Here is a 72,089-nt window from a genome sequence, read left to right on the forward strand (position 1 = left end):
TAATGATGATATGATGCAAACACAATGAGATTTTATGATCGAGCAGTTAAGACACAAGGAGATAACGCGATGGACGGTGACGATCACCAAATAGATTGATCCGAAAGTCAGACTCCCAATGACCCTCAAGACCACTAGACGTCTAGACGAGAGGGGCGTCTAACGGCCCTGATAAGTTCGGAATTTAAAAATCAAGTGACAGACCGTTTACCTCAAGAAAGTCCTGCTCCCACAACAGTGGCTTGTTCCTAATCCGTCGTCGAGTGATGAGTGGCGGCGGAGGATGCGATAGCGGAGGACGGCACTGGAACAGGTAATAGTACTGGTTAAGGAGGGAGAGGAGACGAGCTGACCTTAAAATATGTAGTCCACGGCGTATCGAAGACGGGCGTAGAGATAGCGTTCCGGGGACGGATTCGTCTTGTCGTAGGCCGGAATGCCGGGAGGGATCAACGTGGCTTGGCGCAAGTGACGGGGCGGCACCGGTCGCAACTGGCAGTGGCGGTGGCGCAGAGCCACGGTACAGGGCAGAACGGTGGCGCAGGGGGGTTGATGACGCGGGGCGAAGCCTCGACATGGCGTGGAGCCACAGAGTGCGGCAGAACCGTGGCGATTGGCGGACCCGCGGCGGGGCGCGAACTCGCGGCGCACGGTCGGATCACGGCTGGGCGCGAGTCCGCGGTGCTGCGGCGTGCGCGGCGCGAGTCGCGGATGCGGAATGGGTCCACGGCGCGCGTGGGTCGCGCACAGAGCGGGTCCCGACGCGGGCGATGATGCGGTGGTCGGGAATCGGGGTTTGGGGCGGGCGCAATGGGAGAAGGGGGGGTCGAATCAAGAAAAGGGGGGGGGGAAGCCAAAGGGTGATGCAAGAATGGGGTGGTTATGGTCAAGAACGATGGAAGATGGTGGGGAATGGTCAAGAACGATGAGGGTGAAGAGGAAGATTCAAGAAACGATGGGGAAAGGAGGGTGGGCGATCAAGAAAGGCAAGAGGAGGCGGTTGGGAATCAAGAAACGATGGGGAAAAGAGGGTGGGCGATCAAGAGAGGCAAGAGGAGGCGGTTGGGAATCAAGAAACGAAAGGGAAAGGAGGGTGGGCGATCAAGAAAGGCAGGGTAGGGGGAGGGCAATCAAGAAAGGCAAGAAGAGGTGGTTGGGCGAGCAAGAAGGGCAGGGGAAGGGGAAAGGGCGATCAAGAAAAGGTAGGGGAAGCGGTTGGGCGATCAAGAATTTCAAGAAAATGGGGGATGAGAATGGGTGGCGTTCAAGAATCGGCGGGAAAGATCAAGAAATGGGGTTAGATGATCAAGAAGCGAGGGTGAAGGGGTGGCGTCCAAGGAAATGTGGGCAAGATGGACTGGATGAAGGAGAAGGGGGCGGATGGGTAGAGCCAAGAACCTGGCGTGGTGAGTTCTTGGTGGGTCGCGGGTGGTTCTCCTCGTTGGAGATGATTTCCCGAATGCAGCGCGGCGCCGTAGTCATCGCGAACCTTCGAGGACGCCCAGAGTGATCTCGATGGGTGCTCTCTCGATTCTTGATTTCAACAGCTTCTTGAAAATCTTCAACGTACCGGAGTGATCTCGACGGTACGGTTGAACACGTCACGCCCGGAGTGATCTCGACGGACAGGACGTGGGCTCTACTCCTCGGAGTGGTCTCGACGAAGAGGTGGGGCTAGCCAAACCCCCTACGCTACGACTACGATAGGGGGAAGATTCTTGAAACAATTTCAATTCAAAAACTTCCAAGTAGTCCCTTGGGCATGCCCTCCCCTTATATAGGGAGGAGGGGTGCCAAGGAGACGTGGGGAGAGGTTGAAACGTCATGAGACGTGGTTCGACCTCTCCTTACAAAATCAAAATACAATCTTAAAATGAAAATAAAGACGAGGATGGGCCCTACGATACTGGCCCAATCCATAATTCGAAATGCAAAGAAAATACACATAGAAAAAACATAAATTGTTCGAACCTACCCGGAGTACTTAAACCCCGGGTTGCGGACGTCGGCACGAGCTGTCCGACGTGGCTGCTGGCGAGTCATCGTCGGTCGTCAGGCTGATGTCGTCGTCGTCATCAGGTCATCGTCGCCACGATGGTCCTCCATCAGGTGGTCGCCTAGAGGATTGCCCAACAAGTGCATCTCCATGCTCTTTCGATTCTCGATGATCCTCCATGCCTACTCCGAGTGGTGCGATGTGATCTAAAGTAGGAGGGATAACTTCGAGGGAAGATGTCAATCCCACTTTTCTAGTGTCGGTCAAGACCTCTCAGTCGTCCAGGTGTACTGGATTGGGGCTGACTGAGTTGACCTGGCCGAGACTATCAGAGGTGATTGTGTTGACTAATTCAACTTGGTCAACCTGGTCAGGGTTGACCGTGTCAGCCTGGTCAACACAGTCAAGGATGACCAAGTCAACTAGATCAAGGTTGACCATGTCAGTCTGGTCAATACGGTCAAGGTTGACCAAGTCAGTCTGGTAAACACGATCAAGGTTTACCAAGTCAACCTGGTAAACACGGTCAGAGTTGACCAAAGCACCTTGGTCGACTTGATCTGGGTTGACTAAGTTAATCTGGTCAACTCGATCAAGGTTGTCCGAGTCGTCATGATTAGCTCGACCAAGGTTGACCAAGTCAACCTGATCCATTCGGTCAAGGTTGACTAAGTCAACCAGGTCGACCCGGTTAGGGTTGACCTGGTCAACCAGGTTGGCTCGGTCAAAGATGACAAGGTCAAATCGGTCGTTGTCGACCAGGTCGACTCAGTCAGAAATGACCGAGTCGATCAGGTCGACTCATCCGGCATTGAGCAAGTCGATTAGGTCAACTTGGTTAGTATTGACCGAGTCAACCTGGTCGACTCGATCAGAGTTGACCGAGTCGACTTGTTCGTTGTTGATTGGGTCGACTCCCTTGGAAGCTGCCGAGTCAACCTAGTCAACTTGGCCATTCGCGACCTAGTCGATCGATTGGTATCAACCGAGTTGACCAGGTCGACTCAGCCTCTACCGACTAGTTTGACTCGTGCTGAGTCGTCCGAGCTGATTGGGTCGACTCATAATGAGTCAGCCGGGTTGTATTGACCACACGACGCCACGTCAACCATGTGGGTGGACCGGTGTTGAGAGGTTTTCTAGGAAGGATCTTGACCGTTCAAATCATGGTCCAGATGAGAATCTAACGGCGGCGAGGGGGTAGAACGGTCAAAAAGTGGGGGCAGTCAAGAGAGTGAGCTTACCGCCAATGCATTTAATGCGTTGTCGGCGTGGTTATGAGTTTTGTCTTCGTGGGATGAGGTGGAGGATCTGACGGTTGCGATTGAATCTATCGGATGATAAGATTCAATTGTGTCTGTTAGATCTGACGTGGCTAGTGGGGCAATCTCAATGAGAAAAGTTGCTGTAATTGAGCCGCTAGCATTTATTGCCAACGTCTCAATTTTTTGAACCGTCGCCAAGTTCGGCGGAAGTCCATCTTCTGAACCGTCGCGATCGCGACACGTGTGCTTCACGACGGTCTAGATGGACTCTAGGGGCGCCTACTCGACAGCATTTAATGCTACCAAGATTCTGTTTTTGGTTTATTTTTTAGATTTTCCTTTTTTTTTTCATTTTTTGATATTCAAAGGACCGTCGGATGTGTCCACGCTGGCGGATCTGACGGCGTGGACGGTCCCGACAGCCAACATGGACTGAAAAGGGTCCACTGTGGTATTAGTGAACCCTACTTTGGTATCCACATGGGCGACTAGGGCCAGCTGGCCCTCCGACGTGGCAGCCATGTCGTGTGGACACCCATGTGACTCTGTAGCCCGCGTTGGATTACGGGCTACGAGTTAACTTACACGGCGAGACAGATTTTAGAAACTAAAATTATGATCAAAATGGAAAATTCATAACAAATGAACTACATGAGATGATGCGTCTCGTCGAGACGAGCAAATAGATTATAAATTTGATATAGTTAGCGCATTAGAATCATGGGATATATGGAAAATAAAATTCGGATAGAAAAACTTACCTATTGGATTCAAAAGCCTCCAATCTTAGCTATAGGGTTCTGTTGATTAAAAACATAATTAAATATAATTAAGGTTTATAAATTGTAAAATTAATTTATTTAAAATTGGATAAAACTTCTTGCTTGTTGCCTCCCTGTGTTTCGACCCCTTTCTTACTCTGTACACAGTATTTAGTGAATAAAGGTATTTATAAATTTTATTGCAAAAGTCTAAAAGCCAAATCAACGATGTATTTACGCATCATTTTTAGGCTTATCAATTGACACCATTGCCGAGGAGGCACGGTTAGTATTTAAAATTATTCATCATGAATATTCTGTTCTAGAGTGATAACCCGTTTTTGATACATTCTTGTATTGAATTTAATTTTGCATTTATTTTAGGAATTTTAAAGGCATAGTGGAAATTGAAAAATTATCATTTCTCTCTGTCTTATATTTGATTTTTCTTGTTGATTTAAGCTGATTATCTTTACGATTTTTTAAGATCAGTAGAAGAAGTCCTCGTATCGATAATATTTTTGAATGTTTCGAAGGGAAAAATCAATAAATCGGTGATAGAATGGAGGATAACTAAAACTATAGAGTTGAACAAGGAATGAGAAGAATGAGATTGAGAGAGTATTCTGACCCTGCAGAGAGTGAAACTTACACTTAAATTTCTGCTCCCCTACTTGAGAATGTTAACTTTAGAATTGACCCGAATATGATCAATCAACTACCTACATTTTATGGACGATTCACTGAGGAAATTTATGAGTTTTTAGAAGGATATAACCAGATATGTTCTGCTTACAGCTATGCAGGTGTTCCTCTGGAAATTCTCAAACTTAGGCTATTCCAATTTGCTTTGAAAGATAGGGCCAAAGAGTGGTTCAAAGGAGTAGGTCAAGAATTTCAATCATGAAGTGAGATGCAATCTAGTTTTTTAAAGAAATTCTATTCTTATGGGAAGACTACTTCAATTAGGAAGGCTATAAGAGATTTCTATCAAGGAACTGATACCCTTGGAGAAGCATTGGAAAGATTCATGGCCCTTACTAGGAAGTGTTCACATCATGGAATTCCATCTCATGAATTAGTTTAAATTTTTTTATGGGGGATTCAATGATCAGGACCGACCCCTAGTAGATATATCTAGTGGAGGAATGTTCCTTGATATTCATGCAGATGAATCTATGAAACATATGGAAAAGTTAGTGTAAGATTGGTCATATCGACAGAATTATTCATACACTAACCAAAATGGAGGTCCAAAGCGTGAAGGAATCATGGACGTCAAAGTAGTTGAACCAAAAATCAGAAAGGATAAATTGGAAACAGACATATGCAAGATTGGTAAAACAATGGAAGATATGAATAATACTTTTAAAACTTTTTCGCCCGAGACTAAGGTGATAACTTGCAAATTAACATGATTAATTAATGAATTTTACATTATATTTATGTGTTTTAATGACCATAATTGCATGTTATCGTAATAATAGAGATAAATGACTCACACTCTGAAATTACCATCATTCCTAATTTTTATCAATTTTTTACATGGTATTTAACCTCATTTCATTGAAAAAATATTTTTTACATGGCCTTAAATACTTGGCTAAAGGTTGGTAATGGTTTTCCTAACTTTTCTGGAATTTTTACATATTTTTATATAATTGTTTGACCAAACTTTAGTCAAAAATGATTTTTTTATCTTTAAATAATACATATTTTATTTTATATGACATCTAGAAAGCATTTTTATATATTTATATATATATTAAGGGGCATCCACCTCATTCGCCCGAAATTCGCGCGAATGAATGGTGCATATTATTAAATTACATAAGAGAGAGATAAAATGAGCATTCCGAAGACGACGAAAAAAAAGGGTATGTTTTAATTTTTGTGCAATAAATGCATGCAGAGATCAATTCTCTGCGTGCATTTATAATCATTCTTAGTTCGTTAGCGCGTGCATATAATGCATGCACTAACCGACGTAGGAGATTCAATATGCATGCAGCGGTGATTCACTGCGTGCATTAAATGCACACGGAAATCGATGATGCATAGGTCAAAAATTGTGGCTTAAATTGTTGTTTTTTGCCTATTTTATAGAAAAATAAAAGAAAAGGATGACATGGCATCATCCTAGTCGTTTAAAGAGAGCGATCATTCTCCAATGATTGTGGGTGGCGGATGCGGACAATGACGTGTCAGATCAAGATCCAAGAAGGGGGAAAATGAGGAAAAAATGCGGCGGCCAATCAGGAAGCGCCATTTCCTAACTCATTGGAGGAGAGATAGATTAATCCAACAGCTACGAGTAATCCTCATTAAAACGACAATATCTTGAGATCTAGCCGTCCGATTGGGCTGAAATTTTGAGGGCATGTTTGTCTTTTCCCCCTCTACTCTATAGTTGATCTTTAAATCGAGGTCTGGAAAAGGGCGAAAATCACTTTTTGAAGCTCTCTCCAAGGATTTGACCAGGAAGGACACAAGAGTTGCTTTGGAAGTTGACAATTCTTGATTCTGCATTCAAATTTGTAAGTTTCTGATTTGTATTTCAAACTTCTTCCTGAACGATTCTAAAATGCCAAGGCATGGACAAAATGTACATGCCGTAGAAGTTGTTTTGAATGAAATTAGCATTGCATTTTGAGTCTGATTCAAGATCTGATTGTTATACAATAGTTTTAAATAGATTTGGGACAATTCTGCAATTTCAGAATTTTACTTTAGGGTCGAATTTCACATTTTTCCCAAATTCTTCACTTTCTCTCTCTAGGTTGATTCGTCTAGGTTCTCTCTCTAGATTTCAAATTTTATTGTTTGGAAATTTAACTCAATATATAAAAACCCTAAATATAAAATTTCATCCACAAATTCGTCCATTTGGAATTCCAATTTCAAAATCCCTTTCTTGATTATTAAAATCCGAATTTTAATTCATAAAAATTGTCTTAAAATTTTATACTAATTGGGAAATTAATAATCCCAATTAATCTAATCTTATAATTGAAATAATTATATCTTATTTTTCACCGAAATATTTAAAATGAAAATTAAGTTTTTACTTGATTTTGATTAATTGAAAACATTATTAAGTATAATTAAGGTTTATTAATTGCAAAATTAATTTATACTTGAATTTATTTTTAAAAAATTGGATAAAATACTTGCTTTCTGCCTCCCTATGGTCGACCCCTTGCTTGCTCTGTATTCTATATTTAGTGATTAAGGGTATTTCTAAATTTTATTGTATAAGTCTAAACGTCAAATCAATGACATATTTATATGCATTTTTAGGCCTATCATAAGGGAAAGGCAAATGCATATGATGCTAACAAATCTTCTAGCATCCCTTGTTGTTTTTGTTCTAGTGGAGAACATTCTGATGAATCTTGTCCCATGGTTGACCAGGTTAATGCATTTGGGAGACAAGATGCACCACATGCTCAATGGAATGCAAGACTTAATTTTGCAAATCAGAATTGGAGCAAGGGATGACGCAACAACTTTACCCTGAAGCAATTTGCACCGCAGCAATATCAATAAAATTTTCAAAATTTCTCTAAGCCTTTTTACTCCCATCTTAACAACAATGATGAAAATACTAAGTCAACTTTAATGGATTTTATCAGGGAAATGCAGGAAGAGAGAAAAAGCCTGCATGAAGAAAGGAAGATGTTGATGCAAACTTTAGAAGAGCACAAGAGAGAGACTAAAATACTCAAGCGAGGACAAGGTGCACAAGCACAGCAACCTGCCCTCAGAATGAAAGGTAAATTGGAAGAAATCCTTCTAAGATAAAGCCATCTAGGTCAACTCCCTACTCAACTATATTAATCCGAAGAATATCATGTTGTGTGTAGATAGGAATTTAGAATCATCATGTTTTTTATCTTCTGAAAATATAAATCAATCTTGCATTAGTGAAGATAATACTGTTGCATCATGCACTAGTTTTATGAATATTTTTTTGTATAATTGTGAAGAAGATATGAATAAACAAAATGATGATGAGCAAGTTCATGCAATTTCAAAACTTAGAAATGAAAAAGTTCTATTATATCCTCATGAAAAAGGTTTAGAAATGCATGAAGCTGAAGAGAAAGTAAATGGAGAAATGGAAAATGATCAACAAAATGAGGGTTGATAGGATGAAGAAACGCATCAAAAAATGGTAGACCCTAATCCAGTTTCTTATAGACCACTCATTCCATTTCCTAGTACATTAAATTTGACCAAGCAAAACCAAAAAATCCTCATTTGCTTGAAATATTTAAAAATGCAACCATAAGTATTCCCCTTGCTGAGGCAATACAAAACATTCCTTCATATGCGAAGTATGTGAAGGAATTCTGTACCTCTTTTAGGAAATAGAAAAGAGTACAACTTTCTGAAAATATCAGCTCAATTCTATTGAAAGATATTCATATAAAAAGAAGAGATCCAAGGGCTCCGATAATTAAATGTGAAATAAGAGGAATGGCTTTTAGCAAATCACTTCTTGATTCAGGTGCCAGTGTTAACATAATGTCTAAAGCTTTAGATGAAAAATTTAAATTTTGTGAACTTGAACCCATTTTTGTTGAATTACAATCTGCCGATGGATCAATTAGGCAACCTTATGGAAAATTAGAAGATGACAATTTTGATTTTGACCCGTGCTCTGATGATTTGTTTTCTTCTGAGTCTAATGAATATCTGAATGAAAAATAATCTATGCTAGTCAAATATTTCATTGCATTCTGAAATTGAGCTTAAACCTTTACCTTCGTCATTGAAGTATGCTTATTTAGGACCATGTAATTCTTTTCCCGTAATTATACCATTATTGTTATCCTCTGAACAAGAATTAGAGCTATTAGATGTTTTATCTACATACAAATCTGCTATAGGATGGACAATAGATGATATTAAGGGCATTAGTCCAAACATTTGTGAGCATAGAATTTTCTTAGAAGAAAGTTCTAAAGCAACAAGACAACCTCAATGGCGACTCAACCTGCACATGTTGGAGGTTGTTAAGAAAGAAATCATGGAATGACTAAAAGCTGATTTCATATATGCCATTTCAGATAGCCTATGGGTAACTCCTATACATGTAGTACTGATAACTTGCAAATTAACATGATTAATTAATGAATTTTACGTTATATTTATGTGTTTTAATGACTATATTTGCATGTTATCATATTCAAATAAAGATAGATAACTTACACTTTAATTTTAGTATCTGAATTTTTATCATGTTTTCATGGAACTTAACCTCATTTCAGTGAATAAATATTTTTTTCAGGGCCTTAAATATTTGGCTAAAGGTTGGTAAGGGCTATTTAAACTTTTTTGGATTTTTTCCATATTTCTATGTAATTTTTTGACCTCTATAGAGCCAAGAAATGATTTTTATATATTTAAATAATATATATTTAAATTATTGGGCATTTTTATATATACTAAAGGGCATCCACGTCATTCGCCCGATATTCGGGCGAATGATTGGATGATTACTGTCAAATAATAACGAGAGAGAGAGATTATTTTTTTAAATACACCCATCGACATGCACGCGCGCAACGCGTGCATGCGGAGTCGAGTTGCCGCATGCATTTAATGCACTCGGCAACCGCCAAGCATGTGCAATTTTTTTATTATTTATGCGGCGTCGATTTGCCACGTGCATTAAAATGCACGCGGAAATCAACGCCTCAATTTTTTTAAAAAGAAAACGGCACCGGTAAGCTCACCGCCCTTCTTTTTATTGAAAAGCCAGTCAAAAGTTGCGGCTATCACCGACACACGTGCGTTGAAAAATATTCAAATATTGGGGCTGTTTTGTTTTTTGTTTATTACAAGGGTCGACGTGGCTTTTTTATAGACATCCAAAGAGGCCAATGACTTTTTCAATGATTGGGCCTGCGGGCCGGGACAACTACCTGTCAGAGCCCGATCCGATAAAGCAGAAAACGATGAGGAATGGTCAGCCAATCATGAAAATTGATTTTTTGGCTTAATAAAATGATCAAATGGCCTACATTAAGCTGCAGTAAAATGGCGATATCTTCCGATCTAGATGTCAGATTGGGCTGAAATTTTGAAGGCATGTTTGTCTTTTCCCCCTCTACAATCTGGACGGTCGGATCTTTAAATAGAGGTCTGGAAAATGGCGAAAATCACTGTTAGAGGCTCTCCCCAAGCAATTGGCCAGGAAGGACATAGGAGGGGTTCTTGAAGTCGACAGATCTTGCCTCTTCACTCAAAATTGTATGTTTCTGATTTGTATTTCAATCATCTTCTTGAACAATTCTAAAACGTCGAAGCATGGGCGAAATACATACCCTAGAAGTTTATTTTGTATGAAATTAGTACATCGTATTGATTCTGATTCAAGATCTGATTTTTTATCCTTAATTCTACATCAATTTAAAAAATTTCTGCTACATTAGATTTTTAATTTAGGGTCGGATTTCATCTTTTCCCCAAATTCTTCACTTTCTCTCTCTAGGTTAATTTGTCTAGTTTCTCTCTCTAGATTTCGTTTTTAATTATTTAGAAATTTAATTCAATATATTAAAAACATAAAAATAAAATCTGAATCAAAAATTCATCCATCTTGAAGTCCAATTTTAAAATCCATTTATTGATTATTTAATTCCCAATTTTTAATTCATTAAAATTGTTTTCAAATTATATAATAATTGGGAAATTAATAATCTGAATTAATCTGATTTTAAAATTAAAATATTCATATCTTTAATTTTCTGACCGAAATATTTAAAATCAAAATTAAGTCTTACTTAATTTTGATTAATTAAATAATATTATTAAGCATAATTAAGATTATTAATTGAAAATTTTATTCATCTTTGAATTAATTCATTGAAATTGGATAAAATTCTCATTTGTTGCCTCCTTGTGGTTCGACCCCTTGCTCTATATTCCATATTTAGTGATTAAGGGAAATTATTAGTTTTATTGTATAAGCCTAAATCCAGAATCAACGACATCTTTACATGCATTTTTAGGCTTATCAAGTACCTAAGAAAACAGTAATAACAGTGACGAATGATGAAAATGGAAATGAAGTTTAAACTAGAGTGACCTCTAGTTGGAGAGTATGCATAGATTACTGGAAGCTTAACTCGGTAACAAAGAAAAATCATTATCCTTTACCATTTATTGATCAGATTATCCTTTGCATGTCCAGTAGGTACTTTTGCATTTAAAAGGATGCCTTATGGGTTATGCAATGCACCAGCAACTTTTCAAAGATGTATGACTGCTATGTTTTCTGATTTAGTAGGGGATTGCCTATAAATTTTTATGGATGATTTTTCAGTCTTTGGTTCATCATTTGATAGTTGTTTATCTAATTTAACCAAGGTGTTGCAGATATGTGTACATAACAATCTGGTGTCAAGTTGGGAGAAGTCCCACTTCATGGTTGAGGAGGGAATTGTCCTAGGCACCATATCAGCAAGGATGGACTAAGGATGGACAAGGCCAAGGTCAAGGTCATCAAGAACCTCCCCTTGCCCACAACCCTAAAGCAATTGAGGGGATTTTTAGGGCATGTTGGCTTCTACAGAAGATTTATTAAAGATTTTGCTAAAATCTCTAAACCTTTAACTAATTTACTTTCTAAAGATACATTGTTTGTTTTTAATGAAAATGCTAAAGCATCCTTCTTGCAGATTAAAGAGGCTTTAATTCAAGCACCAATTTAACAACCTCCAGATTGGAGGAAACCATTTAAAATTATGTGTGATGCCTCTTACAGTGTAGTGGGAGCTATTTTAGGACAAAGAATTCACAAGAAGCTAGTTGCCATCTACTACGCAAGCGAAACTTTAGGAGGAGCACAAGTAAAGTATTCAACAACTGAAAAAGAATTGCTTGGTATTACTTTTGCTTTAGAACATTTTCGTTCTTATCTGTTTGGTAGTAAAATAATTTTTTTTTCAGATCACGCAGTTTTAAAGTTTTTATTAAATAAAAAAGAAACCAAGCCTAGATTAATATGATGGATTTTACTTTTACAATAATCTGATTTATAAATCAAGGATAAACGTGGAATATACACTACAGTAGCAGATCATCTTTCTAGATTATCTATAGAGTTATCCATGCCTATCCATGATAAATTTCCTGATGAACATATTTTAGAAATTCAAGGTAAAAAGCTTCCATGGTATGCTCATATTGTAAATTTTCTTGTCACAAGGTTATTACCTAATGATTGGGATGTTAATGATAGAAAAAAGTTTTATAAAGATATTAATTACTATTATTATGATGAACCTGAACTTTTTAAATTAGGTGTTGACCATGTGTTTAGAAGATGTGTACCTGAGGAAGAACAATGGAGTATACTAGATGCTTGTCATTCTTCTTTATGTGGTGGACATTACGCCCCAAAAGTAACTGCATTTAAAGTTTTAAATTGTGGTTTTTTTTGGCCAAGCTTATTCTGTGATGCTTTTAAGTTCAGCTCTAGTTGTTTAAAGTTTCAAGCTGTGGTGAATATCAAAAAGAAAGATAGAATGCCACTACAGCCTATCACTGAAGTGGAAATCTTTGACCTATGGGGGATTGACTTTATAGGACCATTCCCAAATTCAGATGGACATGAGTATATCTTGATGGGAGTTGATTATCTATCCAGATGGGTTGAAGCAATTCCCACTAGGTCAAATGATCATAAAGTAGTTCTTAAAGTCATTCAATAGCACATATTTTGCAGTTTTGGTTGTTCTAGAGCAATTATTAGCGATGGAGGAAGTCATTTAAATAGTACTCAATTTATGACCATGTTAAAGAAATATGGGGTTCAACCTAGAATCACTACCCCATATCATCCACAAGCCAATGGTCAAATTGAGAATTGAAATAGAGAGATTATGAAAATTATTAAAAATATTATTTGGCCTGATGGGAAAGGTTGGTTAAATAGATTATATGATGCTCTTTTGGCATATAGAACTGCTTATGAAACACCCTTAGGGATGTTTCCTTATAGGGTTGTTTTCGGTGATGCATGTCATCTTCTAGTGGAAATAGAACATAGAGCTTATTGTGCTATTAAGAAAACTTAATCTCTCTTTAGATGCAACAAGAAAGTAACGTCTATTGCAGATGCATGAATTCTAGGAACTGAGGAATGAAGGTTATGAAAACTCAAGAATTTATAAAGGCATGATGAAGCATTTTCATGACAGGAATATTAGCCGCAAACATTTTCAAAAACATCAAAAGGTGTGGCTTTATAATTCTAAATTGAGGCTTTTTCCAGGAAAGTTAAAATCAAGATAATGGAGCACTCTTGATTTTTTATCCTAAGACAGGGAAGGAGTTCACAGTAAATGACATGCGGTTAAAGTCGTATGTGGAAGCAGAAAATATACCACTACCTACAACAACATTGTTGGAAAATCCAATTGCACCTACTGAACAAGAATCGCCAACTTAGGGACTTGGATTCTATATTTTTATTTTTTTGCATTTTTACATTCAAAATAATTTGAACTAACCTGATTCCCCAGCTTTCATTTTTGTTTTGCTTTCAGTTGTTTGTTTTTTCAGGAATAAAACAAGAAGAAGAAGCACAATTTACACATGGCAATGAGATGTCGGCTCAACATTAGTAAGTTCTTCAAAAAAAGAATCAAGGATAACGCTTAAGCAGGTTTTGCAATTCTAAACTTCTGAATTTATTTATGTTCATTCGTATGCATTGAGGACATTGCATATTTTAGTGGGGGGAGAACATTTCATGTGCTTAGAATTGTAAACCTTAGATTGGATCATTACGGCATCATCTAAGCATTGGGGGGTCTTTGTCATGTAAATTTCATTTATATGAGACCCACCTTTAGGAGACCTTCTTCATCAATTAATTCGAATTACATGTGTAGGGAAGTTTGGATTTATGTAGCGGATCATGAACATGCAAAGATGAATAAACCTTGATTTTGGATAATGTGGGAGTCAATTTCTAAATGGCTAGGGTATCTAGTGGATGTGTAGGGGATAGAAAAATCGAAGGATTGAAGCACTATGACTCAAAAAGGTAGAGAGTTGAGTGAATTGAGGACCCCCACCAGGCCACCATTCAGTGCGCCGATCCTACTTGAATGTTTTTATTCTTTCATTGAGTCAATCTTACCTTAGGGTGGAAGATAGGCATTTCTCTAAGTCTTAAAGCACAGAATTTTATTTTTCTTGATTCTCCATCCACCATGTCATTCCACTTGTTATACCATACGCCATATACCATTCCATTTCGTTGAACCTTTCTCTAACCAACAGATTTTCATGGATGGTAGCCATCTCCCAGGCCATTCTAGCTCCCTTTCCATGGGATCACCTATATCCCATCTCTATAACCATTTCTGTCTAATTTCACTCTTCAATTTCTTAATGCCTCTTCTTCTTTTCAAGGTTTTTACACAATGCCCTCATTAGAGTCAATGATCATTATCTTCTCTCTACTTTTACATGATGTTTTAGTATGTTCTTTAACCCTTACAAAAAAAAGGGTCCTCAACTTCAAGCAAAATATGAGAAATCAAAAAAAATAAATTTGTGGGGATTATTTTGTTGTAGGCATTTTAGTACATTAATCTTAATACAATCTATTGCTATTGAATTTAGTGAGGGCATCACGCATGAGTTCTTTCTTTCAATATCCATCTCATTCGTCTAAGTCTTGGGAGAAGGCAACTTGAAATGATATATCCTTGATGAAACCATACATTCCAAATCCATCTCTTCCCCTTTCAGCATTCCATTTTTCGTTCATTCTTATTCTCTTACCATGCCATCATTTCTAAAATTTCCCTAATACAACATTTGTTATTCTGTGCTAAATGGGAGGCAGAGAATGTCTAGTTTTTATCTTAAAGTAGGAGGAAACTTCGTGGAGAATTTTAATATAAAGTAGCCGCTACCCAGAAGAGACTGACCTTGATGTTAGAGGCAAGAGGTCCACCACTTGAAGAGTGCAGTGAGGAACATTTAGATCATAGTGCCAAACCTGGAGAGAAGTACATCTTTCTATCTCATTTCATTAGCTCTACCCAAACCAAGAGGAATGGCACCCATATTCCCGACAAGGTGGAATCCAAATTGTCGAGGGGAGTTCCTTTTGAGCATGTTATTGATAACTCTAACACTTCATGTAGAGGAATGAGGATTGATGGATGAAGAAGTCATTTTAAGTAACAATGGTACATTGCTGTGGGACTAGCAATGATTTAAGTGGGGGGGGGGGTATGATAACTTGCAAATTAACATTTTTAATTGATGAATATTATATTATATTTATGTGTTTTAATGGCCATATTTCAATGTTATCATATATAAATGGAGATAAATAACTTACACCTTGATTTTATGATTAGTTTGAATGTTTACTAATTTTTACAGGCTATTTACCCTCATTTCATTGATGAAATATTTTTTACAGGGCCTCAAATACTTGGCTAAATGTTGGTAAGGGCTTTCGGAAATTTTCTAGAATTTTCCCATATTTTTTTATAATTTTCTGACCAATATTTGGCCAAGAAATTATTTGACGCATTTAAATAATACTTATCTTATTTATTTGACATTTTATGCTATATTAATATTTATTTCATGTGGCATCCATGTCATTTGCCCAAAATTGGGGTGAATAAGAGGATGCATATTTTATAAAATTCTGATAAATAAGAGGTGTGTTTTTTTTATATTTCTTTTCATGCAATAGATGTGCGCGAAGAGTCGATCTCCGCGTGCACTTATTAAAATAAATACCTTGTACTGCAGTCGGTTAGCCGCGTGCATTAAATGCACGCGACAACCGACACACGTGCATTTGTTTTCAAAAAAATAATGATTACATGCAAAAATCGATTCTCCGCGTGCATTAAATGCATGCAGAAATCGACCTTGCATGTATTAACTTCTAAACAAAGTCTCTTTTGTCTTTTCATTTATAAAAAATACAGGGCGACATGGCGTCTTCTTAACCGTTGAAATGGAGCATCGATTTTCCAAGGATTTGGCCTGTGGAAGCGCAAAGACGTGTCAGAACGTGATTCGAGAATGGGGAAAATGAGAAAAAAAGTGCCAACCAATCACAAAACGTCATTTTTTAAGAGAGATAAAAGAGATCCAACAGCCTAGATTAATCCTCAGTAAAATGATGATATTTTGAGATCTAGACGTGCGATTGAGCTGAAATATTGAGGTCATGTTTTTCTTTTACCCTCTACTACTATATGGTTGGATCTTTAAATAGACGTCTAGAAAAAGGCAAAATTCACTTTTTGACGCTCTGCCCAAGGATTTGGCCAGGAAGGGCATCAGAGTTGCTTTGGAAGTCAATAGATCTTGATTCATCATTGAAATTTGTAAGTTTCTAATTTGATTTTTAAACTCTTTGAACAATTCTAAAATGCCAAGGCATGGGGGAAATGTACATGCCCTTGAAGTTGTTTTGAAATAAAATTATCATTGCATTTTGATTTTTATTCAAGGTCTGATTTTTAATCTTTAGTTCTACATCGATTTGGAACATTTCTGCAATTTTAGATTTTAAGATTAGGGTCGAATTTCACCTTTTCCACAAATTCTTCTACTTTCTCTCTCTAGGTTCAATCTCCTACGTTCTCTATCTACATTTTGAAATCGATTGTTTAGAAATTCAATTAAACATCTAAAATACCTAAATCCAAAATTTCATAAAAAAATCGTCTATCTTCAAGTCTAATTTTAAAACCCCTTTTTGTGCTTATTAATTCCCAATTTTAAATATATATACATTGACTTATAAAAATTATTTTGATTTGGAAATTGATAATCCGAATTGATTTGATCATACAATTAAATTATCCCATCTTGAGTGTCTTAACCGAAAATATTAAAATCAAAATTAAGTTTTTACTTAATTTTGATTAATTATACACATAATTAAGGTCTATTAAATGCAAAATTAATTCATTCTTGAAATAATTGATTTAAATTGGATAAAAATTATTGCTTAGTCCGTCCTTGTGGTTTGACCCCTTGGTTGCTCTATATATGCTATTTAGTGATTAAGGGTTTTTATAAATTTTGATTGCACGAGCAAAAAAGCCTAAAACAACGCCATAATTACACATCGTTTTTAGGCTTATCAGTAGGGGAACAACAACACTGATTGTCAAAATGGAAGATAGGTGGTGTGGTGGGGATTCTTCTAGATGGTGGACACATGAACAACTCAATCCCACTCACTCTAGGAATAGAGAAATCAAATATTCAATCTGCGCCAAGATGATTTGATATTCATAATTTATTTTTCATTAGGATTATGCTTTCAACTTTTTGCTACATGAATCCTTAATCATTTCACCTCAATCAAAGACCTATAAGCCAACAGTGGTATAAAAGCCTTGATATGCCCTTATTGGGTTCGAGACTGGCATAATAATAAGATATTATACTCTATCTCTAAAAGGAGTTCATATTTAATCAAGTATGAGACTCATATTTCAGGTTTATGCGATTTAATAGCGTTTTTTAAATTACATTAACTATTTTTTAATGAGATAAAAGGTAGGAGCACACCAAGATGGTCTTGTCCAGAACTATTAGAATATTAAATACATATATATAAACTCCATTTTGGTTCTAATTTTTATTTTAAAAGAATTAGTTATACGCACATATTAGTATTTTTTAATATTGTCTCCATTTCACTCCAATAGCTGAAATTCATTCCTAACGTTCTAAAACAATCCTTTGCCACATCTTTTAAGGCAGGGGAACAATTCATTCTATATGCTTCTGTTTTTAGTCTAGGAAAACCACAATCATCACATGTCTCGGAGAAACTCTCTTAAAACTCATATGCCTCTTTGTTCACCTTTCCCATAAAATGAGGCAACATCGAGTACTGTTGTACATCAATCTTGAACTAAAACATAATGTGGAACATATGCACTGATGGTGGTGACAGAGATTGGTTTTGAGCGAACTGAATAATCCCTCGATCTTCTTCTCTCTTCTCTAGAAGCAATTTCAGGACATCATTTGTTTTTCATTGAGGATCCACAAGATTATCAGCTTTAAGTATTTATTTTTTAGAAGATTCAGGCCTAGGGTCTATGCCTAAAATTTGTTCAGAACTATCTAAACGGAGGATTTCAACTATGCGTTGTTTTCGGGATCTCAAATTTATCAATCATTTCACCACAAATAAGAAATCAATAAAATGGTAGGCAGGTATGTGGAAGAGTATAAAAATTAAGAATAAAAATAACTTCTAAGTATTACTCTTTAGCTGTCTTCTCCAATAGAAAATAAACTTTTTACAACTTAATTTCACAACGCAGATCAAACTAAACCCTTTGCTTTTGCCTCCCCCGCAACAGCCGTGATCAATAAGTTACATTTTACTATAATTAATTAGGTTGATAAATCTGATTGTTTGTAATTAACCTATACAATAATATTTATATGGAACTATATATCTTAAGATATACACTACGAGTAGAGGGGTCGTTCACAAGGAGGCAGAGTTCAAGGATCTAATTCAAGCTATTTAGAATGGCATTATAGTGGATTTAATATTATTTATAAAGGGTATATCCTTAGAGAACATAAGGAGATAAAATTGAGAAGAAGGTAGGAGATATGAGAGAATATTAAGAGGAGGTAGGTCCTCAGTTCATTCAGCCTTATCAGCAAAAGAAGATCCAAAATCATAAGTGCGATGATATAAGGAGAGTACTTAATATAGGGTTTTCAGAAATAATGGTGTGTGAATAATAGAGGAATCTAGATGAAGTTAAGGAATAAATAATCCATCAAATGTTTAGGCGACTATTCTCTCTGATTATAGAATTTTATCATTAGCTAAGTTCCTTCTTGAATCAAGATAAGGGCTATTTATGAAAGCACAAATCAATATCAATAAAGAAAGAAACAAACTTGATGCAGGACGGACATTGTTGACGTCGTGCGGCGGGAGCGTGCAGTCCGTTCGTCCCTCTCGGGGACGTTCATCTTGGGCGGCACGCCCGCCTTGTTGGTGGGTGTCCCTGAAAGATCTTGTCCTGGGTCCTCAATTCGTTGGAGGGCCGAAGTAGACTCTATCTCCATGTGGTATGTGCTCCCTGGGTAGTCTTCAAGGCGTTGACGGGCCCGATTACCGGTGGAAGCGGATGTTCCGCTGGCCGGATGGCGAGGACGGCGGCGAACTAGCAGCTGCATAGGACAGCCATAGGTGACGTCGTGTGGCCAGCGGCGGAGGCCAGAGATGACGGCGACAGGAGATGGCGGCGGCCAAAGATGGTGGCAGCGGCGGTAGCTGGAGGTAGCGATGGCGGCGGCCGGAGATTGCCAAGATAGCGGGCCGCGGTAATGGCCCTCCTTCGTGGTTATAGGCCTCGGGCTTGGACCAGGTCGGGCCACCGAGATTTGCGGTGGCCCACCAAAACTAGGCCCGCGATGGGTGTACGGCTGTCGTGGCATCCTCGAGATGCGTGCATGGCGATTGGGCTTCCCGGAGAGTGGTTTGAGGCGCGAAGGCTGGCGGCTGGACTTCGCGGGGATTCGGACGGCGGCGACGGCGCTTTGAGGCGCGGGATGCGGCACCACGGGATGCGGGAGCCGGTTCATCGAGTGGGCCCCTTGGACCGGAATAGAGGCACCGACCCATAATGCTCCAGCCGAATGGGCGGAGTCGGCACGGCTGAGGACTGACCAGTGTGGGGCGCGGTGCGGCGGGCGACCGTGCGAGGGCGCCTTGCGACTCGGTGTAGTGGCAGCGTGCGCGGTTCCGGCGGTTGCGGGTGGCTGCGGCGGCTGCGGGCCGCTGCGGCCGCTGTGGGCTACCGCGGCTGATCCGGCGGCTGCGAGCGGCCGCTCCGGCGGCTGCAGGCTGTTGCGGCGCTCTGGCGGCTGCGGGCGCTCCAGCGGTTGCGGGCTGCTGCGGCGCTCCGGCGGCTGCAGGCGGTTGCGGCGGCTGCGGCCACTACGGCTGCTGCGGCCGACCCGGCGGCTGCGGCGGTTCGCGGCGCCGCGGGCTGCTGCGCGCGGCGGCGCTTCGGCGGCTGCGGCGGTACTCACGCAGCGGCAGCCGGTGTCAGCGGCTGCGGCCCTGAGCGGCGGCGGCGGCGGCGGCGCTGCGGCGCTGCGGCTGCGGCGCTGCGGCGGCTGCGGCTGCGCGGCTGCGGCCACGTCGGGCTGCGGCGCTGCGGCGGCGGCGGCGCTGGCGGCTGCGGCCGCTACTCGCGGCGGCCCCTACCGGGCGGCGGCTGCCGCTGCGCGGCTGCGGCTGCTGCGGGCGGAGTGCGGCTGCTGCGGGCGCTGCGGCTGCTGCTGGCGGCGGCGGCGGCGCTCGGCGGCTGCGGCGCTACTCGCGGCGGCCCCTACTGGCGGCGGCTCCGCGATCCGGCGGCGCTCCACCGACCTGGGACCGGCGGCGGCGCCTAGGGTTCCGTTGGTCTATCTTGGACAGGGCGGGGCGGGACGGGTGGCGAGTCGGTCCGTCCGTCGCCCTTCACTCTTCTACTCTCTAAACGGAACGGGAACTGTTTCCAAAAATCCAACTAGACTTGTTCTTACTCTTACCTTAGGGGTCCTATATATAGACCCCTTGGGTTACAAAGGAAAAAACCCTAAGCGAAAACAGGAAATTTTAATCTAGACTTAGAAAAACAAAAAAAAAAAAAAATAACTAGATAACTTGAGGGCGACGCCATCAAAACTCAAATTAAATACCAGGATAAAAGTTGTTCCAAAGTAGGGAACATCAGCCGTCATCTGTCACATCACACGTTACAGTGAGGACAACGTGACGGATGATGTGATGGTGACGGTGATGAAATTAGGGGCCCGTGACAATGACGGTGATGGTGATGGATGGCGAATGGGGTGTGATAGTGACAGGAGGTCTCGGACAAGTGACATGACCGGACGGCCATCACGAATGACAGCCATGACGGATTTTTAAAAATGAGCCAAAAAACCTTAAAATTGTTAGATTTAAGCTTTTTGACAGCTGAGCTTTCGCCATGTGGCGTTGCTAACTCGATTATTAGCATTTTGCAGAAAAGTCCTTGCATTATTTTGCCTGCCCAAAAGGATGCTGTCCAAAGATAATTGGAGATATGCCCATCCAATTCTCTCTCCTCCGCATGGTTTTTTCCCGTCACACGTGACGGTGACACCGTGCGGTGATGGGGATGTGACAGGGATGCTGCAAACCATAATAGTGACGCAAACGTGACATATTTTTTTGAAATCCTCGGACATGTGACAGGACGGTGACATGATAAAACTTTCATCATGTCATCGTCCATCACGGATCATCATTTGTCCCGTCCCATTTGGGTGTCATGTCCCAGATGTGCCGTTCCCTAATCCAAAGAGAGCTCCCCCTTGAGTACAGACTATGGTCGATCACCCAATAATGATAAAGACAGAGAAAATTAAGAATTTATACCTATGATAGGGGGGTGAGACAATTCCACTTTTACCTATTGGGGTTCTTTAATTTAGTTTTAGGGTTCTTCTCATCAATCAATCCATAAAGTTAAATAGAGGATACAATGAAGAACTAGCCTCAAAATTTGAGCTCAATCCATTGGTTGAATCATAAATTATCAAGGTTTGAATCTGGAGCAATCTAACATATTTGATGCTCTTGGCCTTCCATCGCTGCAGGAAATTTGCGAAAATGTATGAAAGTAAAATAGTCAAAATTATATGTTATTAGCTAGCACTAGTGGTGGCTGCTTAGGTTCATTTTATGATCATATTTTGAATCATTTTATGGTCAATCGAAGAGAGAAACCTGGATATAATATCACCGTTGACAATATCTGGAATTAATTGGGCAATGTAATATTGAGTTGAAGATGGATCTGAAAACCATTAATATAGATAAATAAGAAATGACATATTTTACGAATGAAATATGTAATTTATTGGTTGCTCGATTGAGCATCTTTAAGTTGTTCAAATGTTGTAAATAGACTTATCCACATGATCATTGGAGTGATATATCTCTTGATGTTTCTACAAAATATACCACTAGTATCTCAATTTATGACCATCTAGTTTGCAACGGAAACACTACACAATGAGGAGAAAAGGAAGCAAGAGGAGGACAGGGCTCAAACTGACTCACATGGGTATTAAATGAGGGTGCCTCATTTATTTACATATATCTGGGAAAGTTTCATTAGAAGTCCTCCTCTTTGGGAACAATAAATAAAAGTCCGTAAACCTGAGTATATTTACCAATGTCAAAAACCTAGTGTGGGTGATCCTTGAAGCCAATGTGTAGCAGTCTAACCTTATATCACATATATGCTTAGAGTATTTTGGACTTATTTCTGCTTGGGAGGTGGAATAGTTTGGACAAATTAGACAATAGTGACAACCTCAAGTCATGTTTACAGTCACAAGCATAAGGGCCACTTGCAAAACTGTTACATAAATCAACCTGATTCATGATAGGTATAATACTATTTTATGTATCACATGGCCATTATAATGAATATATTACAAAAATAAATGCCAATGGATGTGTAGAATATGTGATTAGCTTGAAGGAAAGTTTTATTTTTTACTATTAACTAGTTTGACATGTATCCAACAAGGTGACACCAATATAATATATGGACGGTATTGAAAATAGTCAAAGTTATACGGGCTCGTATGACAATTTTCCACAAGAGTATAAAAATAAGGGGCCCATTGTATTTTCCTATACCAGTGTCTCACTTGAACTAGTCAAAACTGATGGTGGGAAAATAAACTATATCTTTAAAGATGTTTGAAGTAGGTCAAGAAGAGATCCATCGTCGATAAGCCAGATTTTTAGTTATATAAGTCGTTTAAGGCTCTGATTTGCACAACTATAGTTATAAACTTTTCCTTGCTTATAATACTGTAAGGGTCAAATCCTCAAGGAGCAGATAGTAAGAGAGTAAAATGTAATTAAAGTATATTTTGAAATAGTTTTCCTTGGTGATTTTATATATTTTAGATTTTCAACAATTTTGCAAAGAGGAAATCGACTAAGTGATAAAAAACTAGTCAAAACTATTTTTTAAAAATAAAATAAGTATTTATACTGTTTATTATGAATTATAATTTTTTTAATGATTTTTAAGATTCTTTTGAGGGCAAGAAAAACTTTAAGGATAAATAGAACTTTTAGGTCTCATTTCCCCGGATATCACACAAACCTTGTTGTCACATCCCCCAAGGACCAAGTGGTGCTCTTTCTCGAAGAATTATGAACAACCTTGAACTCTCTCTCCCAAACTCGTGTAGAAAAAAAATTGATCAAAGAAATCTGATGTACTAGGCCTCCAAGAAAAAAGTTTGGAGAATAAATCGAGAATAAATAGAAGTGGACTAACTCTTCCAGCCGTTGGATGTAATTCCAAAGGATTGGAGGGCTAGATTTCTTGATTTCTAGCCTAGACCCACGTGCCCTCCTAAGATTTGAAAAGAGACCATTGAAATTCAAATTGTGGCTTAGTTTCAAAATGAGAAGCCTGAAATAGTTCTTGTAAAATGCAAGTTTAGAAGTGTTGTTTTGATTTAAGCTAATACAATAATTTTATAGAATTTCCTTTTTCAAAATGTAGAAAGTTTAGGTTGAGAAAGGGGTCAAACTATAGGGAGGGACTTTGAAATAATTTTTATCCTAATTCAAATTTATTAATTAAAGAACAAATTATTTTTTCATTTAATGGGCCTTAATTTGTGTTTTTTTTTTAATAAATCAAAATTAAAGAAAAGCTTAATAGTGATCTTAATATTTTTTGTTCGGAAATGGGATTTAAGAGACAAAGCACCCCAATGCTTAGATTATGACATAATGATTCAAAACAAATGCTTGCAATTCAAAAAACAGGAAATGTTCTCCCCTCACTAAACCATGCAATGTCCCAATGCATATATACGAAGATAAACATAATTCATCGGTTCGAACTTGCAAACCAGGCATGAGCGTTGATTTTTGGAAAGGTCACTAATGTTGATCCAACATCTCGTCGTCAATTATGTAATAATTGTGCTTCTTTTTGTTCATCCCTGGAAATTAAAAACGGACCACAGAAAAAACAAAATGTAAAAGCTAGATGAATAAATTAGCTCCCATTATTTACAAAGGTAAACTGTATTCAAAGAAAACTACAATTTCAGAAAAAAGTGGCAAGCTAGACGAATGTGATTATTTAAGGTCATACAAATGGCTCTATAATGAACTTAGGAATCCATAATTCCTTACGGTGTATTTTTTTAAAGGGTTCTAAAATGGATTTGGGAATCCATACTCTTCGCTCATGATTTTGGGTGGAAATAACCTTTGTCCTCGTCAACATAGATCGCGCAGGACACCATCTCTTATGCTCAGACATCCTTTGACCCCCTAAATACTCGCTCCTATGATTCTCATGCCTCCTCATCATGTCAATATTTTTTATATTCCTTCCACTTATAGATCTATTTTCCTTTGGTAGATAGTCTAACAGTATTGCGACAAGCTCTTTAGTCAATGATTCATTCTCCATTTCTAACTTTCCCATTCTTTCATGCATCTCACTCTTTTGATCACTTATTTTTCTTTATGCTGGAATGCTGCATTGGAATATGTGCAATGGAATATGTGCGTCGCCAGTTGTGTGAGATGCGGGCTGTCATGAAATGCACCAAATCACATGTATGTTTTCTGTTATAATATTTTTTATGAAATGGTTAAAGCAATGGAAAATGAGGGCGAATGATAATAAATAAGTGAATAGAACACCAACCTTATTGTTGTTCCAACTAGAGGACAATCTGTGCTTATTCTTTTAGATCTGTTATCATTTAATAATTAGGCTATACTCCATGCTCTGAAAAAACATGATTATTATTTTACTTGTCTGAGCACTATTCGTGCAGAAATCTCAAGATGGAATACAAAAAAGGGGAATATGATTCAAAATATAAGAGCCCTAATAAAATCTACCCTTGGATATAAATTGAAGGAGCTTCACTGTTGTTATGTCTTGTATTTAGCAATAACACCTATTTTCATCCTTCCTCCAACTAGAAAAAGGCTTCTAGATGTAAAATATGGAGTGATTTCAAAAAATATTGTTTCGTTGAGGTGGGTCTTTTCTCCTCTTCAAATATTGCACCTCGTATGTTGGTGCATGCCATGGAGTTTTCTCTCTCCATTATCTTAGTTAGATTTAAAAAACAAAATTTAATGTCAGGATGTTCTACATTAGAACCAAATAATAAAACATTTCTCCACTTGATCTTAAGGATTCAAGATTTGGAAGAAGGGGGCTTGACTCTAATAGCTTTATAATTCCTTGGAAAACAACTTAAATTGAGATATTTAATAACAAAATGTGAAGCATCCATTCTTCAAGGAGATTTGGAGGAAGAAGTCTATATCGCAAACAGTCGAATGTAAAAACATGGACCTAATACATCTCAAAAAGTCTGCGTGTTAGTTATACATGCCCATACACTGGATTCAACCATCTAGTTATAATTTAACTGTAACTGCTCATAATCCTGTAAACCAAAGAGAGATTAAACAGGTCGAGGTCAACTGACATTTTGACTATGAAACATTGAGGGCAGTACCCATCACTACCAACTGATGAATATATACTCTAAGGGGCCACCAAGTCCAGCTTTCTTGAGATGGTTTCCTCACTTGACAAGGACAACCTCCACATTTGACACCTACATTACAATCTCTAAGTTTTGTCTTTACTCCTATGTACTCAGGTGTTGGCTGAATAGTGAAATGGCTCATTTCATTTTCCTTTTTCATCTTTTTTTGTGCACTTTACCATATCAGATATATTTATGATGCAATCATAATGGGTCCCATCCTATGTCACTAGTATGTATACCATTCTTTAGTGCAAGGCACTTTGAGGTATTTTCTTCAAAACCTTACTGGTCTTGACAACAACTGGAGGGACACTATTGATGCAATGGCTCATAATCTTCTATCCCAGATCGTATTAAAAAAATAGTTGGAGCACCCTTCATCTTGCCCCAATTTGTGTTTCAACATGATAACTTGTATTTAAGGGAGGATTAGTGCTATGCGGAATACAGGTCCTTATTCGAGTAATCTAAGGAAAGTACCACAATTAAACCACCAGAGGTGATACAGATTTTTTGCACACTTATAAGAGGATTGTACAATATCTCATCCAGCCACTTATTAGAGCAGAGATCAAGGCCTACATCGTCAAGGTTGATCTCTAGCAGAAGCTTTTGCACCACTCAAAAAGCTACATCATTCAATGTGTTTTACTTGGATACCCCAAAAAAGATGTGATACAGTTCCCCATTGACACTTATAAATTTTTTGGCCACCTTCCATTTGGAAATAAACCAAATTCTCAAGTTGATTCAGCCAAGTATGATACACCATGAAACATGAAGGGGGACAATGTCTATCTACAGTGAAAATTTTATTGCATGAAGTCATGAAAAGGGGTAAATGAAAATTTTTCTTCATTTGTTGGTCCCTCTATGATATTGAATAAATTTGAAAGGATTGCATACCACATGGAATTGCCCCATAACTATACATGTGATAAGCCAAAAAAGGGGTGAATTATGCTATTTATAATCCCCTATCGTTGTTGCCTTTAGCTTATACAATAAATATATCAAACCCTAACTGATGTAACACATAATTGGTTGGGATCTTTCAGCACATGTTACAACACAAGGGGTTGAGGATTCGACAAGATATAGGATTTGAAAGAAATGCAATTTCAAAATCCAATGAAAATGTACCACTTCTGAATAATTATGGCAATCAATTAAATTGATGGAGTTTGATTGATCGCAATCAGACTCCTCAATGTCCCTTTGGACCATTTGGACGTTTACGAGATGAGGGGTAATATGATTACCTGAAGGTGTCCAATCCGCTGCGTCAAGGACTAGTCATACCATGAAGAAATTCACTATCTCTCGCAAGCGGTGGCTAAATCCTAACACAATGCACTTGGACTCTCGGAGGCAAAGGAACACAAAATCAACAGCACTAAAAGAGATAACCATATCTCCGAATGAAGGGGAACCAATCGAGCCTGATGGGTGAGGTCCGACGTCCATGAAGGGATGATCCATGAAGAGATGAGCGCAGGGCAACGTCCACAGGTGGCAGGGTACGGCGCACGGGTGCACAGGCACAAGGCGGCACATGGGCATGGTGGGCGCCCGAAATGCAGGGACGTGCTGTGCGTGGGGCGTGAATGCGTGCAGCCGCAAGGTTGCATGGTGGTGGTGGTGGCGGCAGCGGCTCAGCGTAGTGGTGCTCGATACTTCAAGAACAGTTCCATAAGGGGGTTTCTTGGCTATATCTTGGGCGAGACCAAATCAATCACCTCTGTTCTTGATGTAGGTTGCAAGAGACCCGATAAGGCGGGCGACATAGGCTGCGGTACCTCCACGGAATCTCAATGTAGCAAGGCGGGAGCCAATTGAAGAAAATACTTTCAAATTCAATCAACTTCATATCTGGCTTCTGGGGCATGTCGTTCTTTCTATAGGGTCGGGGCATGCCCAACTGGGCCAAAACGGGAAGGAACTTTCTCGTGACGAGCAGCCTTCCCTTAATGACAAAATAAAAGAACAATACATAGGCCTGTTTACAATTCAAAAGAAGATTACAATTGCACAAATATGAAAAGAAAGATAAATCATCAAATGACTCGTCGTTAAGCCGAGTACTTGAACAACGGGTCACGTGCATCGGCTTGTGCTGCTCGGTGAGGCTGCTAGCGTCCTTTGGTGTCGGTGACAATATGGTTCTCCATCGTCTTCCAGGGAACGGAGAAACTCGACTCCGACGAGTTGATGCCAACAACGTCTTTTTTAGTGGTTGCACTAGCTTCGGCCGAATGCGTTGAAGATCCGCTTTTGTAATCAAAGTGTCTTCAGAAGGAGGTTGACCCTGCCAACGGACGAGAAATTTACAGTCCGACCACTCCTATGCAGTGTTGATTACTTCCTGTAGTATTGTATCCATGTGTTCCGACCTCATGGGTTTTGGAAGAGGATTGGGTAGCAAGTCGATCTCTCTCTCACTACTACTTAGGCTCGAGGGGTTTTGAGGTTCACATGTTGGTGGCATGGGATGGTAGCGCACTAAGTCGCTTACATTAAAGGATGGACAAATTCCCCATTCAGGAGGGATGCTCACCACGTAAGCATTTTCATTGATCAGACGGGCATTCGAGAAAGGCCCGCCGCTAGAGGATGTAATTTTGTAGCGACTCCTGGAGAATTCCTCTCAGGCTGTAATCTAATCATGACTTGTTCTCCCTCTTTAAACTTAATGGACCGTCGTCCTTTATCAGCGGCTGCTTTATACTTGCCATTTTGAGATGCAATGAGAGAATGTAAGCTATGATGCATGTTTCTAATATGCTCCTCAAACTCTAAACCTTCCTCGGAAATTCTAACCTGATGGTTGCAATGGCATGGCATGAGGTCTAAAGGTGTATAGGGTAGTTGATCATAAACAATTTGAAAAGGGGTCTTACCAATGGTACAATTTACTGAGGAATTGTAGGCAAATTCTGTGCGTGGTAGCACTTCATCCCATGAGTTGATATTTTCACCGACGATTGATCGTAGCAAGTTGCAAAGATTATGGTTGACAACTTCAGTTCGACCATCCATTTGTGGATGGTAGGCTAAAGAAAACATTAGTTGGGTTCCCATGAGAACCCAAAGTGTTTTCCAAAAGTAGCTCGTGAATCGCACATCACGATCCGAGGTGATGGTCTTTGTCACTCTATGAAGTTTGACAATATTGTCAAAGAAGAGACGCAATGTGGAGAATCTATCGACGACGACCATAATTGAGTCATGTCATCGTAAAGTCTTAGGGAGTCCCAAGATGAAATCTACACTAAGATCATCCCAGGGTCTGCTAGGTATTGGGAGGGGTGTGTATAATCCAGAGTTTTGCTTGGTCATTTTGGCTCGAGAGCACGTTAAGCAACGTGAAACTATTTTACTAACGTCCATTTTCAGGAACAGCCAGTAGAACTGATATTCTACGGTGTGGATTGTCTTGTTGATTCCAAAATGACCACTATGTCCTACAACATGAGTTTCCCATATTAGAAAATCGTGCAGGGATATACGCGGTATACATAACCTCTTCTCGTAGAAGAGGTATCTGTCTGAGATATAGTAATCATTAAATTTGGAATTGGTTTGTTCCTTTAGAGCTCGTACTATCAGTCCGAAGTGGGGACATTCTTCGTAATTAGCTTTGACTTGCTCAAAACCTAAGATTTCAGTCTGCATCATGTTGAGAACTAGTGGTCGTCTACTTAGAGCATCGACCAAAGCATTATCCTTGCGTTGTTTGTGTTGGATAACGAATGTATAGTCTTGTAAATATGCGATCCATCTGGTGCGATTGTTGCTCACCTTCTTTCGATCTTGTATGTGCCTAAGGGCACTATGGTCCGAATATAAGATGAACTATTTTGGGAGTATGATGGGGAACCATCCAGAGGAACGCGCGCCAGACCGCAAGCAATCTCACCGTGCAGCTCGAGTTGATGCTAAGGACCCGCAAATCAAGTACACCGCGTGAGTTATTTTTGCCGTTCATCATGAACCTATGCTGTTTCCATCTTTCCTTTGTTTTGGCCGCACTGCCCACATGCATCAGGGAACTCCGTGTTGTTCTTTCTCTTCCTTTCCGTTTCTTTTAACTATGTTATTTTCAGAACAGATGCCTGCACTGGGGTGGCGCCGTTTACTTAAACGCGGACTAGGGCACTCTCTTCCCCACCCTATAAGAGGGGAGAGATGCCAATTTTTTTTTGGCAGGAAAGTTTTGAAGAAGAGAACTGCGTTCTTTAGAGGTTCCCTCCCTCTTCCACCTCTATCTTCTATCGTCGCCTCCTCCCCCTCCCTCTCTCCCAGCCTCCACCGGCGGTCCTGCGCATCAGCTATACCTGCCACTCCCAGCGTTCCGCAAGCCCTCTTCTCCTCTCTCTCTCTCTTGACACTGACCCCTCCCTCTCCCCTTCTTTTCCACATCGCCGGCGGCCTTCGTTTCCTGTCCCCCCTTTCCCTCTCCCTCCCCCGTATTCCCTCTTGGTCCTACCCATCCTGCACCCCTCTCCCGACGACCCCTTTCTTGCCATCCCTCCTTTGCCCCTCACGACCATTCCAAAATCCCCATCATTTCCCCTCCGTCCCCCTCTTCCCCCTTCGCCGCATTCTCCTCGCTATTCCCTTACTCCCAGCCGTCCTCTTCCCCACGAACCCTCCCTAGTCTTCTCCTCATAACTCTCTCTCGATCCCTCCTTTGGTATTCATCCGACGACTTCGTCCCTGAGTTTGCCCGCCGAATTTCCCCGATCTTTCCTCTCCTTCTACACTCTCAGATCATCCTCCGCACCCACGGCGCTATCAACGCTGTCACCTTCAAACGAGCACGGGTTTTCTCTCGTGGTTTTATCAGCGCCCCAACATTCTCTATTGGCATAGTTGGCGCCGCGGCACACGGATCTGCCGACGCTGCCCCAGCAACCGCCCCTGGAATCGCCTTCTCCCTGCGCCAACTATCGACGGAATTTCTCCCGTGGTTCCTTTGGGCAGATTCTCTGCCGTCGGGCTCTCGTGGTCTTCCAGATCTTCTCGTGCGGTTCCCCTGGACGTTGGCTCCTATGAGCTTGGTCGCGTGGCGAACTGCTAGAGGTCCCTCCGCCCTCCGCCTGGGGGTCCTGTAGGCACGCTCAGACCGGTGATCACGCTTGACCATTCCGACCGGCGTGCCACCCCTCTTCTACAGCCGAGGATCGATTCTCGCCAGTGAGGATTTATCCCCATCGCGACCACTGGAACCTTGTTCCCCCGAGGTCACTCCGGAATCCTCCTTTCCTAACTTGGATGTTACTTATCTCTTTTCTCGCATCTGTTGAACGTGAATTTCTCCCCTCGTCCCTACGTTCTTCTTTGGTTCCTCTCACCCTTTAGACGGGTTCGGTAGTTGATAGGGACCACTTGAGTCGGGATTAGTCGCCTAGAGGCTTAGTCACCCCTAAGTGACATCTTGGTGAAGACTTCAACCCTAACCAGAGCACCTGCCCATAGGTCTCGCGTCAAACGTGGGCATTCGGGCCACTTGTCCCTTACTAGCCTGTCCTGACGAACCAGGAGAGCCAATTCCTACGTCGCAACGGCCGTGTGTTTGTGGGCGTGTTGCGTCAGAGTAGATAGTGCCTCCAATGTCGTAACGATTGCACTAAAGTGTAGAATTCTCTGTCATAATTGTCATACCTTTTGCAGGTATCATTTAATTTCTCGCTAGCATACTCGATTGGATGTCCCTCTTAAGTAAGGACTCCTTGATGCTGAACGTCGTCAGGGACGTCGTGCGGTCGTCACTGAATATCATAGTTCAGGGCTGATAAATATGATGGTATTTGACTACGATCGTGGCGTCCTCTGACCAAAAATCCTAAAAGGAAATGAACTACGATGCAATGCAAGATGCAACAGGTTATGGTACGTGCAAGTGCCGACTAACAAAAAATACCGACTCCCGGGGAAGACGGAGTCGCCTAGTGGTGGCGGGGTTAGTCTTCTCGTACCTCGTCCGAGGGGACAATGATGTCTACGACGCCAAATGGAGCACTCCGGTGAGTTCACTCTCACCTGACGGGCAAGCCGACTCATACCAACGGGGAAGGGCGCTCTTGTTTTATCATAATGATTTTCGCTCAACCTGTCCCTCTCACCTATGTCTAACCCGAGCGTGGTGGAGGCTATTCAAAAATGCATTATAGGAAATAAGAGATGGACGGGCAGAGAGATGACGTACCTCATCAATGCCCGTGAGCCAATTTCCTCCTGATCTGTGCGCCCGGCCCGAGAGCGAGCAGAGTAGATGGCGAGAGGCACCGAAGAAGGGGCCGGCAAGGTGCGACAACTGAGGGGCTCGAGCAGGTAAGGGGCAGGAAGGAGGGTAGCAGCAGATGGGCCACGTTTGTCGCCTATGCAATTTATCGTGGTCGTTGAGCGGGTCTCGCTTGACGATCCGATCGACCAGGAGTAGGACCAAATGCGCTCATGGTCAGGGGGAGTCCTCGAGTAGGGGCCCCCATATCTTGGGCAAAGACCAATCTCAACAGCTCGGACGACCTCCCGATGGTCACGAACAGACACCAGGGCAATCGGCCTCCCGACAGTCCCCCTTAAGAGGAACGGTACGGGACGGTCAATGGTCAGGCCTCCCGACGGCAAACACCAACTCGGACGGTGGTTTTGCGGTCAGCAAAATCCCGATCAGGGTGTAGCACACCAGATGGGCCCTGTTTGGCTGACCTCTCAACCAGGTGGGTTTAGGCTCAAAGGAAGTCTCGACTGGTCGGTCTCAGCGGTCGGGGTAAACGAGTTAACTCCCAGACAGGGAAGTTGCGGCTGGGTTCCTTCACGGCTGGTTGACTCCATAATCAGGAGACCCGCGTTCTGTTAGCGTACTAAAAGCACGTCGTGATCCACGTGCCTGAAATTCACGGTCGAGGGGCTTTGACGGGCATCGATTATGAGTCTGTCCATGTGGGGAGCGGCAGGGCATTGTCGTCGACTCCTGCCGTGGGCTGAAGCTGCCCATTCAATGACAAGGTGGCTCTAGGCAGCAGTCAGCGGGAATGATGGCTGGGGTCACCACGGTGTGCGGGAGAGGCATAGCAACCGCACAGGGAGGAGGAGGCTGAACAGAAAATATCTTGTACTTCCTCTCCCACGTTGGGCGTCCTCTCTTGCCAAGTATCGCTCCTTAGCCTCCTCCCTCTTCTTCTTCTTGGAGGCGAGACCTGCTTCCTTCTCAAACAGCATATACTTCTCGTCCAGAATGTTAGGGCACCAATCCTTTCCTATTTATAGGGAAGGACATGAATAGGCCCCTAACAACTCAAAAGAGAGGAAATCGGGGGTTTTAAGGCCCATTAGGGGGAAGAAAAAGGGGGGGAGGGGAAATCTTTATAGAATGGATTTCCCCTCACTACAACACAAAATAAAAGGGGGAAGAAATAAAAGAAAAAGGAGAGACGAGTGATAATACCGATAGTGGAAAACGCGAGAAACGCAAATAGTAATTCAGATGAAAAGGACAAAAGAAAATGATGATAGCATGCCCGTTACCCGGGATATTTGAATCTGGGCGAGTGCGCCGTCACCTTGGCTTGCCGGGTGGGCTGAACGCGAAACGGCGGTGAAGTCGATGACGATGTGGATGTCTCCGAAGACGTTCCTAGGGGCTCGGGCTGCGTCGTGCCATCACTCCTCCAATGCCTACACCAGATGCGTCACAAGCGACTTCAAATACCTTTCTGAAATCAGTTAATTTAAGAACCGGGGCATGCGTCATAAGTTTCTTAACAAGTTTGAAAGCTTTATTGGCTGTAGGGGTCCATTCAAACTTGTCCTTTCTTATCAAGTCTGTAATCAAGGCTGTAACCCCACTGAATCCTTGCACGAACCTTCAGTAGAAGGTGGCTAATCCCATAAAACTACGGACGTCATGTACATCCTTTAATTTTGGCCATGAGCCGATGGCATCCACTTCGGCCGGATTTGCGACTACTCCATTTGGTGACAAAATGAACCCAAGGAACAAAACTTCAGTGGTAAACAAACTGCACTTTTTGGGGTTAGCCGAAAGCTTCACATCATAATGCTAAGCATACATCTCGGAGATGTTGAAAGTGATCTTCTCGATTCAAGCTATAGTTCAGAATGTCATCAAAGTAAACGATGACAAACTTCCCAATAAACGGGCTTAATACTTTATTCAAAAATCTCTGATAAGTGCTAGGGGCGTTAGATAACCTGAAAGGCATTACGTTCCATTCAATTAGACCTCCTTAATTTGGAAAGCGGTCTTCCATTCATCTCCTGGGTGGATTCTAACTTGGTGATATCTGTTTTAAGATCAATCTTGGAGAATATGGTTGCTCCAGCCATCTCGTCGAATAAGTCATGCACACGGGGAATTGGAAAATGGTACTTGACCGTGATCTTAATGATAGCTCTGTAGTCGCAACACATGCGCCAAGTTCCATCCTTTTTGGGCACATGTAAGGCCGGTACAACGCAAGGGCTGAGGCTCTCCTAGATTACTCCCTTTGATACGAACTCTTTGACTTGCTGGTGTAACTCATCAAACATAGTGGATCCATCCGATGATGAGGCAGGTTTTGGAGGGATGCACCCAGTCCTAGGTCAATGGCATGTTGAATATCACTCAAAGGCGGGAGTTCATTTGGTAGCTCATTTAGAAAAACTTCTGATGGAGGACCATCTCGAGGACGATGCCACGATGATGAAGAACCATCTCGAGGATGACGCGACGGGATGTCGTCAGCCACGCCGAGCAGCTCGCGCCGACGCTCGCCACCCGGGGTTTAAGTACCCCGCGTAAGAACTTTTATCTTTTTACTTATGCTCATTTTCATGTGTGTTTGTATCTCAGGATTCGCGGCCTGGGCCAATGTTGTTGGGCCCCGTCCTCGTCATTTTTACTTTTTATGTTTGTATTTTGAATTTGTAAGGGAGGCCGAACCACGTCTCGCGACGGTTCGTCCTCTCCCACGTTCACTTGGCACCCATCCTCACTATATAAGGGGATGGCATGCCCAAGGAACACCTTGGAGTCATTAGTGAAAAGTTTATTCACAATTCGTCTCCCCCCCTATCGTAGAGAGTAATGTAGGGGGTTTGGCTAGCCCCACCCCATGTCGAGATCACTCCGTGGGTAGAGCTCACGTCTCTCCCGTCGAGATCACTCCGAGGGAGACGTGTTAAAGTGAGCCGTCGAGATCACTCCGGTGCGAGGAAAGAGTTTCAAGAAGTCGCCGCCATCAAGAATCGAAAGAGGCCTTCGTCGAGATTACTCCGGGGGTCTTGGGAGATTTAAGAAGCGTCGCCGACACGCCATCAATCGGGGAAATCTGCTCCGTCGAGGGGGCACACCCCAGATCCGTCAAGAACTCCTCTTCCTTGGAGGGTTCTTGGTTGTTACAGTTCAAGAAAGCCATTTCTTGGTACCTTTTTCCACCCTTCCACCATTTCTTGATCGCCCACCCCCCTTTCCCCATCGTTTCTTGATTCCCAACCGCCTCGTCTTGCCTTTCTTGATTGCCCACCCTCCTTTCCCCATCGTTTCTTGATTCCCAACCGCCTCGTCTTGCCTTTCTTGATCGCCCCCCCCTTTCCCCATCGTTTCTTGATTCCCAACCGCCTCGTCTTGCCTTTCTTGACCGCCCACCCTCCTTTCCCCATCGTTTCTTGATTCCCAACCGCCTCGTCTTGCCTTTCTTGATCGCTCACCCCCTTTCCCATCGTTTCTTGATTCCCAACCGCCTCGTCTTGCCTTTCTTGATCGCCTACCCTCCTTTCTCCCATCGTTTCTTGATTCCCAATCGCCTCGTCTTGCCTTTCTTGATCGCCCACCCTCCTTTCCCCATCGTTTCTTGATCCCCAACCGCATCCTCTTGTCTTTCTTGATCGCCCACTTTCTTTCCCTTGATTTCTTGATTTCTTGATTTCTTGATTTCTTGAATTCTTGATTTCATGATTTCTTGATTTCTTGATCTCACCATATCTCCTTGATTCCCCTTCGTTCTCCCTTCGCCTCATCTTTCTTGATTTCTTGATTCCCACCTCTACGCCATAACCGATTACTTGGTTTTCTGCCCCACCCCACGACTATTCCCACGAGACTTGGTTCGCTGTCTTGCCCGCCACACGACCACGCCGCGGCGCCAGCCAAGCGCGCCTTGTGCGCCCGCTGCTCCGACGTTTGTTGCACGCCACCCGTGGACTCAGCTCTCTGCTGGTAGTTACGACCGCACCGTCCGCACCCGGTTTTGTCCTCGCCAACGACGCTCGTCCGCACGACCCGACACTAAGCATCCGCTCGACGACTTGGATGCCTTGGACTAAGCGATACAAAGGTCAGTCTCGTCTCCCCTCTATAAACTCCAGTATTATTATCTTCGACAGTCTCGTCTTCCCCTATCGCGTCCGCTACCGTGATATTCTCGAACATCATCGGATAGGACTAGCCACCTTGTCGAGCATAGGGATTCTTGTGGTAGACGGACTGTCATCCGACTTGGACGCCGAACGCTCCAGGGCTGTTAGATGCCCCTCACCTAGTAGACGTCTAGTAGGTCCAGCGGGTCATTGGGAGTTTGATCTTGGGATCACTCGTCTCTCATTGATCGGTACGGCCGACGTCATTATCCGTCAAGTCCTTATCTGCTCATTCGTATTTTCTCATCATTCGGCTTACATCCCATACATTCGCATCATAACCCTGTGACGTGAAACGCGCCGATCGATCCCGGCCGTCGTTTGACATCAACAATCCATGAAATTTTTTTTGTTTTTGCATTCACAAACCATGGATATTTGATGATCTTAGGAGATGATTGTCCAATATTATGCATGATAATTCGATTCTTTTCAAAAGGGTAGAAATGCAAGAGTGGCCAGCTAGGGAATCCTAGGTGAAGTAAGCCTAGCTAGGTGCACTACGATCCATACCACGACAGTCATATCTATTACCATTATACTTCTCTCACCTCACCATCCACCTCGGGTTGAGTTAGCAGTTACATGCACGAAAATTTTTAGCTTTAGTGGAGAGTAGGGTTAGTGTTAGCTCATTGGCAGTATTATTATGACGTGAGTGAAGCTCCCTGAACCAAGAAGGATACAAAACTTCGTCGGGGGAATAAGCTGCCAGTCTACTAAGGACGGCACATGGGTAGTGGATAAGCGCCACCAAACTATCAAGTGAAAGCTGCACTGCGCATAAACAAGCAAAAGCTTGCATCATAGTACTAAAGTTGATTGTCATAAAAAATGACCAACAAGCAGCAAACGCCAAATAAAATAAAGGTGGAAAAGCTGTCTCCCATGTGTTTGAGCCGATGCTACTATAGCCATAGTATTGAGTTAGCATTAATACCACTCTCTACGCCTCGTTCAGTAGTGCGCTTGGGGTGTTAACTCGATCTTATTCCATATACTATGTACTTACTATATGTACTCCATAGATCATGTGCACTTAGTTGAGGTTTAAGGCTGAGATAGATCCTAAATTTCTTCTACGCTGGTCAATTTTAATTGCTGAAAATACTCCTTGAGAAGAGCATGAATCAAAGTTATCGGAAGTCAAAATTCACCTTGAGATCATCTTTTATTCTCACCTACATGTCATTACTAAGGGACTAGTAATGATCTAAGTTGGGGGGTGTTTGATGACTCTAAAATATGTGATCAAATAATCAAGTTCTTAAGTTTAAATTTATTACAATTATCTTGTGAATTCATGCTAAGTTCATGCATATGTATTGTTTTATAAAATCACTAACCCCACTTGATTCTTTGAATCAAGTGGAATATATTTAACATTTTATGGCTAGTGAACATTCAGAAACAGGTTAAGAAGATCAAGGAAGAGAGGAGGATCAAGAGAAATGGGCAAAAATTCGAAGTGGCAAAAATTACGAAAATGCCCCTCGGCATGACTTAAGAGAAAACCTATAAATACTCTATTGGGAGAGGAGTTTAGGTGTTCAGAATTTTCTCTAAGGAAACTAGGGCTTGGAGAAGAGGATTTCTGCACCCTCCAGGAGCTGATGAGCTTTTGGAGTTGGAGAGGAAGAACAGACTGAAGATACCTTGGATTAAAGAACCACGCCTCGCCGCAAGGACGTGACACCCGACGTGGGGAAATCTCAAGATTCAGCCCTATAATCCCTCTCTTCTCAGACAATTTTGGTTGGGTTGGAAGAGTCACAAGATCTTCCAATGTTTTCCAACTGAGGATTGTTTCGTTTTAGATTTGATTTCAGTTTAAACTTTGTTCCTTTTTTGCTCAAATCGCTTTCCCCAAATCTTCCAAAAGAACAGAACTCCTTCGTTTTTTTTGCACAAGCAGCGTGCAGCAGCAGCAGCCGCACGCAGCGGAGCCGCCATGTGCAGCAAAGCCACCGCGCTCAGCCGTGCACAACCGCACGCAGCACGCAGCCGCGTGCACCCGCGTGCAACTGTACGCAGCACACAGCCGCGTTCAGCCGCGCACAGCCGCACGCAGCCGTGTGCAGCCGCGCGCAGCACGCAGTAGCGCACAGCTGCGCACAGCCGCACGCAGCATGCAGCCGCGCGCAGCACGCAGTTGCGTGCATAGGCAGCCGCCGCGTGCTGCATAGTCAGCGCGCAGGAGGCCGCCAAGCACGCAACACCTTTCGCGCAGGTTATCCCTATACGCAAGGTGTTCGATCCTCTGCCCCAAAGGGCAAAGGATCTGTCTACAGAGAAATTCTCTGTAGACGGCTTGATTAAGTTGCACTTTAACGTAATTAAGATAAGATAAGAGAGATTTTCTTTGCTGAATTAAAAATTAAAGAACGGTTCTGAGAGTTTCCCTGAAGATTATTTAGCAGGATTAAATACTTCTGTAAAGTGGAAAAGTAACATATCTATTGACTGAAAAGGAATTTCCTGCTGTTTTCTTTTGCTCCTTGTGGATCGACCCTCACTCGCCCTAACTTGTGAGGTTTATAAATTCGTTGAATAAGCTTAATCCTCACACATGTTACTGATAAATAACCAGTAAAAAACACAGTAAAATTGAGCTTATCATATTTTCATAATGATAACATGCAATATTAATGTTTTAGGTGAAAATTTCTTATAAATTCCATGATTTGGCATGATAAAATTGCATGTTATCATACCCCCCTACTTAAACATTGCTAGTCCCTTAGCAATGACATTCAATTCACTTTGACTTTCCTTCTTTATCCATGAAAATAAGAATAGATGTGCATGAAGTGTTTCTAATATCAATCACATCTTGAGAAGAAAATAACCATGAAAATTAGGCATTAACCTTCGCAGGAATGCAAGGATCAAATCTTTATCATAAAAAGATAACTAATCGAATAAGGGAAATATCCGAGACTCCTTATGTCCAGATTCACTAAGATGATTCAAGGCCATAATTAGAAGAAAAGAAGATTTGAAAATTAATTCCCCCTCCCTAGATTTTGGACTTTTATTTCCCTTAGGCTATAAAAGATTTTTGGGCAAGGTGCTTGTCTCATTTCTACAAATTGCAGTTTTTTTTTTTTTTTTTTTAAAAAAATTCTTTCAAAATTCTCACTTAGCTAGTTGCGGGGGCACTTATTTGCGGCCGAGCCACTTATTTCACTGTACATGTGCCATTGCAACTAACCCACTCTTTTTTGTTGCAAATGTAGATTTGACAGCGTAGTTCCCTTGAAGATTTTCACCTTTTGGGGTTTATTACGTCCTTTTGTCTAGGGGGGAAGGAACGACTTGGTCAAGCTAGAGTGTTTTTGAAATAGAATTTTTATGAACCTTGAAGTCTTAGTGGTTTACCAAACCTTCAAGAATCTCAAGGATTTCTCAACCATTTCAAAAAGTTATCTCAACAACTTAGAAATGACTCCCACATTGCCTAAAATCATAATTTATTCCTCCTTAACTTGCTCATGATCCGCTTGAAAAGCCTAACTTCTCTACACACATTCTTATGTTCAAGGATAAAAAAAGTTATCATCAAAGTTGGGTTATGGTTGATTACAATCGAAGAAGCATCTACCTCACCACTAGGTAAAAAAAATATGAATTATTCCTCTCTACTAGTCATTCATGGTCATAAATGCAGAGAAAAAAATCGAGTGGTAGGAGTTGCAAACAGTAAGTGGAAGATATTTCTCAATTGCTTATCACTTAAAAGCAAGGAAAACAAATAAAGCAAGCAACATGCCAACACAAGGGAGTAATCCGTTAAAAAAAAAATTTGCTTCATTCTTGCAATTGAGATAAAAAATAATTGAGAAAAGCGAATATATTCCCAAAGTAATTAGAAATAGTGATCTTACCCATTTAATAAGGTTTTCTAACCCCTCTCCCCCCTACTTGGATGATGTAATGTCCTCATGCATGAATAAGAATTTAAATTTAATAAGGTAGGGGTTAGAAATTTCAAACCGACGAAGGTGACATTTTTGACAGTTCCAAGGCGGACTAGATATTTCTTTCTGCTGAGACTGATCTTCCTGTACAAATCAGATAACTGGGGAGATTTTAAGTACAAAATGATCAAACTGATGTAAAAAACAAATTATTCCAAAAACATGCAATGGAAATATTTTTCTATTTTTCTATTATTATTATTTATTATTATTATTATTATTATTATTATTTTTATATTGTGGTGGAATTCTCCAAAAGACTAACAGAAGGTGGCTCAGGAACTTCAAGCTCCACATATGGTTTTAATCTCTGTCCATTCACCTTTGATGTTTCACCTGTTTTTGGATCCACAATTAAAACAACACCATTATCAAAAAGAGTCTCGATAACATAAGGTCCATCCCACCTAGATTTAAGTTTTCCTGGAAAGAGCTTTAACCTAGAATTATAAAGCCATAACTTTTGTCCAACAAAGAGTTGCTTATTGCTAATCATCTTATCATGAAAATTTTTCATCTTCTCTTTGTAGATCCTTGAATTCGTGTATGCTTCATTTCGTAACTCTTGGAGTTCATGAATCTGCAAACAGACGATTCTTCCCTACAATATCTTGAGAAAGATTAAGCTTCTTAATAGCCCAAAAAGCTCTATGTTCTAACTCCACAGGAAGATGACACATTTTCCCATAAACTAACCTATAAGGTGACATCCCTAGAGGTGTCTTATAAGCAGTTCTATAAGCCCATAAAGCATCATCTAGTTTAATAGACCAGTCTTTACCACTAGGGTTAACAATTTTTTTAAGGATATTTTTGATCTCCCTATTTGTATTTTCAACCTGTCCATTTGCTTGAGGGTGATATGGCGTAGTCAATCTATGGTGAACTGCATATTTTTTAAAGAGATTTCTTAAATGGACATTATTGAAATGACTCCCACCATCACTAATTATTGCTTTAGGAAATCCAAACCTGCAAAATATATGACGCTGAATAAAAGTTAATACCACCTTATGATCATTTGACCTTGTAGGAATGGCTTCCACCCATCTTGAGAAGTAGTCAACCCCCACTAAAATGTACTCATACCCGTTGGAGTTTGGGAATGGTCCCATAAAGTCGATTCCCCAAAGATCAAACAATTCAACCTCAATGATAGGCTGAAGTGGCATTCTGTCTTTACTCTTGATATTCACTACAGCTTGGCACTTCAAACAACTTGAGCAAAATTTAAATGCATCTTTGAAAAGATTAGGCCAGAAAAATCCGCTATTTAAAACCTTAAATGCGGTTATCTTATGAGCATAATGTCCCCCACATAAAGATGAATGACAAGCTTCTAAAATATGAATTTGTTCTTCTTCTGGCACACACCTTCTAAAAACATCATCCACACCAAGTTTGAATAATTCAGGTTCATCATAGTAGTAGTATTGTATATCCTTAAAAAACTGTTTCCTATCATAAAAATCCCAATCTTCAGGTAATAAACCAGTCACTAAATAGTTCACTATATGAGCATACCAAGGAAGCTTTTTAGATTCAACTAACAAAATATGCTCATCAGGAAAAGAATCATTAATTGGAATTTCATCGTTTGCACGTAATCTTGATAAATGATCGGCTACTAGGTTCTCACGTCCAGGTTTATCTTTAATTTCTATGTCAAATTCTTGTAAAAGGAGAATCCATCTAATTAATATTGGTTTTGTTTCTTTTTTATTAAGTAAAAATTTTAAAGCAGAATGGTCAGAAAAAACTACTATTTTACTACCTAAGATATAAGATCGAAATTTTTCAAGGGCAAATACTATAGCAAGCAATTGTTTTTCAGTTGTAGTGTAATTTACCTGAGCCTCATTCAGTGTTTTGCTTGCATAGTATATCACTACTGGCTTCTTTTCAATTCTCTGTCCCAGCACAGCTCCCACAGCAAAGTCAGATGCATCGCACATTATTTCAAAAGGGCAGTTCCAATTTGGTGCTTTGAGTATAGGTGCTTGAGCTAGTGCTTCCTTAATCTGCAAAAAAGCATTTTTAGCATTATCATCAAATGTAAATTCAGCATTTTTAGATGTGAGTTGAGTTAGAGGTTTTGCTATTTTTGCAAAATTTGGAATGAATCTCCTATAGAAGCCAGCATGCCCAAGAAAACCCCTAAGTTCTTTGAGTGTTGTGGGCAGGGCTAGGTTCTGAATTTTTTCCACTTTTGCCCTGTCCACTTTGATTCCATTTTTGCTGATGTGATGTCCCAGCACTATCCCTTCCTTTACCATGAAATGGGACTTCTCCCAATTTAGCACCAGGTTGTTCTTGGCACAAATCTGCAAAACTTTTTCAAGATTACTCAAACAATTGTCAAAAGATGTCCCAAAAACAGAAAAATCATCCATAAAAACCTCTAAACCATTGCCAATTAAGTCAGAAAATATGGCTGTCATACATCTTTGAAAAGTTGCTGGTGCATTGCATAACCCAAACGGCATTCTTCTAAATGCAAAAGTTCCTACTGGGCAAGTAAAAGTGGTTTTTTCTTGATCAAGTTCATCAATCTCGATTTGATTATATCCAGAATATCCATCAAGAAAACAGTAATATTCATGTCCAGCTAATCTTTCTAAAATTTGATCAATAAATGGCAATGGGTGATGATCTTTCTTTGTTACAGCATTCAATTTCCTATAGTCTATACATATTCTCCAACTAGAAGCGACTCTTGTTTGTTACAACGGTCAATCCCGTTTTCTTTGGCACCACATGTATTGGGCTGACCCATGGGCTGTCTGATATAGCATAAATAAATCCAGCATCTAACCATTTCATGATTTCTGTCTTAACAACTTCCGCCATAATTGGGTTAAGTTTCCTTATGTTGCCTTATAGACTTAGAATTTTCTTCCAAGAAAATTCTGTGTCTACAAGTATTTGGGTTGATACCCTTAATATCACTTAACCTCCATCCAAGAGCATGATCATAGCTTGATAAAGAAGTGATTAATTTCTTCTCTTGATCAGCTGAAAGGGATGATGATATGATTATAGGTTTACTATTACCTTGCTCTAAAAAGTAATATTTTAGGCATGAAGGTAATAGTTTCAATTCAATTTCAGAATGCAAGCCTAATGGTGAGATACTTGAACTGTTAGAATGCAAAAACTGCAAATCACTATCAACAAGAAATAATTCTTCTATACCTTGATTCAAATCATCAAAATAGTACCCGCCATCCTCAAAATCATCATAAGGTGAACATAAATCATGAAAAGGTGAATTATCATCAATTTTTTCATCCTCCACCAACTCAATAAAACAAATGTCATTCCTAGTATCCCTGGGACCTTTCATGAGTTTTTGAATCGAAATCTCAATAGTTTCATTTCCTACTTTCATAGTAACCACCCCTGTATCAAAATCGGCATTAACTCTTGCGGTGGCTAAAAAGGGTCTTCCCAAAATTATAGGAGCATGTCAAAGTTTTCCTACTATTTTAATATCTACAACAATAAAATCTACTGGGAATTTATATCCAGCAACCTGTACAATCACATCTTCCACTACCCCATATGGTTCTCTAATTGATCCGTCCGCCAATTGTAACTCAATTGAAATCGGTTCTAAATCTCCAAATTTAAATTTATCATACAAAGGTTTCGGCATGATATTGACACTAGCACCAGTATCTAATAATGATTTACTAAACACTAGTCCTCCTATTTCACATTTAATCAAAGGAGCTCCTGGATCTTTCTTCTTAATGGGAATATTTTCAGAAATGACCGCACTTATGGTTTCGGATAGTTGTATCCTTGTCTTTTTTCTAGTAGGAGTGCATAGTTCCTTAACATATTTTGCATATGCAGGAATATGCTGGATGGCTTCTGTTATGGGTATAGTGATGGTGGCATTCTTAAATAGCTCAATCAAATTCTCATTAGTTGGTTTTTGCTTAGAAGATTTCAATGCACTCGGAAAAGGTATTGGTGGAGTATAGGCTTTAGGATTAGGATCTAATGTCTTCTTTTCCTCTCCCTCACCTGTGTTCTGTCCTACTATTTCTTCATCCTCATCCTTTTCTTCATCATCTTCTACCACTAAATTATCATCATCCACTTTTTCTATGATTTTTCCATTCCTAAGTTTAGATATTGCATTCACTTTTTCACTATCATCATTCATTTCAAGGGGATCATGTGTATACTTATAAAGGAATCAGAGAATGTGCTATTAGAAATACCATTATCAATAATAGATGAGATATTCCTAGGATTAATGAGAGGTTGAGTAGGAAGTTGACCTGGATTTTCCATCTTAGGAATTGTTTCTTCTATAGTACCTTGAATTCTCATATTGGCTTGATTCCATCTAGCTTCTTGACTTCTTTCTAGCGACTCCATCCTTCTTATCATGAGTTGCCTTTCTTCTTCATATCTCCTCCTTTCTTCTTCATACCTCCTTTCCCTTGCTTCAGTATCTTCCTGCATTTTTCTCAACATTTCCATTATAGAGGCGTTATTTTGATCAAAACATTGATTTGGTTGAGATTTATAAGGCGGATAACTATTCATGGTATGATCTTGATCTTGATGAGGTATTCTGGGCTTGAACTGTTGCCTTTGCTGGTATGGATTATTGTTTGCATTGCTCCATTGTTGCTGCCCAAATGATGACTTAGGTTGCCATTGAGATGGCCCCGCTTGCTGTCCTCCTACAACATTCAAATCTTCTAATTGTGAAGGGTTAGTATAATTCAAATTAGAACTTGACCCACCCTGCTGAGGCAACCCAACACTATTAACTGATTGAACTTGCTTAAAAGGAGCTAATGCATCACTTAAAATACACTTAAAAATTTCAGCAATATCCACTAATGATTCTTTCACCTCTCTTTCAAGTTTTTCAATCCTTTTTTCATTGTCCATACCTTTTGCTTCGAGAATACCACCTCGTTTCCCAGGTGCATCTCTTGCATTGTATGTGCAACTTTGCCTAAATGCCCAATCCTCCACAAGGTCCTCTAAGATTTTAAAGGATTTATCTGCCCTAGTGTTAATGAAACTTCCTCCACTAGCTATATCTATTAGTTGTTTATCTTGATAGTCTAATCCTCCATAACAAAATTGTGCTAACTCATAATCAGGAATTCCATGGTGAGGACATTTTCTGATTAATGACATAAAACGTTCCCATGCTTCACCTAAGGTGTCATTTCCTTGACAGAAATCTCTTATAGCCTTTTTCAATGCATTAGTTTTACCGTAGGAAAAATATCTATTAAGAAAACAAGATTGTAATTCATTCCATGATTTAAATTCTTTACCAGTCCCCATGAACCACTCATGAGCTCTATCCTTTAATGCAAATTGGAAGAGTTGAAGCTTGATAAAGTCTTGTGGTATTCCTGCAAAATGATAAGCTCCACAAAGATTAGAAAAACGATCCAAAAAATTATAAGGTTCTTCCGTAATAAAACCATGAAAAGTGGGTAGTTGATTTATCATTGCTGGATCCACTTTGAAATTAACATTTCCAGGCAGTGAGGCTGTAATGCTAGTGAAAGCTTGGTACTCTTTGGGAGCAGCCATCTCCCTTAAAGTTCTGCTTCCTTGATCTACATTCTCTTCTCTTTCATCTTCCATCTCATCTTCGAATCTTACCTTCGTCTTTCTTCTACTGTTTTGCTGTTCAGTGTTCTCCACTAACTGAGGTAGAAGAGATCTTCTACCGTTCATGCAACAGAAACTCAAAAGAAACTGTTAACCTTCCAGTGAACTCAAAAGAATTTTAAAGAATAGCATAAACTCTCACGTGCTTCAACTGACCTTGCGTAGCGAGGTGCTTAAGGGCAACCTTGCCAAGGTCAGCGAAGCCGACCACATTGTATAGCACTTAGAGCATCCGGGCCAAGAGATCATTACCCACGCTACCCCGACACTACATCGAGTAACTCCCTCCGCGTTCGGTCGGACTTGACACAACGTCGGAGGGTGAAGAAATGTCATGGCCACTTCAGTGGGGATAGCCCCACCCACTCGGGCTGTCACAACCGACACCATAGGTGGTAGCGTGAGCGTAAACCAAGCACATATCACGTGCTTTAAGTGCCAAGGGAAAGGGCACCAAGCCAGCTAGTGCCCGTCACTGGAACTAATGATCGACATTGGTGACGTCGACCCAAACCAGATGGGCAAGATGGAGCCACTACATGAAGATGAATATCATGTGGACGAGGAGTTTGCACGGGAGTACGAAGAACCTAACAGACGAGTGGGGTACATACATATCACCGAACCTAGAGCAACTCCACCACTCGCTCCCCAACCCACTGGCTGACACTTGGCCAATATTGCCTTAGATTGCCACGACACCAATGGAACACGGCCACCACCTCGAGCCGCCCCACCTACTCAACCTACAAAGGTAGCGCAATGTTCAACCCGATGGCCGATGTGATCCTTCGCACCAATGTCAAGATCAATGACAAGTATTCAAGCTGATCGTGGATAGTGGGAGTTGCATCAACACCATCTCTGATGCGATGGTCACTCGACTAGGGTTGGCGGCCATACCCCACCCGACTCCCTATGATGTGTCATGGATCGATGCTTCATCCTTGCTGGTGAAACATCAATGCCACGTCCCATTAAAGGCGAGCTCTTGTGATGAGAGCATCTTGTGTGACATACTTCCTAGAAAAGTAGGGAGCATCATCCTAGGCCATCCCTGGCTATATGACCACAACGTCACTTTAGCCAGAAGGATGAACAAGTGTTCATTCATGTACCAGGGATGGAAGGTCACATGGTACCCATATACCATGAAACTAGCAAATCACATGGCCCCAACCAACCCAGTAGGGTTAGTGGTTGTACGTGGCACCTTCTTCGCCCGAGACTTGGGACACAAGAATGACAACACGCCAGTGTGCCTCACCTTTGCTCTCGACGCTTCCCCAAATACACCTATAGCTCCTTGACCATCGGATTTCAGCGACATATTCCCCAAAGAGTTGCCTAGCGAATTATCACTAATGCGTCACATACAGCACGCGATTGATCTCGCGCCTAGAGCGTCACTGCCAAATCAACCCCATTACCACATGGAGCCACACAAGTGCAAGGAACTGCTACAATATGTCCAAGAGCTACTATCGAAGGGCCTCATCCAGGAGAGCCTCAGCCTGTGTGCGGTCTCCACACTTATAGTCCCAAAGAAGGGTAACATGTGGCATATGTGATGCAACAGTCGAGCCATCAACAAGATAACTGTCAAGTACTGTTTCCCCATCCCCTACATATAGGATCTCTTCGACATGATGGCTGGATCCACTATCTTCTTGAAGATAGATCTTGGTAGTGGATACCATCAGGATTGGATTCGTCCTGTGGACGAATGGAAGACCGCCTTTAAAGATAAAGATGGGTTATATGAGTTGAGAGTCATGCCTTCGACCTCTCCAACGTTTTGCGTACATTCCAGTTATACCATCACATTCATCAAAAATTTTGTCATCATCTACTTTGACGATATCCATATAATGGCACAAGAGATGAACATTTTGAACATCTCCGATAGGTCTACACGGTTCTCAGGTAAGAATGATTACATGCCCACTTGAAGAAATATAGCTTCCTTACCCAGGAAGTTACATTCCAAGAATTCATCCTCTTAGCCCAGGGCATCGCTGCTGACCCGCAGAAGGTCCGAGCCATTTCGTCATGGCCTCCGCCAGCTAACGTCCATGGAGTACAGAGTTTCATCTTACTAGCCACATTCTATTGCCGATTCATATTGAACTTTAGTTCTCTCAAGGCTCCAATCATCGATTACTTTAACATGGAGCCGTTAACTTGGGCCTAGACAGCAGACTGAGCTTTCCAACAAGTGAAGCTTATGATGACCTAGGCACTCGCCCTCCACCTGCCTGACTTCACAAAAGTTTTCGAGGTCAAGTGTGATGCTTCTGGCCTAAGAATCAGCGGTGTGCTCAGCCATGAAGGGCACCACATAGCTGAACGACATGAGACTTCCCTACTCGACTTATGACAAGGAGTTCTACACCGTCGTCCAAGCGTTGAAGCACTAGCGGCACTATCTCCTCTTGAAGGAATTTGTACTCCTCTTTGATCACGAGACGCTCAAGTACCTTCATTCTAAGCTGAAATCGAGTGACCGCCATGCCAAATGGATCGATTACTTACAGGATTTTACATTCATCATGAAGCACAAGGAGAGAAAGGATAATGCCATCGTTGATGCACTAAGCCGACGAGCACATGTGCTTAGCATCACGAAGGCCAAGATCCTAGATTTTTGGCAGATTCGAGAGTGATACACTAGCTGCCTGACTTCGGGCCTACCATCACGGAGATCTAGTGAGGACCATCCCTTATATTCAAGGACTATGTCATCAACGACGGTTACATGTTATACCGAAACAAGGTGTGCGTGCCACGCACATCACTACGTGATTTCCTAACTTGGAAATGTCACGTTGGAGGTCTTAGCGGCCACTTTGGCCATGACAAGACCATAGCAGCCATCAAATATCAGTTCTACTGGCCCAGCTTAAAGCGCGGCATTGGCAATATCGTCACCTAGTGCCTCGTATGTGCCTTGGCCAAATAGGTCAAGAAAAGCACCGAGTTACACACCGCGCTACCGGTGCCTAAGCATCCATGGGACGATGTCAGTATGGACTTCGTCCATGGGTTACCCTGGACCGCACGACAACAAGACTCTATCATGGTCGTCATTGATTTATTTTTGAAGATGGTGTACTTCATACCTTGTGCAAAGACATCCGACACTACACAGGACACACAATTATTCTTTTGAGAGATTATGCGACTACACGGCTTGCCCACTTAGATCATCTTTCACCAAAATGTTCACTTCATGAGTTACGTCTGGAAGACGTTGTGGAGTCTCCTTAAGAAAAAACTTATGTTTTTGATGGCTTACCACCTTCAGACCGATGGTCAAACGGAGGTAGTCAATCAAAGCTTAGGTAACCGACTTCGGTCCTTAGTAGGTGAGCACCTTACGACGTGGGATTTAATAATTCCCCGCAGCGAGTTTGCTTAGAACTCCTTGGTGAATTGAACCAGCGGGATGAGTCCTTTCGAGATGGGTTATGGGCAAGTCCCTCGTCGACCCCTTGACTTAGCACCTGTAGATCCTAATGTCAGGGTTTGTGAGAATGGTCTTGCATTCTCCAAGGATATCTCTTCATTGCATAAGCATATTCATGATAGAATTACGAGTCAAAATGCATTCTACAAGCTACTTGCTTGTAGCGTCTGCCCATTCTTGAAACTTTGAAGAGTGGGCAATAAAGCCTAAAGCGTCAAAATCCCTCCTACATGGGGGCTCAGCTCCACATTTAACGGGGCAAACCTGTCTCTGTACCGAGCCCCTTCTTCCCCCTCTAACCCAACCGTTTTAGACCCTTTAGTGTGAGTGAGTTTGCCGCGACCACTCCCCAAATCATTTTGCCAGATTGACATGACTCAGTCAATTGTGTACTGTAGGAGGTAATTAACTATCCAGGGGATGGGGTATCGCAAAGGTTTTTAATGCGTTAGTAGGGGCGCACAGGTATGAACGACTCATGGATCACAAAGGATGATTTATGACGACAACGGCTGGATTTCCTTCAGCCATTACCGTTCGCCACCACCAACTCATCGAAGCTGAGTTCTTCTGACACTGGGAGGATTGATGGAGCGCGCCCAAATGACACTGTGGATACGCCATCGGAGCTGCCCTCACCGTCATCACCATCACCGCCGATCTGTGTCCAGCCCGACTAGCACGCCAAAGCATCGGTGAAGATACCTGGGTTTTAATACCTAGGATAAAGCACGTCTGAGCACGTGCTCGTGGTTTAATTCTCCATTTTCATTCATCCAATTTATGTTTTGTGCTTGTTAGGATGAGTTCACCATACTCATCATGACGCTTCTGTGGCATCGTGTTTTATATGTTGTTTTCATTTTTAAGTCATTTAAAATTTCCTCTTCTGTTTTACTTAAGGGGTCCCTTGTTGGGCCCCTTATGTGAACTCTTTGTAATGGGCCCATCGTGGCCCTATATAAGGCCATGATGGGCACCACAACATTTCAGATCTGTAATTTTTGTTTAGCCGTCACTCCACGTCTAGGTCTCCCCCAAGAAGAACAAGGAAGGGAGGAAGAGGAGAAGGAAGAGTGGATCAATGGGTGAAGAATAGAGGGCGAAGGAAGAGCGCAGTAAAAATAGGGCTCTTGTATTATCGCCCTCATCAGTGAAACTTCTGCTATATCGAAACTTTGCCTTCATTGGCTAGCGGCGGGCCTCTTGGTCGTGCTCCCTACTTAATGCTCTTGTCGACCACACCAGTGGTGCGGTCAACAGTCTTGCGCAAATCTGTTTGAGGATGATCCTGGGCCCACGCATTGGGCACTTGTCCACACTATCGGCCTTGGTGATTGGCCTGTTCTGCCAAATACTGGCCCTACCCCGAAACCACGTTCAACATACCCTTTCTGCAATGGTCAGTGCAATGGTGCCTCACGCTAGTTATTGCACTCAAGCGCATCGCGATGACCCGTAGTGGATATGTTACAACACTAGACCTCGACGTCATGATGCCGACGCATGGGAAGGACTCGTTGCCTCAACAGTGTATACGCACATAACCAGTCCTTCGCGGCATTGCCAGAATGTGACATCTGCCCTGGCATCCGACTCTATCGAGTTGACTGTTGGACGCTACCCTGCCTTCCTGATCATTGGACGAATGCCCTCGGTTGCCTAAACATGAAATCATAACCCGTGCTGTCCACTTGCTTCGTGTTGTGTTGAATCATGGCCACGATGTGCCGGACTGTCTCCCACTATACTTTGCCCAAACTCATGCAGCAGCCATCCTCTCCATTCGCACTGATCCTCTTGAAGAGGGGTTATGTCATCGAGCTCAACAATATGCCTGATTCACCGTGACGTCGTGCGTCTCTCTCTCAGCACCTCCAACCTCTGTGATTACACTCATGCACCGCGTCATTGCCGGCAGTCTAGCCCAATCGTATGTGTATAATGCATGTTTCCCACTGCATCAGCTCACTCTGGCGCTCGCACTAATGAAGGCCGATGACAAGCAACGCCCCCGACAAGGTACATCGTCTCCTTGGTCACCCCTTATATTACAGCTTTCCGTTTAGTTTTGGCTGCACTCCACCACGCTTAGGTTAGTTTGATGAGAGTTTATTTTGTGGAAATTATGAATTGAGTGAATTCTTTGATATGGGTCGAACCCGTCCGTTACATGCGAGCGCCAACGGAAAGTCTTTCGTTCGACATTGATGGCGAGGCCCTCAACTTATCCGTACTTTGTTTTTTTAGGTATAGGTGAATTTTCATCCTCTTTTTAGGTTAAATTGTTTTTCCCTTATTTTCCTCAAGGTTCCTATAAAAGGAACCCCACATGTAATAAACGTAGACATTTCCTTTTGGGAAAGAAATTTTTGGAAGAAGGTCCGAGTGACCTAAAGCGGCTCCGCCGCCACCGGCGGTGCCGCCGCGCCGGCCCTGTTCGCCTGCCCGTGCTGCCTGGCCGCGCTCCGCACCGTCTCGTCCGCCTGCCCTGCCAGCATCGCCGCACCCGCGCCACCCTCGCCGCGCCAGCGGCGCCTCGTCCGCCTGCCCTGACTGCCTTGCCGCGCCTACGCCGCCTCGCCGTGCCCTGCGACGCCTCGCCGCGCCCCACGTCGCCTTACCGTGCCCGCGCTACCGTGTCACCGCGGCGCCCGCGTCCTCGCGGTGCCCGCGCAATCTCCGGCACCGCGGCGCCCGTGCCATCGCGGCGCCCAATGCCATCTCGCGCCGCCCGCGCCATCCCGCTGCACCTGCGCCACCCCGCGTCTTCCCGTGGCACCACACCGCCCGCGCTGCTGCATGGCGCCCCGCGACGCCGCGCCACCAACGTGCCTTCGCGTACCCGGCGCCGCCACGCCGCCTTGCGCCGCCCGAGTCGACCCGCGTCGCTTGCGCCACCTTGCGCCGCCAGAGTCGCCGCGCCGCCCGGCGTCGCCTTGCGTCGCCCTGCGACGCCCGGCGTCGCTCCGCGCCGCCCTGCTTCATTGGGAGTCGCCCGTGCCACCCGGTGCCGCCCGCTCTGCCCGGTATCACCCTCCGCTCCGCGTGCGCCACCCAGGTGCGCCCCGCCGCTGGACCTAGGCCGCGCCACTGCGCGGGCGGATCCAGTCGACCAGCCTAATGGGCCGGTTCCAACCGGCCAGGCCCACCTGGTGATGGCGGACCATCGGGAAGATGGCACGACGGAATGCCACCAACAACGCCAAGCAGCTCGAGTCAACGCGCGCCACCCGGGGTTCAAGTACCCTGCGTAAGCACTTTATTTTTCTTGTGTTTATTTCTTGCTTGTTTGTGTTTCTGGATTTTATGGACTGGGCCAATGTTGGGCCCCATCCTTCGTCTTTCCCTTTTCATTTTATTTGTCTTTCAAATTTGTAAGGAGAGGTCGAACTACGTCTCGCGACGGTTCGTCCTCTCCCCACGTTCACTTGGCACCCATCCTCACTTTATAAGGGGCTGGCATGCCCAGGGAACACCTTGGAGTCATTGTTGAAGAAAATTACAACTTGTGTCTCCCCTACCATAGGAAGTAGAGTAGGAGACTTGGCTAGTCTCAACCACGTCAAGATCACTCCGTGGTTTAGAGCCCACGTCCTCTCGTCGAGATCACTCCGAGAGAACGTGTACTACCGTGCCGTCGAGATCACTCCGGTCCGGATAAAGATTCAAGAAGTCGTCAGCGCTTGGTCTAGAGAGCTCCATCGTCGAGATCACTCCGGAGGAGCCCGAAGGTCCAAGAACGCCGTCGACCCGGGCCGCATCAAGGACTTCCCTCGATGCTCCCCACGGAGGCTTCTCCAGGAATCCGCAAGACTCTCATTCTTGGGAGTTTCTTGGAGCAGTTACATGTCAAGAACCCCTGTCGGGGCTCAAGGTTTGACCCTCACCATCGTCCCTTCCTTTCTCTCCTCCCCTCCCCCCTCCTTCGTTGCTCCACCGCCCTCATCATCTCTCCTCCCTCCTTTTCTTGCACTCTCCGTTCACCATCTCCACCCCGCCCCCCCGTCGTTTCTTGATTCTTGGTTTCACCCACGGCCATCCCATCTCACCCCTCTCCTGACCAGCCACCCACGCCTCACCATCTTGATCGTCTTGACCCCGCCGATTCCACTCCTTCCACCACCACCGTCCCCGTCCTACAACCCCACATCGTTTCATGATCCACACCCGCACCTCTCCTTCCTCGCCGACCATCTCCCCAAACTGTACCCTACACGCCCTCTCGCCTTACCCCTCGTCCTTCCGGCCACTGCACCCACCCGCTCGCCGTGCGCTAACCCCAGTCCGAGCGCGCGCGCGAACCCGCTGTGGCCTGCCACGCGCGCTCACCCATCACTCCCCTCCTCCGCGCGGAACGCGGTACGTGCTCGCAGGCCGTCCGCCCCATGGGTCGACAGTCCGCCCGGCCATCGCCAGCACGCCGGTCTGTAGGCGTTCCCTACACGACCGCCGTGTATACGGCGAGCTGAATCTCTGACGCACCGCGTGATTGTCGGCCGGTGCTCCCCACCGTGCTCTCCTTAGCCGACGGTGCCAGCTGGACGCCAACACCCCGGAAGTCAGTTCTGATCGAGTGAACGCCTCCATCAACATCGCCTGCATTTCACCAAATATTCAAAAGAGAACTGATCATCCTGGACTAGCGACATAACGATACCTTCTCTACTCCCCTCCGTCTTACTCTAGTATTATTACGTTCTCCAGTCTCGTCGCCCGCTATCGCGTCCTCTGTCAAAATCTCATTATGATTCTCGGATAGGATTGCCACCCTCATCGAGCGTAGGATTTCTTGTGGTTGATAGGAGGGTTGTTGACTTGGACGCTGAACACTCCAGGGCCGTCAAACGCCCCTCACTGTCTAGACGTCTAGTTGATTCTGCTGGTCATTGGGAGTTCGATCTTAGGGTCATTCTCCTCTCGCTGACCGGCACGGCCTACACCTTCATCTGTTGATTCCCTCCGCTGCCCATTCGCTATTTTCCGTTCATCAAATTACATCTCATTACAACGCATCATATTTCCTGTGACGTAATACGAGCCCCTCGATCCCGGCCAACCGTATTACATCATATTGGTATTAGAGCCAGGTTGTGTTAGCTTTCGCTTAACACGGTCGGTAGTATATCGCTAGAACTTTGAATTGAAAAGAGCCCTATGACGAGCCCTTGGCTCGTGAGGTTCCCCGACGACCGGGCAAGGCTCCCATGTAGGAACCTCCCGCCGCAAGCCTTCGCCGCTCGCCGCCGCCTCTGGGCAAGCCTTCACCGCCGCCGCCGCGCCGCTCGCCGCCGCCGCTCGCCGCCGCTCGCCACCGCTCGCCGCTGCCGCTCGCCGCTGCCGCTCGCCGTCGCTGCCTCCACCAACGCCTCACCGACTATCCGAAGACCTTCACCCACACAAAGATAGAGACACCCTCCGGCTTGACGAAATGAGGATCCTCACGCAGAACCATACCGGGACATCTACACCGACAAGCGGGACGTACCGTTCAAGATCGTCCCTGAGCCAGACGAACCGGCCCGCGCTCCTGCCATGTCACGCCGACGATGTCCGTCCTGCATCAGACACTGTAGTCACCATCGTCGCTCCGATGAGGGTCAGAATGTTATCGTCACCTTCATCGGCCGTCCACTCGGACCTTAAAGCTCGGCAAATTTCCCCATGAGTCGAGACCTGCGCATACATCCACCTAGGATTCACATCATCACATCGTTACATCTCTTAGTGAGTTACCCGTTGAATCACGACAGTGGCGACGTCTGGCATCATTCACCTTAGAAATATATCCTTTTTATATTTAAAAAAATTCATTTCCTCTTTGAATAAATTCGCAACAAATCCAATAAAATTCTGCAAAAATATAGAAATTTCAATAACTCTTGCCACATTAATTAACATTAAAACTAGTTTGTTAACATTCCAATTTTAATTAAACAGACTTATTCCAAGCATAAATAAATTCCATAGAATTCATAATTTAATAGACAATTAGGGAATAATCAAAATTCACTTGGAAAAATAATTAACATGCAAATATATGATAACTACCCTAGGTTTAACTCTTTAAATCCATAAGATTATGCTAATTGGTTGAATTAAATAGCTAATTTCTGGTGTTATTACCATGGCACACATTATTCATTATGGCTATGAGTAAGTTAGCTCCGGATTCCACTAAACAAGCTCAATCTATCCCTCACAAATTACTTTTGGAGATCGAGCGGCAACTCCATCTAGACCATAGAATGTATTGAATGCCCAAATTAGATCATCACTTAACTAATTGGCAATTGTTCATGGAATCCATTCCCATATTTGATGTCAATTTCCAGAAATCGACCTTTGAGACATAGTGGTGGTCAATGAGGTCATAGATGTTGAATATGATAGAAGAACTCCACAACCTAATATTAGAGAAAGTTGGACACTTATATTCGTGGGCCGAATGTACTTGATGAAGTAAGAAAAGAGCAGTACAAAAAGGGAAGACAATGATAGATAAACTCTAACAAAAATGTTTCCCATCATTGGATATTTCTTGTCAAATTTTTATGTTTCTTCCTTAATGACTATGTAATAGTATGAAACCTCAATCAGTAATCCCATACTGTGAAAAATATATTTTTAATTTATTTTTTACATTATCACCATTCCCTTCTCTCCTTACGCCCATAAAGTTTGTAAATTTATCCCCTTTCGTCACATCCTTCATCTAACTTGTGTTTTCCTTTAGTGCTGCGGAGAACTTGATGTTCCACTCTAAAAAGCACATGATATACAGAGAATACATTAATGAAGTATGGGATAATGAACTGGTAGAACATATCCTCACTTTTTTACTCAATAAAACTTGAGCATAGACTTACAGACCAATTTGTTTAATTTTCAATCGCCTAAAAAAGTTCAGCTCATTGTTAAATATATTTTGCTGAACAGGACTACCTAAAAATCTTTGAGTCGGTTAGAGACAGACTAATTCATGGTATTCTAGGCCCCTAAGTTTCATTCTAATTTTAGGCGTAAAGTCTAAGCCTTGTTTAGGAAGAGATAAGTGCAACTGTGATTAATATTTGAAGAGACCCACCCTGGTTGACCCCACTTGCATCTCCCAATGAGGAATGAGTTGATTCCCTCTAATGTTTTGCTTTGGTGTTTTAATCTAACCTATAATATTGTGCGGTTAATTCTTCCAATGTGCCTAATTGATCAGCCAAATATGAGGTTTCCGAATTAGCGTGATCTTAAATGTAATCTTCCTCCATGAAGTACACATATATTCGTAGTGAGATTGAGCAGTTTTTGAGCATGTAGAGAAAAAATGACAAGGCGACTAAAAAATGCCATAAAGGTAAATACATATAAACTTTTTAATTCATAGTGAACATGACTTTAATGCAGGTTATTATCTATTTTTATAATTTTAGCATCTACTTTTGCCCCTATTTGCATAAATAATGATAAAATGATAAAAATTGCATGCCTTACATTTTTCTAGTTGACGATATTGTGAACTAATCATTGGTTTTCAGTTCATAATACTCCAGGGAATAGAGTAAAAGCAATAATGAAGAATGGGAAATGTGTATAATTCACAGCAGAAAAAGTCTGAACCAAAGCGCCAACTTTGGCACGATTTTAATTTGCCTTATGAAATAGCTTTGAATATATAAGAATTGGGTGAAAACTTTACTCAATTCTAACACGTGGATAAAAGATATAGGCTTTTGAAGTTAGGAGAGTAAATTGGACTTCTAATTCTTTCATAAAAAAAACATTTTGAATTTGCTCAAATGCAAGCAACAAATGCCATGGCAAAAACTTAGACATGAACTGCTGGAGCACACATATGGAATGCCTCAGTAACACAAAAGAGGGGTGACGCAAGGATGTAGTTATTTCGATATCTTATCAAGAAAGGAAATATTATATAGTTATACATCAATTTAACTCGTGTGGGACTAATGTTTCATCTTTTATGCAGGACACATGGCGCAATCTGGGCATTCCTAAAAAGTTTCTACATAGCACCCCTTCCCCCTTCTGAATATAAAATGGATGAAGAGTCCATTGATGACCACAAGCAAGCCCAAACTGCTCAGAAATTGGAGAAGGATCCTTCCTTCTCCTATTAAACTCACCACAACTAGACACACATAGTCAGCAAGAGGTTGGCTTTTAAAGATTCGTGCTAATTTTTCTAAATGGCATGATTTTTTTAAAATTGTGAGTTGACTTTATGTTGATTTGTGGACTGGCAAAAAAATTGTTTTCTGATATCAGCACCCAAATGCTGGCGGTTGGGCGCCCATGTCTCAAATTCTAGCTACAACAGATTATGCCATCGAGTTTGGATCCCTTATCTAGGATGTTGAATTTTTCTAAACGGCTTCAATCTTCTTCCCTAGCCTATGCAAAGCTCTATTTGGAACCGTATTTCTACTTTGGTATGCAGTGAATTGGGCCAAGTCATTATATCTACCAAGTCCATGAATACTTATTAAGTCACTATGTTAATTTACTTTTTTTTGGAAATCAATGCTAAATTTTCCATGTTATTTATGCCCACAACTATAAAATGTTGTTCTTTAAATCTCCCATATAATATGAGGAAATTGTACATATTTTCAGATTATAAGGCCAAAATATGTTTTAAAAAGGAAAATAATGGAAAAGTATAGTTATGCTTCCTAAACCCTGTAAATATACTCAGTTTTCTCATTAGGTTACTGATGTAACACGACAACCAGGAATCAACAATCCGTGCTACGTCATAGAGGACAATCACTAAATGCGATAGTAATGAAGTGAAATGATGATTAGGTTTAGAGAACTAACGAGAAGTGCAACAGTAGTCAGAAGATCCAAGGAGTGACCAATCGACAACACGGACGGGGTTATGTCACGAGCAAGGTCCCAATAACCCGTGTGAGCAGATCGAAAGACGATGAGGGGGGAACAATCTGGGTGAGTTCATTGGGAAGAGGGGCGGCTTAGGGCAGAGAGGAAGGGCTAGGGGGAGGACGACGGGGGCTGGAAGGACTGTGGGAGTTCTGGGCGGGACGAAGAGACGGAGAGAGATGGGAGGGTGGGAACAAAAGGGAAAACCGTCGGATGAACGATTGGAGGGGGGGATGGTCGAGGGGAAAACACGAGAGAAGAGAGAGAAAATCTGCCGGGGGAAGAATGGGGCTGTTGGAAGAGTGGAGATTCGAGGGGAGGGAAGAGAGGGTTAATGGGGGGGGGGTTGGAAAGGCAGCAGGAATTGGAGGGTTCGGTGGGAATTCTGGGAGGTGCTAAAGAAAATCGAGGAGCGGTGTGTCATCGGGAAGGAAAGTAGTGGAGGGAGGTTTGAGAGAACACATGAGGAGAAGAGAGGGGTGGATCGCAAGGTGGAGAAAAGGTCTGGGGGGGGGGAAGAGGGAAGGTCGTGGGGGGGTAGGGAGGCTAGAAGGAGGATGGAGATCACTGGGAAGAGGGCAGACATAGTAGATGCACAGGACCGTCGGTGGAGGAGAGTGGGAAGAAACTAGAGTTCGTCGATAGAGGAGAAGCAGGGTAGGGAACTCTCATGAGGCCATTCTTCTTCTTGTTCTTCAAAATTCCCTTTTCTTGGGCATAGGACACCTCTCCCCTCTTATAGGGTGGGGGAGGGGATGCCCTAGTCCGCCCCATTAGGGTGGCATTTAGGCTAACCATGCCACCCCGGGTCCGGCATCTGTTCATAAAGCAACATAGAAAGAAAAACAAGTGCGGGGTCCCAAATACACGTGGGGTAGTTCCGCGAAAACAAAGTGAAAGGAAACAAAAATGACATAGGTTCATAATAAACGAAGAAAATAACTCATGCCGTGCATTTGAATTGTGGATCCTTGACGTCGGCTCGGGTTGCGCGGTGAATTTGCTTGCGGCTGGACGCTGGTTTGCTTGGATGGTCCTCCATCAGGTAGGGATCGTTCCGTGGAGGACGATTCCTATCCTGGCCTGGGGTCCTAGGCTAAGGCAGATAGTAATCGTCTCGACAATTTTCCTATAACGGACCGGAGTGTGAATCTCCGGAAGAATCAGATCGTCTCGTTCAGGACAATTCTGATTTCGGCTTTCGGATCTATCCTCGGGTCGTATAGGATCATCAAGGTCATGATGATTCCTATCACGATCTCGAGATCTAGATCAGGTGGGTAAGGGTCTTCACGATCATGGCGATGTCGGTCAAGACCTCTATTCTTGAGTTGGTACGTCTGTTCACTCACCGCATCGATCGAACCGGTTAAACGGTTATCCATATTGGTAATTCGTGTATTCACATCTGATGACTCTAAAATATGTCATCAAATAATCAAGTTCTCAAGTTTAAATTCATTACAATTATCTTGTGAATTCATGCTAAGTTCATGCATATGTATTGTTTTATTAAATCACTAACCCCACTTGATTCTTTGAATCAAGTGGAATATATTTAACGTTTTATGGCTAGTGAACATTCAGAAACAGGTTAAGAAGATCAAGGAAGAGAGGAGGATCAAGAGAAATGGGCAAAAATTCGAAGTGGCAAAAATTACGAAAATGCCCCTCGGCATGACTTAAGAGAAAACCTATAAATACTCTATTGGGAGAGGAGTTTAGGTGTTCAGAATTTTCTCTAAGGAAACTAGGGCTTGGAGAAGAGGATTTCTGCACCCTCCAGGAGCTGATGAGCTTTTGGAGTTGGAGAGGAAGAACAGACTGAAGATACCTTGGATTGAAGAACCACGCCTCGCCGCAAGGACGTGACACCCGACGTGGGGAAATCTCAAGATTCAGCCCTATAATCCCTCTCTTCTTAGACAATTTTGGTTGGGTTGGAAGAGTCACAAGATCTTCCAATGTTTTCCAACTGAGGATTGTTTCGTTTTAGATTTGATTTCAGTTTAAACTTTGTTCCTTTGTTGTTCAAATCGTCTTCCCCAAATCTTCCAAAAGAACAGAACTCCTCCACATCTCCACCACGCGTGTGCAGCAGCCGCAAAGCCGCGCACCGCTGGCAGCCGCAGCACAGCCGCACGCAGGCACGCGCGCCGCGACAACTGGCGCGCCAGCGCAGCACAAGACAGCACAGCCGCCAAGGCAGCGTGCAGCCGCGCAGCCGCGTGCAGCCGCGTAGCACAGCCGCGCGCGCTGCAAGACAGCCAAGACGCAGCACGCAGCGCGCAGCCGCGCAGCGCGCACTACTGCGCCGCGCGCACAGCCGCAGCACGCGCAGCCGCGCAGCACGCTGTTGTGTGCAGGCATTCCGTGCATAGGCAGCCGCCGCGCGCTGCATAGTCAGCGCGCAGGAGGCCGCCAAGCACGCAACACCTTGCGCGCAGGTTATCCCTGCATGCAAGGTGTTCGATCCTTTGCCCCAAAGGGCAAAGGATCTGTCTATAGAGAAATTCTCTGTAGACGGCTTTATTAAGTTGCACTTTAACGTACTGAAAAGGAATTTCCTGCTATTTTCTTTTGCTCCCTGTGGATCGACCCTCACTCGCCCTAACTTGTGAGGTTTATAAATTCGTTGAATAAGCTTATTCCTCACACATGTTACTGATAAATAACCAGTAAAAAACACAGTAAAATTGAGCTTATCAACATCATGAAAACCCTTTTGGACAGTGTCTAACACGCGATAGATGTCCCCGTGTGAGGAGATCGGTGGGATTGATGAGGACAACTCGTGGACCGGGGCGGACACCTCACGACCATCTTGGTGTTGGTCTGTCATTGGAGCGGAGACTCATTTGCCTTAACGCAGATGCATGCAATGGGACTAATGAAATGACGACGTCTACGATGGCGGAAACGACAGGGCTGACACAGTTAAGGCATTGATACCAAATTGATGTAGGACGACTAGGAAATGGACGACTAGAGAGACAAAGAAATGATAAGGACGGAGGGAAGGAAATGGATGGATGGGGTAAGGGAGGGATAAAACAGCCCATAGAAATCCACACGATCGAATTCTGAGTTTATAACCGATGAAACACTGGTGGTGCAGCTCCGATCCTCGTCGAGGGCGAGAGTACTGTCTTCACCCACCGCGACGATGCCGAAGCACCAAAATCAATATTCAAATTCACGTCATGAGGGAAACTCACGAACGAGAGAGAATTTGGGGAAATCCAAACCAAATCAAATCTGACAGCAGAGACTTATCGAGAAATACTGGACGGAGAACACTTCGACACCAAAGAGTTCTGACGTAGGACGACTAAGGAAAAGGTGACTGAGGGGATGGACGGATGGATGATGATGGGGAAAGGGTAATAGACTGGTTTGTAGGGAGGGATAAAACAGCCACAGAAATTCACGCGATCAGATTAGGACTTTAAAACCGATGAAAAACTGGTGGTGCAGCTCCGACCCTCGTCGAGGGCGGGAGTACTGTCTTCACCCATCGCGATGATGCCAAAGCACCTAAATCAATATCCGAATTTGCATCACAAAGAAACACTCGAAAGAGAGAGAGGAAGTGGGAAATCCAAACCAAATCTAATTCTGACGCCGGTGGAAACTTCTCGAGAAAATACTGGACGGAAAACACTTTCGACACCAAAGAGTTCAGGTGTACCTTGACACCGTAGTGCGTGAAGAGGTTGTGGGGAATTCAGATCGTGAGGAGGCTGGGCGAATTCGGGCGTTGAGTGGCCCACTCGACGAGGAAGATTCTAGGCGTTCCGGGCGTTGGATGACCCTGGTAGTGAGTAGATGTCGTTGTCATAGAGTCAGGCGTAGGCGATTACCCACGCGCGTGAAGCGCGCGTAGGGTGCGCTGAGCGCAAGCCGCGCACTCCGCGCACACGCCTGCGCACCATGCGCTAAGTGCCCACGCACGCTGCTCTACGCGCTCAGTGCCCGCTTGCGCTGCTCTTCGCGCTCCATGCGCTTTGCGCACCTAGAGCGTGCCTAGCGCGAGCTGCTCAAAGCATCAGACGGCGTCGACAAGGACTGACGGCCTGGGGCGCTCTAGGCGGCGGCCTAGGACGTGGCCAGGGTGGCCTGGCTGGGGCGGCCTGGGTGGCCTTAGGCAGGGGCGGCAGGCAGGGGCTCGCGCTGGTTGGGGTTCTGGGCAGCCTTGGGCGCTTCGCAAGGCGTGGCGCCTGGGCAGCTGAGTGGGTGGGCAGCCTTGGGCGGTCCTGGCTGGGGCGGCCTTGGGCATGGCCTGGGTGGCCTGGTTGGGGCGTCGTGGGCGGCTTTGGGTGGCCCTGGAAGGGGCGGGCTTAGGCGGGCCTGGACGGCCTGGCTGGGGCGGCCCGTGTAGCCTTGGGCGGCCCTGGCAAGGGGCGACCTTGGGCGTGGCCAGGGCAGCCTGACTGGGGTGGCCGGGGCAGCCTTGGGCGGCCCTGGAAGGGGCAGCCTTGGGCGGCCTGGCAGGGGCGGCCTGAGGCAGCAGCCTTGGGCAGCCTTGGGCGGCAGCCCTGGGCATCCTGGGACGCTACCTTGGGCGGCCTTGGAAGGGCGCCTGAGGCAGACGAGAGAGAGAAAGAGAGAGAGGGTGGGAGAAAGGTGGAAGAGAAGAAGATGGATGGGGAGAGGTGGAAGAGAAGAAGATGGACGGGGAGAGGTGGTAGGCGGCGATGCGACGGCGGTAGCGGTGGCGGCGGCAACGGTTAGGGTTTGAAGGTAGAGGGAGGCTGGGCAATCCTCCAAGAAGAGTTTAACTGAAACTCAATTCTTGAAATTATGACTTCCTAATATTTCTTGAAAACAATGGCCTATATATAGGCCTTGGAGGAAAGAGAAAATGACGAGAAATTAGAGACGAGAAAGTAAAGACGTGCGTCGTCTCATGCCAAAGGGCAGTTGTGGATCTGTCTCTGGCGTCGTGTCATGACGCGCGTAGGGACGTGCGCGGGTGGTGACGTGATTGTCGACAACTTCAGTGTGTTGACTTTGGTGTTGACTTTGGTTGATCGTGGCGGGTTGACTTCGGTTGACTTTGTCGTTGGGTCCATAGCAGGCGTGTTGGCTCCAGCTGACCAAGGCGACGCGTTCGACGGTGATGTGTTGGCGTCCTCGCCATCAATTCCCCTAGGGTGCGGAGAACTTGACTCTGTCGAGTAGGCTTTTGAAAGCTCCAACGGGATCACCAAGTCGGGGCACAGGCAAGCCAGGTCTTCCTTTGTAATCCACGTGTCGTCTGTCAATGCTTTGCCCTGCCAACGAACAAGAAACGTCCGCACCGTTCCACCTTTGGTGAAGGTGATTACTTCATCCAGTATTTCCTCGATGATTTCATGCTAGTCAGAGGGTAGTGATGGGGGAGTGGACAAGTCAAACTCGCTCACCAGAAAGTCCAAGGGTAGAAGGGGCCCCTTAGATGAAGGAGGTGGGGCTTTAAACGCGACTAAATCCGAGACATTGAAAGTGGTGCTTATTCCCCAAGAAGAGGGTATGTTGACGGCATAGGCAATTTTCCCCAACTCGTGTGAGGATCAGAAATGGCCCGCCACTAAGAGCATGAAGCTTAGTAGCCCGTTTGGAGGAAAATCTTTCCGGCCTAATCCTCACCATCTCCATTTCACCTTCTTTAAATTCATGAAAATGACAGTGCAAATCTGCGGAATGTTTATATGAGGCGTTACTATTTATGATACGTGTACGGATTTCCTCATGCAGACTTCTAATATGATGAGCAAACTCATGACCGTCATTTGAGACTCTAGCATGTGGTAACATAGGTATGAGGTCGGTAGGGGTACGAGGAAGATGACCATGCACAATCTCAAATGGACTCATACCGGTAGTACGGTTGACTGACGCGTTGTAAGCAAATTCGGCACGCGGAATGACAAAATCCCAAGACTTGAGGTTGTCTCCCACCAGCGATAGTAATAGGTTGCCGAGCCGTGGAAAATTTTAGCTTTGTTCCCAAAAGATGCCAAAGAGTCTTCCAAAAGTAGCTAGTGAATCAGACATCTCTGTCCGACACTATGGTTTTTGGAGGTCCATGGAGGCATACTACTTCATTGAAAAATACTTGAGCGACATGAGAAGCATCAGAAGTTTTAAAGCAGGGAATGAAATGAGCCATCTTCGAGAAACGATCGACAACCACCATGATGGAATCGTGGCATTTCTTCATCCTCGGAATTCCTAGAACAAAGTCGATGCTCACATCCTCCGAAGGTTTCTGAGGGACCGGTAGTGGGGTGTAGAGGCTGGTGTTCTGTTTGACCTGCTTAGCGAGAGCACATACATGACATTGGGAAACTATATTCGCTACGTCTCGCTTTAGGGTGGGCCAAAAGAACCGTTGCTCGACCATAGCTATGGTTTTATCCCTCCCAAAATGACCACTAAGGCCTCCGGCATGCGTCTCCCATACAAGGAAATCCCTAAGAGAGGACTGGGGAATGCATAGGCGACGTTCATAAAATAAGAATCCATTTTCTAAAATATAATCTTTGTGTTCAGGATTCGGGTAATTGCCTAAAGTCTGTAGAATGGGAGCAAAGTCTGGGCAATCACGGTATAGGTCCTTCATATGTTCAAATCCAATAACCTCTACCTTCATAACATTCAGTAAGTGGACTCGCCTACTCAAGGCATCGGCAACCCTATTTTCGACACCTCTCTTGTGTTTGAGCACGAAGGTATAGGACTGAATGAACTCAACCCATTTAACATGTCTAGCATTTAATTTCTGCTGAGAATGGAGATACTTCAAAGATTCATGATCGGAGTAAAGGACAAATTACCTAGAGAGCAAGTAATGACTCCAATGATGTAAGGATTGGACAATTGCGTTGAACTCTTTGTCATAGGTGGAATATTTAAGTTTAGCGTCATTCAACTTCTCACTAAAGAAAGCTATGGGGTAATTCTCCTGACTCAAGACTCCACCAATTCCTAATCCCGAAGCATCACAGGCAACCTCAAATACTTTATCGAAATTGGGTAAATGGAGAATAGGGCCTGAGTCATTATAAGTTTGATCTCATCAAAGGAATTGTGCAGCTGTTGTGATGGCGAGGACGCCAACACATCGCCGTCGAACGCGTCACCACGATCAACCGGAGTCAACACGCCTGCTATGGACCTGACGGCTAAGTCAACTGAAGTCAACCCGCCACGGTCAACTGGAGTAAACACCAAAGTCAACACGCCGCAACTGTCAACTAGCACGTCTCCACCCGCGCACGTCCCTACGCGCATCATGACACGACGCAAAAGGCAGATCCATAACTGCCCTTTGGCGTGACACGGCGCACGTCTTTACTTTCTCGTCAATTTTTCTTTCCTCCAAGGCCTATATATAGGCCATTGTTTTCAAGAAACATTGGGCAGTCATAATTTCAAGAATTGAGTTTCACTTAAACTCTTCTTGGAGGACTGCCCTGCCTCCCTCTACCCTCAAACCCTAGCCGTCGGCCCTCTCTTGAAGCTTTCTTGAAGGTTCTTGGAGTTTTCTTCGAGCTTCTTGGAGCAGATTCAAGAAACGGCCCTCTCTTGGAGCTTTCTTGAAGATTCTGGGAGCAGATTTAAGAAAAGTGATGTAATACGACCTGCCGGGATCGGTCGACTCGTATTATGCCACAGGAATCGATGGATAAATTCGTGGATGATGTGAATATATGGCAATGAAGAAAATGTCGAATGAGCAAGACTCGGTCGCTTACAAACGGGGAAGAAGACCTCGTCAATCAAGGGGAAGATATTGATCTAGGATCAAACTCCCAATGACCCTCTTGACCAACTAAATGCCTAAGCGGTGAGGGGCTTTTGACGACCCTAGGGTGTTCAGCGTCTAAGTCAATGGATACCGTTCAACCACAAGAAGACCCTACTCTCGACGAAGGTGGCTAACCTATCCGTAGGTTGTATTGAAAAAGTTGGCAACGGATGAGATAGCGGACGACGAGACTGTAGAAAGCAATAACACTGGTATGTTGGAGGGGAGATGAGAGGGTACCTCAATGTCGATAGTCCACGGCGCAAGCAACTTTCCCGAGTCGGTGACGGGGCTTTAAATGGCGACGTTGGTGGAGACAGCTCGAACGGGGACAGGGTCAGTGGACATCGAGCGCACCAGGGGCGCACAGTGCTCACGGCAGGCGGGCGTGAACGTACGCGGCGCGTGTCATTGGGCAAGGCGCGGGCTCGGGGTGCGAGCAGGCTGGCGGGTGCGCGGTTGCACAGCCGCGAACGAGTGCGTAGGCGCACGGTGCGGGCAAGCGGCGGGTGCGCGGGCGCACGGCTGCGGGCGGGTACTGATAAACTCAATTTTGGGGTGATTTTTACTGGTTATTTAGCAAAAATGTAGTGTGAGGATTGAGCTTATTCAACAATAATTTTTACCTCACAGCCCTAGGGCAAGTAAGGGTCGATCCACGAGGAGCAAGGAATACAGCAGAGAAGAATTTGGTGTTCAATTGGTATGTTCAGGTCTCTATGTTCACTTTAATCCAACAATGAATTTATCTTCAGAGTTGTCAATGGGTTCCCTCCAAAGTGTGTAATTGCTCTTCAGCAAACAAGGATTCCCCTCTTAATATTGCTCAGGTAAGATAGTCTCTTAGGTTGTTTATTTCACTCGCAGGTTCACACCTGTGAAGAAAACAAAACAACGAACACCTTGTGTGCGTGCACACAAAGTCGTTCTGCCCAAGAGAGGGACTGCCGTGGGATGAGCCTGCGCACAGCTATTGCTGCACGCGGAAGCAACTTGCGTGCGGGAGCTGTGCGCTGCGCCTCTGCAGCAGCTATCGTGCACGGGAGGCTGCCTACAGGCGACCGGCCTGCGCACGACCTGCCCGCACCCGGACGCTGCCCAAGTAGTTGTCTGCGCGCGGGTTGAGGCTGCGCGCAAATATCGCCGCACGCGGAAGGGACCTCCGCACGGGTGCTGCGCGCGGTGCCTCCGCAGCAGCTACCGTGCGCGGGAGTCCGCGTGCAGGCGACCTGCCTATGCGCGACCTGCCAGCGCGTGGACGCTGCTCAGGCGGCCGTCTGCACGCGGGTTGCCTGCGTGCAGGTCCCGGTGGGCGGTAGATGGTGCGCAGCCCAGCCACCAGCTGGGTGGCTTCGCCTGTGGGTTGCTGGCGACCTAGGCGAGAGCCTGGGTCGCTGTCTGCTCCACTGGATGTTGCTCAAGGATGCATATTCAAAGAATCAAGAGATAACTGTAGATTTTTAGGATAAACTAGAGGAAGACAGATTCGACAAACCTAAACTTTGCAAATCAAATCAAAACAAAAAAATCTTCAGTTGGAAAACATTGGAAGATCTGGTGATTCTTCCAACCCAACCAAAACTGTCTGAATAGGAGAGGGATTACAGGGCTGAAGCTTGAGATTTCCCTATGCTGTGTGTCACGTCCTTGCGGTGAGGCGGAGGTCTTCAATCCAAGCTATCTTCAGTCTGATCTTCCTCTGCAACTCCAAAAGCTCATCAGCTCTTGGAGGGTGCAGAAATCCTTCTTCTCCAAGCCCTAGTTCCCTTAGAGAAAATTCTGACTGACTAAAATGAACTCTCAAGAGAGTATTTATAGGTTTCTCTTAACTCATGCCCAGGGGCAATTTCGTAATTTTCCTTCTTTGAATTTCAGACCGCTCCACTTGATCCTCGTCTTCTTCCTTGATCGTCTTAACCTGTCTCTGAATGTTTACTAACCATAAAATGTTAAATATAATCCACTTGATTCAAAGAATCAAGTGGGGTTAGTACTTTCATAAAATGATGCATATGCATGATACTCACATGAATTAACACGATAATTTTAAGGAATTAACACTCAAAAGATTAAATATTTGATGACATGTTTGAGAGTCATCAAACACCCCCCAACTTAGATCATTACTTGTCCCTTATTAATGATATGCAGATGAGAATAAAAAATGATCTCAAGTTGACTTTTGACTTCCGATGACTTTGATTCGTTCTCCTTTCAAGGAGTATTTTCACCAATTAAACGTGACCAGCGTAGGAGAAACTTAGGATCTATCTCAGCCCTTCTACCTCAACTAAGTGCACTTGATCTACGGAGTACATATAGTAAGTACATAGTATATGGAGTAAGGTCGAGTTAACACCCCAAGCGCACTACTGAACGAGGCGTAGAGAGCGGTGCTAATGCTAGCTCAATACTATGGCTATAGTAGCATCTGCTCAAACACATGGGAGACAGCTTTTCCACCTTTATTTTCATTGGCATTTGCTGCTTGTTGGTCATTTTTTATGACAATCAACTTTGGTACTTATGATGCAAGCTTGTGCTTGTTTTTGCGCAGTGCAGCTTTCACTTTGTAGTTTGGTGGCGCTTATCCACTACCCATGTGCCGTCCTTAGTAGACTGGCAGCTTATTCCCCCGACGAAGTTTTGTATCCTTCTTGGTTCAGGGAGCTTCACTCACGTCATAATAATACTGCCACTGAGCTAACACTAACCCCACTCTCCACTAAAGCTAAAAATTTCATGCATGTAAGTGCTAACTCAACCCGAGGTGGACGGCGAGGCGAGAGAAATATAATGGTAAGAGATGTGGCTGTAAAAGTACGGATCATAGTGCACCTAGCTAGGCTTATTTCACCTAGGATTCCCTAGCTGGCCAGTCTTTCACTTGCAACACCTTTGAAAAGGAATCTAAGTATCATGCGTATCATTGTGCAAACATCTCCTAGGATTATCGAATATCCATGGTTTGGGTAATGCAAAAACGAAAAAAAATTCATGGGTGATGCATGAAACTATACTCCCCTCTCCCCCTCAATAAACACATGTTCCTACATGACAGGACGTAATTAAGAGGAAGGAAAAAGGAGATCGAACCATGGTATTGAGAGTGCGACCGGCATGAGAGTTGTCCATTTATGGTGTAGGTGGGCTTGGATAGGTTTGGCTGCACATGAAGACAAAAACAGAAACGAAGAAAACAAAAACAGAACCAAATAACAAAATAGAGAAAATAAGAAATAGAATAAAAATACTATCCAATCATGCTGCTATCGTGTGGTGGCTTCTCCAAGGTGATATTCACGGGGCTATGTAGATCTTCTTCTTCTAAGTAGGGTTTGAGCCGTTGCCCATTAACAGTGAATTGTTTTTGAGAAGCAGGATCTGAAATTATAACTGCTCCATTCTCAAAAACCTGTTGCACAATGAAGGGTCCATCCCACCTAGTTTTCAGTTTCCCCGGGAATAATTTCGACCTAGAGTTGTAGAGCCACACCTTCTGATTCTCTACAAATGCTCTTCTCAAGCTTTTATCATGGAAGTTTTTAATTTTTGCCTTATAAATCTTTGAATTCTCATAGGCTTCATTGCGGAGTTCTTCCAATTCATGTAGTTGAAGAAGTCTTTGCTTGCATGCTTGATCTAAGGCTAGATTTAGTCTCCGAATGGCCCAAAGAGCTTTGTGTTCTAATTCAAGAGGTAAGTGACAGGCCTTTCCAAAAATTAGTCTAAATGGAGACATTCCTAGGGGTGTTTTGTACGCTGTCCGATAAGCCCATAATGCTTCGTCGAGTTTCCTAGACCAATCCTTCCCATCCGGACGCATTATTTTCCTCAAAATCTTCTTTACCTCCCTATTGCTCAATTGGACTTGACCATTGGCTTGAGGGTGATACGGGGTAGTGACTCTATGATGCACACCAAATTTCTTAAGGAGAGTTCTAAAGTTATAATTGGTAAAATGGGAACCTCCATCACTAATAATGGCCCGTGGGCATCCATAACGATAAAAAATATTTTTCTCTATGAAATTGGTCACTACTTTGCCATCATTGGTTTTTGTGGGAATGGCTTCTACCCATTTAGACACGTAGTAAACTGGCATCAATATGTATTCATACCCGTTAGAATTAGGAAAGGGACCCATAAAATCAATCCCCCACAAATCAAAGATTTCCACTTCTAGGATGGGTTGTAGAGGCATTCTATCTTTCTTGTTTATGTTGACGGATGCTTGGCATGCTAAACACGTAATATAAAATTTCTGGGCATCATGAAATAGAGTAGGCCAAAAGAATTCAGATTCGACGATTTTATGAGCGGTTACCTTAGCCAAGTAGTGCCCTCCTCCGGGTTTTGCATGGCAGAATTCCAAGATGCTCCGTTGCTCGTTCTCGGGGACACACCGCCTTAAGATTTGATCCTGCCCTTGGTGAAACAACTCCGGGTCTTCCCAAAAGTAGAACCTTGCATCTTTCAACAGCTTCTTCCTCTCGTGAGACGTCCAGCCTGTAGGAATTTTTCCTGAAACTAAAAAATTGACGATATGCGCATACCAAGGAAGCGATGTTCCTTGTGTAGTTAGGACATATTCATCAGGAAATGCATCATTTATGAGTTCTGGTTGGGATCCAACAATTCGAGAGAGGTGATCTGCTACTACATTTTCACATCTTCTTTTATCCTTAATCTCTAAATCAAATTATTGTAAGAAAAGTTCCCATCTAATAAGCCTATGTTTGGCCTCCTTCTTTGTTAATAAATATCTAATATCTGCATGATCAGAAAAAACAGTAATTTTACTACCTAATAAATAAGACCTAAACTTTTCGAATGCAAAGATAATAGCCAATAGTTGCGCATCCACTAAGGTTCTGCTGGCGTAGTAGATGACCACGGGTTTCTTGTCAATTTGCGGACCTAACACTGCACCTACTGCAAAATCAGAAGCGTCACACATTAGTTCAAAAGGAAGGGTCCAATCGTGCCCTTGCAAGATGGGTGCATTTACTAAGGCGTCTTTCAGCTTATAAAATGCATCTTTCGCTTCTAGTGTTAGCTCAAAATCATTATTCTTAGATGATAAAAGATTTGTAAGGGGTTTAGAAATTTTAGCAAAATCAAGAATAAAACGTCTATAGAAACCCGCGTGGCCGAGGAAACCCCTAAGAGTTTTTAGGTTGGTTGGAGGTGGAAGGCCCTGGATGACCTCGATCTTGGCCTTGTCCACTTCCAAACCAGGGCTGCTTACCATGTGGCCCAGCACTACTCCCTCCTGCACCATGAAATGAGATTTTTCCCAGCTTAGTACGAGGTTTGACTCTATGCACCTCTTCAATACTTTGGTAAGGCTAAGGAGGCAGTTTTCAAATGTGGATCCGAATACAGAAAAATCATCCATAAAGAATTCTAAGCACTCTCCCACTAGATCGGAGAAGAGTGCATTCATGCATCGTTGGAATGTGGCGGGTGCATTACATAGCCCAAAGGGCATACGCCTAAAGGCATATGTCCCTACGGGACTTGTGAAGGTTGTCTTCTCTTGATCTTCAAGATGAATGTTCACTTGGTTGTATCCTGAATAACCATCAAGAAAACAAAAATATTTCTGCCCCGATAGTTTTTCTAGTATTTGATCCATGAAGGGTAGTGGATAGTGGTCTTTCTTGGTTGCCTTGTTTAATTTCCTATAATCGATGCACACCCTCCATCCAGTGGTTAGCCTCTTCTGCACTTCTTCCCCTTTTTCATTCAGCTCTACAGACACTCCCGACTTCTTAGGAACCATATGCATCGGGCTTACCCATCCACTATCGGAGATCGCGTAGATGACGCCGGCATTAAGCCACTTTAGAAGTTCCTTTTCGAGGACTTCTCTCATATGCGGATTTAATCTCCTCTGATGTTCTCTACAAGGTCTAGCCTCGTCTTCTAAAAATATTCTGTGCTCACAAATTGAAGATGGGATTCCTTTAATGTCATCGAAAGTCCAACCTATGGCTGATTTATGCTCTTTAAGCACCTTGAGTAGGTTCTCTTCTTGTGTTGGAGTGAGGGATGAAGATATGATCACTGGTAAATTTTTTGTGCTGTCTAAATATGCATATTTCAGGGTAGAGGGAAGTGGTTTAAGTTCTGGATTGGTTTCTACTTCTGTGGAG

General features: G+C 43.4%; 1 long non-coding RNA gene and 1 pseudogene across 1 annotated transcript; one reads left to right on the top strand and one right to left on the bottom strand.

The window, feature by feature from the left end:
- Nucleotides 1-27,615: 27,615 nt before the first annotated feature.
- Nucleotides 27,616-32,925, bottom strand: LOC144706784 (uncharacterized). Its single transcript, XR_013582320.1, has 2 exons — nucleotides 31,903-32,925; nucleotides 27,616-27,999 (listed from the first exon to the last, which is right to left on the bottom strand). It is a non-coding gene; the product is annotated as an uncharacterized LOC144706784 (long non-coding RNA).
- A 12,314-nt stretch (nucleotides 32,926-45,239) lies between these two features.
- LOC144707295 (small nucleolar RNA R71) lies at nucleotides 45,240-45,333 on the top strand (annotated as a pseudogene).
- Nucleotides 45,334-72,089: the final 26,756 nt, after the last annotated feature.

Source organism: Wolffia australiana, chromosome 8 (genome assembly GCF_029677425.1).
Source record: "Wolffia australiana isolate 7733 chromosome 8, ASM2967742v1".
In the NCBI taxonomy this organism is placed as follows: domain Eukaryota; kingdom Viridiplantae; phylum Streptophyta; class Magnoliopsida; order Alismatales; family Araceae; genus Wolffia; species Wolffia australiana.